A 61,536-nucleotide genomic window follows, 5' to 3' on the forward strand; every position below is an offset into this window, starting at 1 on the left:
GGAGGAGCGGAGGGGGGAGAGGGAGGAGCAGAGAGGAGGAGGGGCGTGGGGAGAGGGAGGAACAGAGGTGGGGTGTGGGGAGAGTGAGGAGCAGAGAGGAGGAGGGGCGTGGGGAGAGGGAGGAGGGAGGAGCAGAGGGGAGGAGGTGTATGGGGAGAGGGAGGAGCGGAGGGGAGGAGGGGCGTGGGGAGAGGGAGGGATGTAGATGACAAAGTGAGGGACGTCAGGAGTGGGATAGGAAATGCCTGAACACAACCGCAGTCTCACCCTGACCGGGCAGCAGAACCTCCACCTTCCCCGGGGTGCAGCCACAGGGTCGAGCACCCACCCCCACCCCCAGCTCCCCCGCCACAGACAGAATACAGCCCTCCCCCTAGAGAGATCGGGAGTGAAGGACAGAGAGCAGGAAGGAGTGGGAGAGGGAAGAGGAGAGGAGGAGAGGGGGGGAGTGAAGGGTAGAGGAGGAAGGAGGGTTAGGGGAGGGGGAGGAGAGGGAAGGAGGAGGGGAGAAGAGGGGGAAGGGAGGTGCGGGAGGGAGAGTGGGGTGAGAAGGCGAACAGAGGGAGGAGGAGGGGAAAGAGACAGGTGTGAGCGACCCACACTCAGAGATGCGCAAAGACACCCCCACGCAGACACACATTCGCATGCAGAGCCACCGACAGAGACACAGTCGCACAGGAGAGCTGGGCGCCGGAGACTCCTCAGCACCACCTCTCCCCTCCCCCCTCCCCTCGCCTACCTCATGACAGTGCGGAAGGGCTCCTCCTCGATACCGCCCTCCGGGTCGGACAGACGGCTGATTATGTCCGGCAAAAGGTTGTACACGGCGTTCCCCTGTCAGAGGCGAGACTGAGGGAGTGAGAGAGGGGCACCGCTCTCCAGACCTCTCCCCCCTCACCCTGACCTGCCCCCCAAAGCTCGTACCCTCTAACCCGGGGAGCGTCACGCCTGCACCCTCTCAAGAGCCCCAAACCCGTCCAGACAGCCATGCGGAGGGGCACGCCAGCGGCCGCGCGTTTGATCAGATTCGGCCTGTCACCGGAGGCACTCGCGAGTTCTCGCGGTCTGCCCTGCCCGGCCGTGACTCCGCCCACGCGGCCCCCGTCCGCCTGCACCGCCCTCCCTCTGGGACCCGCGACACTTCATTCTGCGCTCCGTTACCTCCTGCCCCTCGATGAACTGATCGGTACGGGCAGGGTGCAGTTTCTAAACCGCGGAGTTGCGCTCTCCTTCAAACCCACTCCAAGAAACAATCGGACCCTTCCCTCCCGCACAACCCTCCGTCTCTCTGTCATCCACCTGCCGACCCGGAAACACCGCCCCTGGCAGGGTGCTCGACGCACCCACCTCTGCTCCTTGCGACAAGCACCTTGTCTTGAGCACCCTTGTCCCTGGGCTGAGTTGCTCCTCCCAGCCCAGGGACCGAGAGCGTGCATGGGTCCAAACCGGGACCACTCGGCCCAGAGACCGGCATGGACGCAGGTGCATCGTCGGCCGGGAAATCCTCCCGACGCCATCGTCCAATCAACAAAAAAATTATGCCTCCTCCAGCTCGGGGGAAAAAGGTGCTCTCTGCCCACTCTATCTGTACACCCCTCATCACCCCCATCAAGCCTCCTTTCATCATCGTTCGTGCCAAAGAGAAAAGCCCCAGTTTGCTCAATTTCACCTCATAAAACACCCTCTCTAATCCAGGCAGCATCCTGGTGAATTTCCTCTGCACCCTCTCTAATCCAGGCATCGTCCTCATGAATCTCCTCTACACCCTCTCTAATCCAGGCAGCATCCTGGTGAATTTCCTCTGCACCCTCTCTAATCCAGGCATCGTCCTGATGAATCTCCTCCGCACCCTCTCTAACCCAGGCAGCGTCCCGGTGAATCTCCTCTGCACCCTCTCTAATCCAGGCAGCGTCCTGGTGAATCTCCTCTGCACCCTCTCTAATCCAGGCAGCGTCCTGGTGAATCTCCTCTGCACACTCTCTAATCCAGGCAGCGTCCAGGTGAATCTCCTCTGCACCCTCTCTAATCCAGGCATCATCCTGGTGAATCTCCTCTGCACCCTCTCTAATCCAGGCAGCGTCCTGGTGAATATCCTCTGCACCCTCTCTAATCCAGGCAGCGTCCCTGTGAATCTCCTCTGCACCCTCTCTAATCCAGGCATCGTCCTGGTGAATCTCCTCTGCACCGTCTCTAATCCAGGCAGCATCCCAGTGAATCTCCTCCGCACCCTCTCTAATCCAGGCAGCATCCCGGTGAATCTCCTCTGCACCCTCTCTAATCCAGGCAGCGTCCTGGTGAATCTCCTCTGCACCCTCTCTAATCCAGGCAGCATCCCGGTGAATCTCCTCTGCACCCTCTCTAATCCAGGCAGCGTCCTGGTGAATCTCCTCTGCACCCTCTCTAATCCAGGCATCGTCCTGATGAATCTCCTCCGCACCCTCTCTAATCCAGGCAGCGTCCTGGTGAATCTCCTCTGCACCCTCTCTAATCCAGGCAGCGTCCTGGTGAATCTCCTCTGCACCCTCTCTAATCCAGGCAGCGTCCTAGTGAATCTCCTCTGCACCCTCTCTAATCCAGGCAGCGTCCCGGTGAATCTCCTCTGCACCCGCTCTAATCCAGGCAACGTCCTGGTGAATCTCCTCTGCACCCTCTCTAATCCAGGCAGCGTGAATGGACGTGAAGTGGGTTTCGGGGTGGGGGATAGAGCAGGGGAAAAGCCTGGAGGAGAATTGTACCTTGTTGGACAACTCATTGAAGAAACTCCGGGCCAGCAGGGCAATCTCTTCCTCCTTGTCAACAAGCAGTGAGGCGATTTCACTGATTTGTCCTTTCACCTTCACCATGTCCTTCAGAATGAGATGGGTCATAACAATCAGGGCAGTCCGGCGGACCGCAGGGGAGGGGTCACGCAGCCTGGGTGAGGACGGAGGGAGGATCAGTGGGTTGCTGATATAAACTCCTCTCCCCCAGCGTCCTGTGTCACTGACTGTATCCCCACTGACGTTAATCCAGCTCCCACACACCGTCCCTCAGTGACCCCTCTCCCCCAGCGTCCTCTCTCACTGACTGTATCCCCACTGACGTTAATCCAGCTCCCACACACCGTCCCTCAGTGACCCCTCTCCCCCAGCGTCCTCTCTCACTGACTGTATCCCCAATGACGTTAATCCAGCTCCCACACACCGTCCCTCAGTGACCCCTCTCCCCCAGCGTCCTCTCTCACTGACTGTATCCCCACTGACGTTAATCCAGCTCCCACACACTGTCCCTCAGTGACCCCTCTCCCCCAGCGTCCTCTCTCACTGACTGTATCCCCACTGACGTTAATCCAGCTCCCACACACCGTCCCTCAGTGACCCCTCTCCCCCAGCGTCCTCTCTCACTGACTGTATCCCCACTGACGTTAATCCAGCTCCCACACACCGTCCCTCAGTGACCCCTCTCCCCCAGCGTCCTCTCTCACTGACTGTATCCCCACTGACGTTAATCCAGCTCCCACACACCGTCCCTCAGTGACCCCTCTCCCCCAGCGTCCTCTCTCACTGACTGTATCCCCACTGACGTTAATCCAGCTCCCACACACTGTCCCTCAGTGACCCCTCTCCCCCAGCGTCCTCTCTCACTGACTGTATCCCCACTGACGTTAATCCAGCTCCCACACACCGTCCCTCAGTGACCCCTCTCCCCCAGGACACTGTGTCACTGACTGTATCCCCACTGACGTTAATCCAGCTCCCACACACCGTCCCTCAGTGACCCCTCTCCCCCAGCGTCCTGTGTCACTGACTGTATCCGCACTGACGTTAATCCCTCTCTCTCACACTGTCCCTCAGTGACCCCTCTCCCCCAGCGTCCTCTCTCACTGACTGTATCCCCACTGACGTTAATCCAGCTCCCACACACTGTCCCTCAGTGACCCCTCTCCCCCAGCGTCCTCTCTCACTGACTGTATCCCCACTGACGTTAATCCAGCTCCCACACACCGTCCCTCAGTGACCCCTCTCCCCCAGCGTCCTCTCTCACTGACTGTATCCCCACTGACGTTAATCCAGCTCCCACACACCGTCCCTCAGTGACCCCTCTCCCCCAGCGTCCTCTCTCACTGACTGTATCCCCACTGACGTTAATCCAGCTCCCACACACCGTCCCTCAGTGACCCCTCTCCCCCAGCGTCCTCTCTCACTGACTGTATCCCCACTGACGTTAATCCAGCTCCCACACACCGTCCCTCAGTGACCCCTCTCCCCCAGCGTCCTCTCTCACTGACTGTATCCCCACTGACGTTAATCCAGCTCCCACACACTGTCCCTCAGTGACCCCTCTCCCCCAGCGTCCTCTCTCACTGACTGTATCCCCACTGACGTTAATCCAGCTCCCACACACCGTCCCTCAGTGACCCCTCTCCCCCAGGACACTGTGTCACTGACTGTATCCCCACTGACGTTAATCCAGCTCCCACACACCGTCCCTCAGTGACCCCTCTCCCCCAGCGTCCTGTGTCACTGACTGTATCCGCACTGACGTTAATCCCTCTCTCTCACACTGTCCCTCAGTGACCCCTCTCCCCCAGCGTCCTCTCTCACTGACTGTATCCCCACTGACGTTAATCCAGCTCCCACACACTGTCCCTCAGTGACCCCTCTCCCCCAGCGTCCTCTCTCACTGACTGTATCCCCACTGACGTTAATCCAGCTCCCACACACCGTCCCTCAGTGACCCCTCTCCCCCAGCGTCCTCTCTCACTGACTGTATCCCCACTGACGTTAATCCAGCTCCCACACACCGTCCCTCAGTGACCCCTCTCCCCCAGCGTCCTCTCTCACTGACTGTATCCCCACTGACGTTAATCCAGCTCCCACACACCGTCCCTCAGTGACCCCTCTCCCCCAGCGTCCTCTCTCACTGACTGTATCCCCACTGACGTTAATCCAGCTCCCACACACCGTCCCTCAGTGACCCCTCTCCCCCAGCGTCCTCTCTCACTGACTGTATCCCCACTGACGTTAATCCAGCTCCCACACACCGTCCCTCAGTGACCCCTCTCCCCCAGCGTCCTCTCTCACTGACTGTATCCCCACTGACGTTAATCCAGCTCCCACACACCGTCCCTCAGTGACCCCTCTCCCCCAGCGTCCTCTCTCACTGACTGTATCCCCACTGACGTTAATCCAGCTCCCACACACTGTCCCTCAGTGACCCCTCTCCCCCAGCGTCCTCTCTCACTGACTGTATCCCCACTGACGTTAATCCAGCTCCCACACACCGTCCCTCAGTGACCCCTCTCCCCCAGGACACTGTGTCTGACTGTATCCCCACTGACGTTAATCCAGCTCCCACACACCGTCCCTCAGTGACCCCTCTCCCCCAGGACACTGTGTCACTGACTGTATCCCCACTGACGTTAATCCCTCTCCCTCACACCGTCCCTCAGTGACCCCTCTCCCCCAGCGTCCTGTGTCACTGACAGTATCCCCACTGACGTTAATCCAGCTCCCTCACACCGTCCCTCAGTGACCCCTCTCCCCCAGCGTCCTGTATCACTGACTGTAACCGCACTGACATTAATCCAGCTCTCTCACACCGTCCCTCAGTGACCCCTCTCCCCCAGGACACTGTGTCACTGACTGTATCCCCACGGACGTTAATCCAGCTCCCTCACACCGACCCTCAGTGACCCCTCTCCCCCAGCGTCCTGTGTCACTGACTGTATCCCCACTGACATTAATCCAGCTCCCTCGCACCATCCCTCAGTGACCCCTCTCCCCCAGGACACTGTGTCACTGACTGTATCCCCACTGACGTTAATCCAGCTCCCTCACACCGTCCCTCAGTGACACCTCTCCCCCAGGACACTGTGTCACTGACTGTATCCCCACGGACGTTAATCCAGCTCCCTCACACCGTCCCTCAGTGACCCCTCTCCCCCAGGACACTGTGTCTGACTGTATCCCCACTGACGTTAATCCAGCTCCCTCACACCGTCCCTCAGTGACCCCTCTCCCCCAGCGTCCTGTGTCACTGACAGTATCCCCACTGACGTTAGTCCCTCTCCCTCACACCGTCCCTCAGTGACCCCTCTCCCCCATCGTCCTGTGTCACTGACTGTATCCCCACTGACGTTAGTCCAGCTCCCTCACACCGTCCCTCAGTGACCCCTCTCCCCCAGGACACTGTGTCTCTGACTGTATCCCCACTGACTTTAATCCAGCTCCCACACACCGTCCCTCAGTGACCCCTCTCCCCCAGGACACTGTGTCACTGACTGTATCCCCACTGACGTTAATCCAGCTCCCACACACCGTCCCTCAGTGACCACTCTCCCCCGGCGTCCTGTGTCACTGACTGTATCCCCACTGACGTTAATCCAGCTCCCTCACCTTCCCTCAGTGACCCCTCTCTCGCACTCCGTCCCTCAGTGACCCCTCTCTCGCCTTGCGTCCCTCAGTGACCCCTCTCTCGCGCTCCGTCCCTCAGTGACCCCTCTCCCTCACACTGTCCCTCAGTGACCCCTCTCCCCCAGGACACTGTGTCACTGACTGTATCCCCACTGACGTTAATCCAGCTCCCTCACACCGTCCCTCAGTGACCCCTCTCCTCCAGGACACTGTGTGACTGACTGTATCCCCACTGACGTTAATCCAGCTCCCTCACACCGTCCCTCAGTGACCCCTCTCCCCCAGGACACTGTGTCACTGACTGTATCCCCACTGACGTTAATCCAGCTCCCACACACCGTCCCTCAGTGACCCCTCTCCCCCAGCGTCCTGTGTCACTGACTGTATCCGCACTGACGTTAATCCCTCTCTCTCACACTGTCCCTCAGTGACCCCTCTCCCCCAGCGTCCTGTGTCACTGACTGTATCCCCACTGACATTAATCCAGCTCCCACACACCGTCCCTCAGTGACCCCTCTCCCCCAGCGTCCTGTGTCACTGACTGTATCCGCACTGACGTTAATCCCTCTCTCTCACACTGTCCCTCAGTGACCCCTCTCCCCCAGCGTCCTCTGTCACTGACTGTATCCCCACTGACATTAATCCAGCTCCCTCACACCGTCCCTCAGTGACCCCTCTCCCCCAGGACACTGTGTCACTGACGTTAATCCCTCTCCCTCACACCGTCCCTCAGTGACCCCTCTCCCCCAGTGTCCTGTATCACTGACTGTAACCGCACTGACATTAATCCAGCTCTCTCACACCGTCCCTCAGTGACCCCTCTCCCCCAGCGTCCTCTGTCACTGACTGTATCCCCACTGACATTAATCCAGCTCCCTCACACCGTCCCTCAGTGACCCCTCTCCCCCAGCGTCCTCTCTCACTGACTGTATCCCCACTGACGTTAATCCAGCTCCCACACACCGTCCCTCAGTGACCCCTCTCCCCCAGGACACTGTGTCACTGACTGTATCCCCACTGACGTTAATCCAGCTCCCTCACACCGTCCCTCAGTGACCCCTCTCCCCCAGGACACTGTGTGACTGACTGTATCCCCACTGACGTTAATCCAGCTCCCTCACACTGTCCCTCAGTGACCCCTCTCCCCCAGCGTCCTCTGTCACTGACTGTATCCCCACTGACATTAATCCAGCTCCCTCACACCGTCCCTCAGTGACCCCTCTCCCCCAGCGTCCTCTCTCACTGACTGTATCCCCACTGACGTTAATCCAGCTCCCACACACCGTCCCTCAGTGACCCCTCTCCCCCAGCGTCCTGTGTCACTGACTGTATCCCCACTGACATTAATCCAGCTCCCTCACACCGTCCCTCAGTGACCCCTCTCCCCCAGGACACTGTGTCACTGACTGTATCCCCACTGACGTTAATCCAGCTCCCTCACACCGTCCCTCAGTGACCCCTCTCCCCCAGGACACTGTGTCACTGACTGTATCCCCACTGACGTTAATCCAGCTCCCACACACCGTCCCTCAGTGACCCCTCTCCCCCAGGACACTGTGTCACTGACTGTATCCCCACTGACGTTAATCCAGCTCTCTCACACCGTCCCTCAGTGACCCCTCTCCCCCAGCGCCCTGTGTCACTGACTGTATCCCCACGGACGTTAATCCAGCTCCCTCACACCGACCCTCAGCGACCCCTCTCCCCCAGCGTCCTGTGTCACTGACTGTATCCCCACTGACATTAATCCAGCTCCCTCGCACCATCCCTCAGTGACCCCTCTCCCCCAGGACACTGTGTCACTGACTGTATCCCCACGGACGTTAATCCAGCTCCCTCACACCGACCCTCAGTGACCCCTCTCCCCCAGGACACTGTGTCACTGACTGTATCCCCACTGACGTTAATCCAGCTCCCTCACACCGTCCCTCAGTGACCCCTCTCCCCCAGGACACTTTGTCACTGACTGTATCCCCACGGACGTTAATCCAGCTCCCTCACACCGACCCTCAGTGACCCCTCTCCCCCAGCGTCCTGTGTCACTGACTGTATCCCCACTGACATTAATCCAGCTCCCTCGCACCATCCCTCAGTGACCCCTCTCCCCCAGGACACTGTGTCACTGACTGTATCCCCACGGACGTTAATCCAGCTCCCTCACACCGACCCTCAGTGACCCCTCTCCCCCAGGACACTGTGTCACTGACTGTATCCCCACTGACGTTAATCCAGCTCCCTCACACCGTCCCTCAGTGACCCCTCTCCCCCAGCGTCCTGTGTCACTGACTGTATCCCCACGGACGTTAATCCAGCTCCCTCACACCGTCCCTCAGTGACCCCTCTCCCCCAGGACACTGTGTGACTGACTGTATCCCCACTGACGTTAATCCAGCTCCCTCACACTGTCCCTCAGTGACCCCTCTCCCCCAGCGTCCTCTGTCACTGACTGTATCCCCACTGACATTAATCCAGCTCCCTCACACCGTCCCTCAGTGACCCCTCTCCCCCAGGACACTGTGTCACTGACGTTAATCCCTCTCCCTCACACCGTCCCTCAGTGACCCATCTCCTCCAGGACACTGTCACTGACTGTATCCGCACTGACGTTAATCCCTCTCTCTCACACTGTCCCTCAGTGACCCCTCTCCCCCAGCGTCCTGTGTCACTGACAGTATCCCCACTGACGTTATTCCAGCTCCCTCAGTGACCCCTCTCCCTGACTGTGCTCCGGAGAGGTGTTTACCTGGCGTACAGGTGAGGGGTCCAGGGCTCGATGAGGTTGGGGAACCTGAAGCAGAGGTCCCCGAGCGCCACCATCGTGTTGCACCGGATGGCGGGCAGGGCCGACTTCTCCAGCAGGGTGAACAGCAGGCGCAGGTGTGTCTCGCAGAAGTCGTGGCTGCAGGGCGAGTGAGAGGGGGGTGAAGGGTGAGAGGGTGTTTGGCACTTCCCCCTCCCCTCCTCCACACCCTTTCCTGCGTCCTCCCCTCCCCTCCCACCCCGCCTTGCTCCGAGGCCCCCGGGGAGTTACCTGACGGTCGCCAGCTTGCAGAGGGCGAGACAGGAGGCCGTGGCCAGATCGGGATCGCCGTACAGGCCGGGGTTACTGCAGAGCTTCACCACCAGGGGGATGAAGGCAGACAGGAGCTGGCCCTCTGTCAGGAGGAGAGAGGGAGACGGTGGGGCGGGAGAGGAGGTGGAAGCGAGAAGGGGAGGGGAGAGGAAGTAGTGGAGGGGAGAAGTGATAGAGTAGGGGAGGTAGAGAAGGGAAAGGAGGGGAGAGAGAGGGTCACTCTGTATCCAGAACAATCACTCAATTGGCACGACGTTAGCGTCAAGGTTAGCACACCGCCCGACAGTTCCAACGAACCCCGGACCTCATTTAACCCGTCTCGGTGCGGTGGACGTTAGGACCCGGCGGAACCCCGGACCGTATTCAACCCGTCTCGGTGCGGTGGACGTCAGGACCCGGCGGAACCCCGGACCTTATTTAACCCGTCTCGGTGCGGTGGACGTTAGGACCCGGCGGAACCCCGGACCTTATTTAACCCGTCTCGGTGCGGTGGGCGTCAGGACCCGGCGGAACCCCGGACCTCATTTAACCCGTCTCGGTGCGGTGGACGTTAGGACCCGGCGGAACCCCGGACCTTATTTAACCCGTCTCGGTGCGGTGGACGTTAGGACCCGGCGGAACCCCGGACCTTATTCAACCCGTCTCGGTGCGGTGGACGTTAGGACCCGGCGGAACCCCGGACCTTATTCAACCCGTCTCGGTGCGGTGGACGTTAGGACCCGGCGGAACCCCGGACCTTATTTAACCCATCTCGGTGCGGTGGACGTCAGGACCCGGCGGAACCCCGGACCTTATTTAACCCGTCTCGGTGCGGTGGGCGTCAGGACCCAGCGAAACCCCGACCTCATTCAACCCGTCTCGGTGCGGTGGACATTAGGACCCGGCGGAACCCCGGACCTTATTTAACCCGTCTCGGTGCGGTGGACGTTAGGACCCGGCGGAACCCCGGACCTCATTTAACCCGTCTCGGTGCGGTGGACGTTAGGACCCGGCGGAACCCCGGACCTTATTTAACCCGTCTCGGTGCGGTGGACGTTAGGACCCGGCGGAACCCCGGACCTCATTTAACCCGTCTCGGTGCGGTGGACGTTAGGACCCGGCGGAACCCCGGACCTCATTTAACCCGTCTCGGTGCGGTGGGCGTCAGGACCCGGCGGAACCCCGGACCTCATTTAACCCGTCTCAGTGCGGTGGACATTAGGATCCGGTGACAGAGCTCTGAATTCACAGTGTTTCTGTTCACAAAAATAATCACGATCGCAATTGAAACGCTATCGGTGATTGGAAAAGCGTTAGGCTGCAGTCAGTCAACGATAGGAACAATTTTAAAGGATAAAGTGAGAGAGGCCCTGCCCCGATGAAAGCTACAATTAGTACTAAGCAATGCAGTGGTTTAATTATTGAAATATGTATATTTCTTAAGTGTTTTATATGCATGGAAAGGTAAAATCTATACTATATACTAAGACAAACGGTTGACTAACAACGGTAAATAATACCGATGTCCCAGTTCCGACTTCAAATCTGACTTAAAGACGGACTCAGGAACGGAACTCCTTCATAACCCGGGGACTGCCTGTACTTTTAAATCATCTCTAGATTACTTATAATACCTAATATGATGTAAATGCTATGTAAAATGGTTGTTATACTGCATTGTTTAGGGAATAATGACTACGCAGGCTCGAACTACGAGTGCTGAAAGAGCACTTCCGGGTTTTCCCGATCCGCGGTCGGTCGAATCCAAGCGTGTGGAACCCGCGGATGAGGGGGGGCCGACTGTATTCAAATACTTTTCAAACACGTAACAAATAAGGCTCATCTTTCATCATTAAAAACTTTTATAAATTCGGCCTTTAAAACGGTTCTGAGGGCGACCGCTGTGGGCGGGACGGCAGAAGTCACCGACACGGGAAAGGTTCCACGCCGCAGTCCGGCCGCAGGCACCCCACCCCACCCCAGGCCGGCCGGCCGGCCGAGCGCAGGCGGCACCTACCCTGCAGCAGCTCCGCGTCGCACACCTTCCGCACCAGCTCCGCCTCCGTGTCCTCGGCCGCGTTCTCCGCCAAGCCCAGCTCCTCCTCAATGGCGCTCACGCTGGCCCTCTGCCGGGACGGAACGAGCTCGGTCAAGAAACGGAGGCCGATGGTGGTGGTGGTGGGGGGGGGGGGGGGGATATGAGGTGGACGCCCGACGGGCCGCTCCCCGCGGTCCGATCTGCCCGCGGGCTCGTCTCGACCCGCCCACTTTCCCCACCTCCCTCCAACCCACCCCCATTCCTGGGAAGTCTGCAGCAGACATTTGCATTTGCGAGGATGAGGGGGACGCGCTGGTATTGGAGGGGATAGACTGGTTTTGGAGGCGGTGCGGAGGAGATTCACCGGGTTGATTCCAGAGATGGGGGGGGGGGTGCGGGGGGTGTTTAGACTGGGAGGGGAGATCGAGTCGCCTGGGACTGTACCGGCTGGAATTCAGAAGGACGAGAGGAGATCTAACAGAAACATATAAAACTATGAGAGGGACAGATAAGATAGAGGCAGGACAGTCATTCCCACCGGTAGGTGAGACTAGAACGAGGGGATACAAACTCAAGATTCGGGACGGAGATGAGGAGGAACTGCTATTCCCGGTAGGGGTAGGGGGTGACCCTGTGGATTCCTCTGCCCCGTGAAGCAGTGGAGGCTGCCTCAGTGAATATATTTAAGACAAGGTCGGGTAGATTGGGCAGAGGAGGGGGACTGAGGGTGACGGGGAAAAGGCAGGTGGGTGGAGATGAGTCCGTGGCCAGATCGGCCCTGATCTTATTGAATGTCGGGGCAGGTTCGACGGGAGAGATGGCTGTCTCTAGATGGACTGGATGTGGACAGGATGATTCCTGTAGTGGGGGAGTCTAGGACCAGAGGACACAGATAGAGTGGATGTGGACAAGATGATTCCTGTAGTGGGGGAGTCTAGGACCAGAGGACACAGATAGAGTGGATTTGGAGAGTATGTTTCCTGTAGTGGGGGCAGCCTAGGACCAGAGGACACAGATAGAGTGGATGTGGAGAGGATGTTTCCTGTAGTGGGGGAGTCTAGGACCAGAGGACACAGATGGAGTGGATGTGGAGAGGATGTTTCCTGTAGTGTGGGAGAGTCTAGGACCAGAGGACACAGATAGAGTGGATGTGGAGAGGATGTTTCCTGTAGTGGGGGAGTCGAGGACCAGAGGACACAGATAGAGTGGATGTGGAGAGGATGTTTCCTGTAGTGGGGGAGTCGAGGACCAGAGGACACAGATAGAGTGGATGTGGAGAGGATGTTTCCTGTAGTGGGGGAGTCTAGGATCAGAGGACACAGAGAGAGTGGATGTGGAGAGGATGTTTCCTGTAGTGGGGGAGTCGAGGACCAGAGGACACAGATAGAGTGGATGTGGAGAGGATGTTTCCTGTAGTGGGGGAGTCGAGGACCAGAGGACACAGATAGAGTGGATGTGGAGAGGATGTTTCCTGCAGTGAGAGAGTCTAGGACCAGAGGACACAGATAGAGTGGATGTGGAGAGGATGTTTCCTGTAGTGGGTGAGTCGAGGACCACAGGACACAGATAGAGTGGATGTGAAGAGGATGTTTTCTGTAGTGTGGGAGTCTAGGACCAAAGGACACAGACAGAGTGGATGTGGAGAGGATGTTTCCTGCAGTGGGGGAGTCTAGGACCAGAGGACACAGATAGAGTGGATGTGGAGAGGATGTTTCCTGTAGTGGGGGAGTCGAGGACCAGAGGACACAGATAGAGTGGATGTGGAGAGGATGTTTCCTGTAGTGGGGGAGTCTAGGATCAGAGGACACAGAGAGAGTGGATGTGGAGAGGATGTTTCCTGTAGTGGGGGAGTCGAGGACCAGAGGACACAGATAGAGTGGATGTGGAGAGGATGTTTCCTGTAGTGGGGGAGTCGAGGACCAGAGGACACAGATAGAGTGGATGTGGAGAGGATGTTTCCTGCAGTGAGAGAGTCTAGGACCAGAGGACACAGATAGAGTGGATGTGGAGAGGATGTTTCCTGTAGTGGGGGAGTCTAGGACCAAAGGTCACAGATAGAGTGGATGTGGAGAGGATGTTTCCTGTAGTGGGTGAGTCGAGGACCACAGGACACAGATAGAGTGGATGTGGAGAGGATGTTTTCTGCAGTGGGGGAGTCTAGGACCAGAGGACACAGATAGAGTGGATGTGGAGAGGATGTTTCCTGTAGTGGGGGAGTCTAGGACCAGAGGACACAGATAGGGTGGATGTGGAGAGGATGTTTCCTGTAGTGGGGGAGTCTAGGACCAGAGGACACAGATAGAGTAGATGTGGAGAGGATGTTTCCTGTAGTGGGGGAGTTGAGAACCGGAGGACACAGATAGAGTGGATGTGGAGAGGATGTTTCCTGTAGTGTGGGAGAGTCTAGGACCAGAGGACACAGATAGAGTGGATGTGGAGAGGATGTTTCCTGTAGTGGGGGAGTCGAGGACCAGAGGACACAGATAGAGTGGATGTGGAGAGGATGTTTCCTGTAGTGGGGGAGTCTAGGATCAGAGGACACAGAGAGAGTGGATGTGGAGAGGATGTTTCCTGTAGTGTGGGAGAGTCTAGGACCAGAGGACACAGATAGAGTGGATGTGGAGAGGATGTTTCCTGTAGTGGGGGAGTCGAGGACCAGAGGACACAGATAGAGTGGATGTGGAGAGGATGTTTCCTGTAGTGGGGGAGTCGAGGACCAGAGGACACAGATAGAGTGGATGTGGAGAGGATGTTTCCTGTAGTGGGGGAGTCTAGGATCAGAGGACACAGAGAGAGTGGATGTGGAGAGGATGTTTCCTGTAGTGGGGGAGTCGAGGACCAGAGGACACAGATAGAGTGGATGTGGAGAGGATGTTTCCTGTAGTGGGGGAGTCGAGGACCAGAGGACACAGATAGAGTGGATGTGGAGAGGATGTTTCCTGCAGTGAGAGAGTCTAGGACCAGAGGACACAGATAGAGTGGATGTGGAGAGGATGTTTCCTGCAGTGGGGGAGTCTAGGACCAAAGGACACAGATAGAGTGGATGTGGAGAGGATGTTTCCTGTAGTGGGTGAGTCGAGGACCAGAGGACACAGATAGAGTGGATGTGGAGAGGATGTTTCCTGTAGTGGGTGAGTCGAGGACCACAGGACACAGATAGAGTGGATGTGGAGAGGATGTTTTCTGTAGTGTGGGAGTCTAGGACCAAAGGACACAGATAGAGTGGATGTGGAGAGGATGTTTCCTGCAGTGGGGGAGTCTAGGACCAGAGGACACAGATAGAGTGGATGTGGAGAGGATGTTTCCTGCAGTGAGAGAGTCTAGGACCAGAGGACACAGATAGAGTGGATGTGGAGAAGATGTTTCCTGAAGTGGGGGAGTCTAGGACCAGAGGACACAGATAGAGTGGATGTGGAGAGGATGTTTCCTGTAGTGGGTGAGTCGAGGACCACAGGACACAGATAGAGTGGATGTGGAGAGGATGTTTTCTGCAGTGGGGGAGTCTAGGACCAGAGGACACAGATAGAGTGGATGTGGAGAGGATGTTTCCTGTAGTGGGGGAGTCTAGGACCAGAGGACACAGATAGGGTGGATGTGGAGAGGATGTTTCCTGTAGTGGGGGAGTCTAGGACCAGAGGACACAGATAGAGTGGATGTGGAGAGGATGTTTCCTGTAGTGGGGGAGTTGAGAACCGGAGGACACAGATAGAGTGGATGTGGAGAGGATGTTTCCTGTAGTGTGGGAGAGTCTAGGACCAGAGGACACAGATAGAGTGGATGTGGAGAGGATGTTTCCTGTAGTGGGGGAGTCGAGGACCAGAGGACACAGATAGAGTGGATGTGGAGAGGAAGTTTCCTGTAGTGGGGGAGTCGAGGACCAGAGGACACAGATAGAGTGGATGTGGAGAGGATGTTTCCTGTAGTGGGGGAGTCTAGGATCAGAGGACACAGAGAGAGTGGATGTGGAGAGGATGTTTCCTGTAGTGGGGGAGTCGAGGACCAGAGGACACAGATAGAGTGGATGTGGAGAGGATGTTTCCTGTAGTGGGGGAGTCGAGGACCAGAGGACACAGATAGAGTGGATGTGGAGAGGATGTTTCCTGTAGTGGGGGAGTCTAGGATCAGAGGACACAGAGAGAGTGGATGTGGAGAGGATGTTTCCTGTAGTGGGGGAGTCGAGGACCAGAGGACACAGATAGAGTGGATGTGGAGAGGATGTTTCCTGTAGTGGGGGAGTCGAGGACCAGAGGACACAGATAGAGTGGATGTGGAGAGGATGTTTCCTGCAGTGAGAGAGTCTAGGACCAGAGGACCCAGATAGAGTGGATGTGGAGAGGATGTTTCCTGTAGTGGGGGAGTCTAGGACCAAAGGTCACAGATAGAGTGGATGTGGAGAGGATGTTTCCTGTAGTGGGTGAGTCGAGGACCACAGGACACAGATAGAGTGGATGTGGAGAGGATGTTTTCTGCAGTGGGGGAGTCTAGGACCAGAGGACACAGATAGAGTGGATGTGGAGAGGATGTTTCCTGTAGTGGGGGAGTCTAGGACCAGAGGACACAGATAGGGTGGATGTGGAGAGGATGTTTCCTGTAGTGGGGGAGTCTAGGACCACAGATAGAGTGGATGTGGAGAGGATGTTTCCTGTAGTGGGGGAGTTGAGAACCGGAGGACACAGATAGAGTGGATGTGGAGAGGATGTTTCCTGTAGTGTGGGAGAGTCTAGGACCAGAGGACACAGATAGAGTGGATGTGGAGAGGATGTTTCCTGTAGTGGGGGAGTCGAGGACCAGAGGACACAGATAGAGTGGATGTGGAGAGGATGTTTCCTGTAGTGGGGGAGTCGAGGACCAGAGGACACAGATAGAGTGGATGTGGAGAGGATGTTTCCTGCAGTGAGAGAGTCTAGGACCAGAGGACACAGATAGAGTGGATGTGGAGAGGATGTTTCCTGTAGTGGGGGAGTCTAGGATCAGAGGACACAGAGAGAGTGGATGTGGAGAGGATGTTTCCTGTAGTGGGGGAGTCGAGGACCAGAGGACACAGATAGAGTGGATGTGGGGAGGATGTTTCCTCTACTGGGGGAGTCTAGGATCAGAGGACACAGAGAGAGTGGATGTGGAGAGGATGTTTCCTGTAGTGTGGGAGAGTCTAGGACCAGAGGACACAGATAGAGTGGATGTGGAGAGGATGTTTCCTGTAGTGGGGGTGTCGAGGACCAGAGGACACAGATAGAGTGGATGTGGAGAGGAAGTTTCCTGTAGTGGGGGAGTCGAGGACCAGAGGACACAGATAGAGTGGATGTGGAGAGGATGTTTCCTGTAGTGGGGGAGTCTAGGATCAGAGGACACAGAGAGAGTGGATGTGGAGAGGATGTTTCCTGTAGTGGGGGAGTCGAGGACCAGAGGACACAGATAGAGTGGATGTGGAGAGGATGTTTCCTGTAGTGGGGGAGTCGAGGACCAGAGGACACAGATAGAGTGGATGTGGAGAGGATGTTTCCTGCAGTGAGAGAGACTAGGACCAGAGGACACAGATAGAGTGGATGTGGAGAGGATGTTTCCTGCAGTGGGGGAGTCTAGGACCAAAGGACACAGATAGAGTGGATGTGGAGAGGATGTTTCCTGTAGTGGGTGAGTCGAGGACCAGAGGACACAGATAGAGTGGATGTGGAGAGGATGTTTCCTGTAGTGGGTGAGTCGAGGACCACAGGACACAGATAGAGTGGATGTGGAGAGGATGTTTTCTGTAGTGTGGGAGTCTAGGACCAAAGGACACAGATAGAGTGGATGTGGAGAGGATGTTTCCTGCAGTGGGGGAGTCTAGGACCAGAGGACACAGACAGAGTGGATGTGGAGAGGATGTTTCCTATAGTGGGGGAGTCTAGGATCAGAGGACACAGAGAGAGTGGATGTGGAGAGGATGTTTCCTGTAGTGGGGGAGTCGAGGACCAGAGGACACAGATAGAGTGGATGTGGAGAGGATGTTTCCTGTAGTGGGGGAGTCGAGGACCAGAGGACACAGATAGAGTGGATGTGGAGAGGATGTTTCCTGCAGTGAGAGAGTCTAGGACCAGAGGACACAGATAGAGTGGATGTGGAGAGGATGTTTCCTGTAGTGGGTGAGTCGAGGACCACAGGACACAGATAGAGTGGATGTGAAGAGGATGTTTTCTGTAGTGTGGGAGTCTAGGACCAAAGGACACAGATAGAGTGGATGTGGAGAGGATGTTTCCTGCAGTGGGGGAGTCTAGGACCAGAGGACACAGATAGAGTGGATGTGGAGAGGATGTTTCCTGTAGTGGGGGAGTCGAGGACCAGAGGACACAGATAGAGTGGATGTGGAGAGGATGTTTCCTGTAGTGGGGGAGTCTAGGATCAGAGGACACAGAGAGAGTGGATGTGGAGAGGATGTTTCCTGTAGTGGGGGAGTCGAGGACCAGAGGACACAGATAGAGTGGATGTGGAGAGGATGTTTCCTGTAGTGGGGGAGTCGAGGACCAGAGGACACAGATAGAGTGGATGTGGAGAGGATGTTTCCTGCAGTGAGAGAGTCTAGGACCAGAGGACACAGATAGAGTGGATGTGGAGAGGATGTTTCCTGTAGTGGGGGAGTCTAGGACCAAAGGTCACAGATAGAGTGGATGTGGAGAGGATGTTTCCTGTAGTGGGTGAGTCGAGGACCACAGGACACAGATAGAGTGGATGTGGAGAGGATGTTTTCTGCAGTGGGGGAGTCTAGGACCAGAGGACACAGATAGAGTGGATGTGGAGAGGATGTTTCCTGTAGTGGGGGAGTCTAGGACCAGAGGACACAGATAGGGTGGATGTGGAGAGGATGTTTCCTGTAGTGGGGGAGTCTAGGACCAGAGGACACAGATAGAGTAGATGTGGAGAGGATGTTTCCTGTAGTGGGGGAGTTGAGAACCGGAGGACACAGATAGAGTGGATGTGGAGAGGATGTTTCCTGTAGTGTGGGAGAGTCTAGGACCAGAGGACACAGATAGAGTGGATGTGGAGAGGATGTTTCCTGTAGTGGGGGAGTCGAGGACCAGAGGACACAGATAGAGTGGATGTGGAGAGGATGTTTCCTGTAGTGGGGGAGTCGAGGACCAGAGGACACAGATAGAGTGGATGTGGGGAGGATGTTTCCTGTACTGGGGGAGTCTAGGATCAGAGGACACAGAGAGAGTGGATGTGGAGAGGATGTTTCCTGTAGTGTGGGAGAGTCTAGGACCAGAGGACACAGATAGAGTGGATGTGGAGAGGATGTTTCCTGTAGTGGGGGAGTCGAGGACCAGAGGACACAGATAGAGTGGATGTGGAGAGGATGTTTCCTGTAGTGGGGGAGTCGAGGACCAGAGGACACAGATAGAGTGGATGTGGAGAGGATGTTTCCTGTAGTGGGGGAGTCTAGGATCAGAGGACACAGAGAGAGTGGATGTGGAGAGGATGTTTCCTGTAGTGGGGGAGTCGAGGACCAGAGGACACAGATAGAGTGGATGTGGAGAGGATGTTTCCTGTAGTGGGGGAGTCGAGGACCAGAGGACACAGATAGAGTGGATGTGGAGAGGATGTTTCCTGCAGTGAGAGAGTCTAGGACCAGAGGACACAGATAGAGTGGATGTGGAGAGGATGTTTCCTGCAGTGGGGGAGTCTAGGACCAAAGGACACAGATAGAGTGGATGTGGAGAGGATGTTTCCTGTAGTGGGTGAGTCGAGGACCAGAGGACACAGATAGAGTGGATGTGGAGAGGATGTTTCCTGTAGTGGGTGAGTCGAGGACCACAGGACACAGATAGAGTGGATGTGGAGAGGATGTTTTCTGTAGTGTGGGAGTCTAGGACCAAAGGACACAGATAGAGTGGATGTGGAGAGGATGTTTCCTGCAGTGGGGGAGTCTAGGACCAGAGGACACAGATAGAGTGGATGTGGAGAGGATGTTTCCTGCAGTGAGAGAGTCTAGGACCAGAGGACACAGATAGAGTGGATGTGGAGAAGATGTTTCCTGAAGTGGGGGAGTCTAGGACCAAAGGACACAGATAGAGTGGATGTGGAGAGGATGTTTCCTGTAGTGGGTGAGTCGAGGACCACAGGACACAGATAGAGTGGATGTGGAGAGGATGTTTTCTGCAGTGGGGGAGTCTAGGACCAGAGGACACAGATAGAGTGGATGTGGAGAGGATGTTTCCTGTAGTGGGGGAGTCTAGGACCAGAGGACACAGATAGGGTGGATGTGGAGAGGATGTTTCCTGTAGTGGGGGAGTCTAGGACCAGAGGACACAGATAGAGTGGATGTGGAGAGGATGTTTCCTGTAGTGGGGGAGTTGAGAACCGGAGGACACAGATAGAGTGGATGTGGAGAGGATGTTTCCTGTAGTGTGGGAGAGTCTAGGACCAGAGGACACAGATAGAGTGGATGTGGAGAGGATGTTTCCTGTAGTGGGGGAGTCGAGGACCAGAGGACACAGATAGAGTGGATGTGGAGAGGATGTTTCCTGTAGTGGGGGAGTCGAGGACCAGAGGACACAGATAGAGTGGATGTGGAGAGGATGTTTCCTGTAGTGGGGGAGTCTAGGATCAGAGGACACAGAGAGAGTGGATGTGGAGAGGATGTTTCCTGTAGTGGGGGAGTCGAGGACCAGAGGACACAGATAGAGTGGATGTGGAGAGGATGTTTCCTGTAGTGGGGGAGTCGAGGACCAGAGGACACAGATAGAGTGGATGTGGAGAGGATGTTTCCTGTAGTGGGGGAGTCTAGGATCAGAGGACACAGAGAGAGTGGATGTGGAGAGGATGTTTACTGTAGTGGGGGAGTCGAGGACCAGAGGACACAGATAGAGTGGATGTGGAGAGGATGTTTCCTGTAGTGGGGGAGTCGAGGACCAGAGGACACAGATAGAGTGGATGTGGAGAGGATGTTTCCTGCAGTGAGAGAGTCTAGGACCAGAGGACACAGATAGAGTGGATGTGGAGAGGATGTTTCCTGTAGTGGGGGAGTCTAGGACCAAAGGTCACAGATAGAGTGGATGTGGAGAGGATGTTTCCTATAGTGGGTGAGTCGAGGACCACAGGACACAGATAGAGTGGATGTGGAGAGGATGTTTTCTGCAGTGGGGGAGTCTAGGACCAGAGGACACAGATAGAGTGGATGTGGAGAGGATGTTTCCTGTAGTGGGGGAGTCTAGGACCAGAGGACACAGATAGGGTGGATGTGGAGAGGATGTTTCCTGTAGTGGGGGAGTCTAGGACCAGAGGACACAGATAGAGTGGATGTGGAGAGGATGTTTCCTGTAGTGGGGGAGTTGAGAACCGGAGGACACAGATAGAGTGGATGTGGAGAGGATGTTTCCTGTAGTGTGGGAGAGTCTAGGACCAGAGGACACAGATAGAGTGGATGTGGAGAGGATGTTTCCTGTAGTGGGGGAGTCGAGGACCAGAGGACACAGATAGAGTGGATGTGGAGAGGATGTTTCCTGTAGTGGGGGAGTCGAGGACCAGAGGACACAGATAGAGTGGATGTGGGGAGGATGTTTCCTGTACTGGGGGAGTCTAGGATCAGAGGACACAGAGAGAGTGGATGTGGAGAGGATGTTTCCTGTAGTGTGGGAGAGTCTAGGACCAGAGGACACAGATAGAGTGGATGTGGAGAGGATGTTTCCTGTAGTGGGGGTGTCGAGGACCAGAGGACACAGATAGAGTGGATGTGGAGAGGATGTTTCCTGTAGTGGGGGAGTCGAGGACCAGAGGACACAGATAGAGTGGATGTGGAGAGGATGTTTCCTGTAGTGGGGGAGTCTAGGATCAGAGGACACAGAGAGAGTGGATGTGGAGAGGATGTTTCCTGTAGTGGGGGAGTCGAGGACCAGAGGACACAGATAGAGTGGATGTGGAGAGGATGTTTCCTGTAGTGGGGGAGTCGAGGACCAGAGGACACAGATAGAGTGGATGTGGAGAGGATGTTTCCTGCAGTGAGAGAGTCTAGGACCAGAGGACACAGATAGAGTGGATGTGGAGAGGATGTTTCCTGCAGTGGGGGAGTCTAGGACCAAAGGACACAGATAGAGTGGATGTGGAGAGGATGTTTCCTGTAGTGGGTGAGTCGAGGACCAGAGGACACAGATAGAGTGGATGTGGAGAGGATGTTTCCTGTAGTGGGTGAGTCGAGGACCACAGGACACAGATAGAGTGGATGTGGAGAGGATGTTTTCTGTAGTGTGGGAGTCTAGGACCAAAGGACACAGATAGAGTGGATGTGGAGAGGATGTTTCCTGCAGTGGGGGAGTCTAGGACCAGAGGACACAGATAGCGTGGATGTGGAGAGGATGTTTCCTGCAGTGAGAGAGTCTAGGACCAGAGGACACAGATAGAGTGGATGTGGAGAAGATGTTTCCTGAAGTGGGGGAGTCTAGGACCAAAGGACACAGATAGAGTGGATGTGGAGAGGATGTTTCCTGTAGTGGGTGAGTCGAGGACCACAGGACACAGATAGAGTGGATGTGGAGAGGATGTTTTCTGCAGTGGGGGAGTCTAGGACCAGAGGACACAGATAGAGTGGATGTGGAGAGGATGTTTCCTGTAGTGGGGGAGTCTAGGACCAGAGGACACAGATAGGGTGGATGTGGAGAGGATGTTTCCTGTAGTGGGGGAGTCTAGGACCAGAGGACACAGATAGAGTGGATGTGGAGAGGATGTTTCCTGTAGTGGGGGAGTTGAGAACCGGAGGACACAGATAGAGTGGATGTGGAGAGGATGTTTCCTGTAGTGTGGGAGAGTCTAGGACCAGAGGACACAGATAGAGTGGATGTGGAGAGGATGTTTCCTGTAGTGGGGGAGTCGAGGACCAGAGGACACAGATAGGGTGGATGTGGAGAGGATGTTTCCTGTAGTGGGGGAGTCTAGGATCAGAGGACACAGAGAGAGTGGATGTGGAGAGGATGTTTCCTGTAGTGTGGGAGAGTCTAGGACCAGAGGACACAGATAGAGTGGATGTGGAGAGGATGTTTCCTGTAGTGGGGGAGTCGAGGACCAGAGGACACAGATAGAGTGGATGTGGAGAGGATGTTTCCTGCAGTGAGAGAGTCTAGGACCAGAGGACACAGATAGAGTGGATGTGGAGAGGATGTTTCCTGTAGTGGGGGAGTCTAGGACCAAAGGACACAGATAGAGTGGATGTGGAGAGGATGTTTCCTGTAGTGGGTGAGTCGAGGACCAGAGGACACAGATAGAGTGGATGTGGAGAGGATGTTTCCTGTAGTGGGTGAGTCGAGGACCACAGGACACAGATAGAGTGGATGTGGAGAGGATGTTTTCTGTAGTGTGGGAGTCTAGGACCAAATGACACAGATAGAGTGGATGTGGAGAGGATGTTTCCTGCAGTGGGGGAGTCTAGGACCAGAGGACACAGATAGAGTGGATGTGGAGAGGATGTTTCCTGTAGTGGGGGAGTCGAGGACCAGAGGACACAGATAGAGTGGATGTGGAGAGGATGTTTCCTGTAGTGGGGGAGTCTAGGATCAGAGGACACAGAGAGAGTGGATGTGGAGAGGATGTTTCCTGTAGTGGGGGAGTCGAGGACCAGAGGACACAGATAGAGTGGATGTGGAGAGGATGTTTCATGTAGTGGGGGAGTCTAGGACCAGAGGACACAGATAGGGTGGATGTGGAGAGGATGTTTCCTGTAGTGGGGGAGTCTAGGACCAGAGGACACAGATAGAGTGGATGTGGAGAGGATGTTTCCTGTAGTGGGGGAGTTGAGAACCGGAGGACACAGATAGAGTGGATGTGGAGAGGATGTTTCCTGTAGTGTGGGAGAGTCTAGGACCAGAGGACACAGATAGAGTGGATGTGGAGAGGATGTTTCCTGTAGTGGGGGAGTCGAGGACCAGAGGACACAGATAGAGTGGATGTGGAGAGGATGTTTCCTGTAGTGGGGGAGTCGAGGACCAGAGGACACAGATAGAGTGGATGTGGAGAGGATGTTTCCTGTAGTGGGGGAGTCTAGGATCAGAGGACACAGAGAGAGTGGATGTGGAGAGGATGTTTCCTGCAGTGGGGGAGTCTAGGACCAGAGGACACAGATAGAGTGGATGTGGAGAGGATGTTTCCTGTAGTGGGGGAGTCGAGGACCAGAGGACACAGATAGAGTGGATGTGGAGAGGATGTTTCCTGTAGTGGGGGAGTCTAGGATCAGAGGACACAGAGAGAGTGGATGTGGAGAGGATGTTTCCTGTAGTGGGGGAGTCGAGGACCAGAGGACACAGATAGAGTGGATGTGGAGAGGATGTTTCCTGTAGTGGGGGAGTCTAGGACCAGAGGACACAGATAGGGTGGATGTGGAGAGGATGTTTCCTGTAGTGGGGGAGTCTAGGACCAGAGGACACAGATAGAGTGGATGTGGAGAGGATGTTTCCTGTAGTGGGGGAGTTGAGAACCGGAGGACACAGATAGAGTGGATGTGGAGAGGATGTTTCCTGTAGTGTGGGAGAGTCTAGGACCAGAGGACACAGATAGAGTGGATGTGGAGAGGATGTTTCCTGTAGTGGGGGAGTCGAGGACCAGAGGACACAGATAGAGTGGATGTGGAGAGGATGTTTCCTGTAGTGGGGGAGTCGAGGACCAGAGGACACAGATAGAGTGGATGTGGGGAGGATGTTTCCTGTACTGGGGGAGTCTAGGATCAGAGGACACAGAGAGAGTGGATGTGGAGAGGATGTTTCCTGTAGTGTGGGAGAGTCTAGGACCAGAGGACACAGATAGAGTGGATGTGGAGAGGATGTTTCCTGTAGTGGGGGTGTCGAGGACCAGAGGACACAGATAGAGTGGATGTGGAGAGGATGTTTCCTGTAGTGGGGGAGTCGAGGACCAGAGGACACAGATAGAGTGGATGTGGAGAGGATGTTTCCTGTAGTGGGGGAGTCTAGGATCAGAGGACACAGAGAGAGTGGATGTGGAGAGGATGTTTCCTGTAGTGGGGGAGTCGAGGACCAGAGGACACAGATAGAGTGGATGTGGAGAGGATGTTTCCTGTAGTGGGGGAGTCGAGGACCAGAGGACACAGATAGAGTGGATGTGGAGAGGATGTTTCCTGCAGTGAGAGAGTCTAGGACCAGAGGACACAGATAGAGTGGATGTGGAGAGGATGTTTCCTGCAGTGGGGGAGTCTAGGACCAAAGGACACAGATAGAGTGGATGTGGAGAGGATGTTTCCTGTAGTGGGGGAGTCGAGGACCAGAGGACACAGATAGAGTGGATGTGGAGAGGATGTTTCCTGTAGTGGGGGAGTCTAGGATCAGAGGACACAGATAGAGTGGATGTGGAGAGGATGTTTCCTGCAGTGGGGGAGTCTAGGACCAGAGGACACAGATAGCGTGGATGTGGAGAGGATGTTTCCTGCAGTGAGAGAGTCTAGGACCAGAGGACACAGATAGAGTGGATGTGGAGAAGATGTTTCCTGAAGTGGGGGAGTCTAGGACCAAAGGACACAGATAGAGTGGATGTGGAGAGGATGTTTCCTGTAGTGGGTGAGTCGAGGACCACAGGACACAGATAGAGTGGATGTGGAGAGGATGTTTTCTGCAGTGGGGGAGTCTAGGACCAGAGGACACAGATAGAGTGGATGTGGAGAGGATGTTTCCTGTAGTGGGGGAGTCTAGGACCAGAGGACACAGATAGGGTGGATGTGGAGAGGATGTTTCCTGTAGTGGGGGAGTCTAGGACCAGAGGACACAGATAGAGTGGATGTGGAGAGGATGTTTCCTGTAGTGGGGGAGTTGAGAACCGGAGGACACAGATAGAGTGGATGTGGAGAGGATGTTTCCTGTAGTGTGGGAGAGTCTAGGACCAGAGGACACAGATAGAGTGGATGTGGAGAGGATGTTTCCTGTAGTGGGGGAGTCGAGGACCAGAGGACACAGATAGGGTGGATGTGGAGAGGATGTTTCCTGTAGTGGGGGAGTCTAGGATCAGAGGACACAGAGAGAGTGGATGTGGAGAGGATGTTTCCTGTAGTGTGGGAGAGTCTAGGACCAGAGGACACAGATAGAGTGGATGTGGAGAGGATGTTTCCTGTAGTGGGGGAGTCGAGGACCAGAGGACACAGATAGAGTGGATGTGGAGAGGATGTTTCCTGCAGTGAGAGAGTCTAGGACCAGAGGACACAGATAGAGTGGATGTGGAGAGGATGTTTCCTGTAGTGGGGGAGTCTAGGACCAAAGGACACAGATAGAGTGGATGTGGAGAGGATGTTTCCTGTAGTGGGTGAGTCGAGGACCAGAGGACACAGATAGAGTGGATGTGGAGAGGATGTTTCCTGTAGTGGGTGAGTCGAGGACCACAGGACACAGATAGAGTGGATGTGGAGAGGATGTTTTCTGTAGTGTGGGAGTCTAGGACCAAATGACACAGATAGAGTGGATGTGGAGAGGATGTTTCCTGCAGTGGGGGAGTCTAGGACCAGAGGACACAGATAGAGTGGATGTGGAGAGGATGTTTCCTGTAGTGGGGGAGTCGAGGACCAGAGGACACAGATAGAGTGGATGTGGAGAGGATGTTTCCTGTAGTGGGGGAGTCTAGGATCAGAGGACACAGAGAGAGTGGATGTGGAGAGGATGTTTCCTGTAGTGGGGGAGTCGAGGACCAGAGGACACAGATAGAGTGGATGTGGAGAGGATGTTTCATGTAGTGGGGGAGTCTAGGACCAGAGGACACAGATAGGGTGGATGTGGAGAGGATGTTTCCTGTAGTGGGGGAGTCTAGGACCAGAGGACACAGATAGAGTGGATGTGGAGAGGATGTTTCCTGTAGTGGGGGAGTTGAGAACCGGAGGACACAGATAGAGTGGATGTGGAGAGGATGTTTCCTGTAGTGTGGGAGAGTCTAGGACCAGAGGACACAGATAGAGTGGATGTGGAGAGGATGTTTCCTGTAGTGGGGGAGTCGAGGACCAGAGGACACAGATAGAGTGGATGTGGAGAGGATGTTTCCTGTAGTGGGGGAGTCGAGGACCAGAGGACACAGATAGAGTGGATGTGGAGAGGATGTTTCCTGTAGTGGGGGAGTCTAGGATCAGAGGACACAGAGAGAGTGGATGTGGAGAGGATGTTTCCTGCAGTGGGGGAGTCTAGGACCAGAGGACACAGATAGAGTGGATGTGGAGAGGATGTTTCCTGTAGTGGGGGAGTCGAGGACCAGAGGACACAGATAGAGTGGATGTGGAGAGGATGTTTCCTGTAGTGGGGGAGTCTAGGATCAGAGGACACAGAGAGAGTGGATGTGGAGAGGATGTTTCCTGTAGTGGGGGAGTCGAGGACCAGAGGACACAGATAGAGTGGATGTGGAGAGGATGTTTCCTGTAGTGGGGGAGTCTAGGACCAGAGGACACAGATAGGGTGGATGTGGAGAGGATGTTTCCTGTAGTGGGGGAGTCTAGGACCAGAGGACACAGATAGAGTGGATGTGGAGAGGATGTTTCCTGTAGTGGGGGAGTTGAGAACCGGAGGACACAGATAGAGTGGATGTGGAGAGGATGTTTCCTGTAGTGGGGGAGTCGAGGACCAGAGGACACAGATAGAGTGGATGTGGAGAGGATGTTTCCTGTAGTGGGGGAGTCGAGGACCAGAGGACACAGATAGAGTGGATGTGGGGAGGATGTTTCCTGTACTGGGGGAGTCTAGGATCAGAGGACACAGAGAGAGTGGATGTGGAGAGGATGTTTCCTGTAGTGTGGGAGAGTCTAGGACCAGAGGACACAGATAGAGTGGATGTGGAGAGGATGTTTCCTGTAGTGGGGGTGTCGAGGACCAGAGGACACAGATAGAGTGGATGTGGAGAGGATGTTTCCTGTAGTGGGGGAGTCGAGGACCAGAGGACACAGATAGAGTGGATGTGGAGAGGATGTTTCCTGTAGTGGGGGAGTCTAGGATCAGAGGACACAGAGAGAGTGGATGTGGAGAGGATGTTTCCTGTAGTGGGGGAGTCGAGGACCAGAGGACACAGATAGAGTGGATGTGGAGAGGATGTTTCCTGTAGTGGGGGAGTCGAGGACCAGAGGACACAGATAGAGTGGATGTGGAGAGGATGTTTCCTGCAGTGAGAGAGTCTAGGACCAGAGGACACAGATAGAGTGGATGTGGAGAGGATGTTTCCTGCAGTGGGGGAGTCTAGGACCAAAGGACACAGATAGAGTGGATGTGGAGAGGATGTTTCCTGTAGTGGGGGAGTCGAGGACCAGAGGACACAGATAGAGTGGATGTGGAGAGGATGTTTCCTGTAGTGGGTGAGTCGAGGACCACAGGACACAGATAGAGTGGATGTGGAGAGGATGTTTTCTGTAGTGTGGGAGTCTAGGACCAAAGGACACAGATAGAGTGGATGTGGAGAGGATGTTTCCTGCAGTGGGGGAGTCTAGGACCAGAGGACACAGATAGCGTGGATGTGGAGAGGATGTTTCCTGCAGTGAGAGAGTCTAGGACCAGAGGACACAGATAGAGTGGATGTGGAGAAGATGTTTCCTGAAGTGGGGGAGTCTAGGACCAAAGGACACAGATAGAGTGGATGTGGAGAGGATGTTTCCTGTAGTGGGTGAGTCGAGGACCACAGGACACAGATAGAGTGGATGTGGAGAGGATGTTTTCTGCAGTGGGGGAGTCTAGGACCAGAGGACACAGATAGAGTGGATGTGGAGAGGATGTTTCCTGTAGTGGGGGAGTCTAGGACCAGAGGACACAGATAGGGTGGATGTGGAGAGGATGTTTCCTGTAGTGGGGGAGTCTAGGACCAGAGGACACAGATAGAGTGGATGTGGAGAGGATGTTTCCTGTAGTGGGGGAGTTGAGAACCGGAGGACACAGATAGAGTGGATGTGGAGAGGATGTTTCCTGTAGTGTGGGAGAGTCTAGGACCAGAGGACACAGATAGAGTGGATGTGGAGAGGATGTTTCCTGTAGTGGGGGAGTCGAGGACCAGAGGACACAGATAGAGTGGATGTGGAGAGGATGTTTCCTGTAGTGGGGGAGTCTAGGATCAGAGGACACAGAGAGAGTGGATGTGGAGAGGATGTTTCCTGTAGTGTGGGAGAGTCTAGGACCAGAGGACACAGATAGAGTGGATGTGGAGAGGATGTTTCCTGTAGTGGGGGAGTCGAGGACCAGAGGACACAGATAGAGTGGATGTGGAGAGGATGTTTCCTGCAGTGAGAGAGTCTAGGACCAGAGGACACAGATAGAGTGGATGTGGAGAGGATGTTTCCTGTAGTGGGGGAGTCTAGGACCAAAGGACACAGATAGAGTGGATGTGGAGAGGATGTTTCCTGTAGTGGGTGAGTCGAGGACCAGAGGACACAGATAGAGTGGATGTGGAGAGGATGTTTCCTGTAGTGGGTGAGTCGAGGACCACAGGACACAGATAGAGTGGATGTGGAGAGGATGTTTTCTGTAGTGTGGGAGTCTAGGACCAAATGACACAGATAGAGTGGATGTGGAGAGGATGTTTCCTGCAGTGGGGGAGTCTAGGACCAGAGGACACAGATAGAGTGGATGTGGAGAGGATGTTTCCTGTAGTGGGGGAGTCGAGGACCAGAGGACACAGATAGAGTGGATGTGGAGAGGATGTTTCCTGTAGTGGGGGAGTCTAGGATCAGAGGACACAGAGAGAGTGGATGTGGAGAGGATGTTTCCTGTAGTGGGGGAGTCGAGGACCAGAGGACACAGATAGAGTGGATGTGGAGAGGATGTTTCATGTAGTGGGGGAGTCTAGGACCAGAGGACACAGATAGGGTGGATGTGGAGAGGATGTTTCCTGTAGTGGGGGAGTCTAGGACCAGAGGACACAGATAGAGTGGATGTGGAGAGGATGTTTCCTGTAGTGGGGGAGTTGAGAACCGGAGGACACAGATAGAGTGGATGTGGAGAGGATGTTTCCTGTAGTGTGGGAGAGTCTAGGACCAGAGGACACAGATAGAGTGGATGTGGAGAGGATGTTTCCTGTAGTGGGGGAGTCGAGGACCAGAGGACACAGATAGAGTGGATGTGGAGAGGATGTTTCCTGTAGTGGGGGAGTCGAGGACCAGAGGACACAGATAGAGTGGATGTGGAGAGGATGTTTCCTGTAGTGGGGGAGTCTAGGATCAGAGGACACAGAGAGAGTGGATGTGGAGAGGATGTTTCCTGCAGTGGGGGAGTCTAGGACCAGAGGACACAGATAGAGTGGATGTGGAGAGGATGTTTCCTGTAGTGGGGGAGTCGAGGACCAGAGGACACAGATAGAGTGGATGTGGAGAGGATGTTTCCTGTAGTGGGGGAGTCTAGGATCAGAGGACACAGAGAGAGTGGATGTGGAGAGGATGTTTCCTGTAGTGGGGGAGTCGAGGACCAGAGGACACAGATAGAGTGGATGTGGAGAGGATGTTTCCTGTAGTGGGGGAGTCTAGGACCAGAGGACACAGATAGGGTGGATGTGGAGAGGATGTTTCCTGTAGTGGGGGAGTCTAGGACCAGAGGACACAGATAGAGTGGATGTGGAGAGGATGTTTCCTGTAGTGGGGGAGTTGAGAACCGGAGGACACAGATAGAGTGGATGTGGAGAGGATGTTTCCTGTAGTGTGGGAGAGTCTAGGACCAGAGGACACAGATAGAGTGGATGTGGAGAGGATGTTTCCTGTAGTGGGGGAGTCGAGGACCAGAGGACACAGATAGAGTGGATGTGGAGAGGATGTTTCCTGTAGTGGGGGAGTCGAGGACCAGAGGACACAGATAGAGTGGATGTGGAGAGGATGTTTCCTGTAGTGGGGGAGTCTAGGATCAGAGGACACAGAGAGAGTGGATGTGGAGAGGATGTTTCCTGTAGTGGGGGAGTCGAGGACCAGAGGACACAGATAGAGTGGATGTGGAGAGGATGTTTCCTGTAGTGGGGGAGTCGAGGACCAGAGGACACAGATAGAGTGGATGTGGAGAGGATGTTTCCTGCAGTGAGAGAGTCTAGGACCAGAGGACACAGATAGAGTGGATGTGGAGAGGATGTTTCCTGTAGTGGGGGAGTCTAGGACCAAAGGACACAGATAGAGTGGATGTGGAGAGGATGTTTCCTGTAGTGGGTGAGTCGAGGACCAGAGGACACAGATAGAGTGGATGTGGAGAGGATGTTTCCTGTAGTGGGTGAGTCGAGGACCACAGGACACAGATAGAGTGGATGTGGAGAGGATGTTTTCTGTAGTGTGGGAGTCTAGGACCAAAGGACACAGATAGAGTGGATGTGGAGAGGATGTTTCCTGTAGTGGGGGAGTCTAGGATCAGAGGACACAGAGAGAGTGGATGTGGAGAGGATGTTTCCTGCAGTGGGGGAGTCTAGGACCAGAGGACACAGATAGAGTGGATGTGGAGAGGATGTTTCCTGTAGTGGGGGAGTCGAGGACCAGAGGACACAGATAGAGTGGATGTGGAGAGGATGTTTCCTGTAGTGGGGGAGTCTAGGATCAGAGGACACAGAGAGAGTGGATGTGGAGAGGATGTTTCCTGTAGTGGGGGAGTCGAGGACCAGAGGACACAGATAGAGTGGATGTGGAGAGGATGTTTCCTGTAGTGGGGGAGTCTAGGACCAGAGGACACAGATAGGGTGGATGTGGAGAGGATGTTTCCTGTAGTGGGGGAGTCTAGGACCAGAGGACACAGATAGAGTGGATGTGGAGAGGATGTTTCCTGTAGTGGGGGAGTTGAGAACCGGAGGACACAGATAGAGTGGATGTGGAGAGGATGTTTCCTGTAGTGTGGGAGAGTCTAGGACCAGAGGACACAGATAGAGTGGATGTGGAGAGGATGTTTCCTGTAGTGGGGGAGTCGAGGACCAGAGGACACAGATAGAGTGGATGTGGAGAGGATGTTTCCTGTAGTGGGGGAGTCGAGGACCAGAGGACACAGATAGAGTGGATGTGGAGAGGATGTTTCCTGTAGTGGGGGAGTCTAGGATCAGAGGACACAGAGAGAGTGGATGTGGAGAGGATGTTTCCTGTAGTGGGGGAGTCGAGGACCAGAGGACACAGATAGAGTGGATGTGGAGAGGATGTTTCCTGTAGTGGGGGAGTCGAGGACCAGAGGACACAGATAGAGTGGATGTGGAGAGGATGTTTCCTGCAGTGAGAGAGTCTAGGACCAGAGGACACAGATAGAGTGGATGTGGAGAGGATGTTTCCTGTAGTGGGGGAGTCTAGGACCAAAGGACACAGATAGAGTGGATGTGGAGAGGATGTTTCCTGTAGTGGGTGAGTCGAGGACCAGAGGACACAGATAGAGTGGATGTGGAGAGGATGTTTCCTGTAGTGGGTGAGTCGAGGACCACAGGACACAGATAGAGTGGATGTGGAGAGGATGTTTTCTGTAGTGTGGGAGTCTAGGACCAAAGGACACAGATAGAGTGGATGTGGAGAGGATGTTTCCTGCAGTGGGGGAGTCTAGGACCAGAGGACACAGATAGAGTGGATGTGGAGAGGATGTTTCCTGTAGTGGGGGAGTCGAGGACCAGAGGACACAGATAGAGTGGACGTGGAGAGGATGTTTCCTGTAGTGGGGGAGTCTAGGATCAGAGGACACAGAGAGAGTGGATGTGGAGAGGATGTTTCCTGTAGTGGGGGAGTCGAGGACCAGAGGACACAGATAGAGTGGATGTGGAGAGGATGTTTCCTGTAGTGGGGGAGTCGAGGACCAGAGGACACAGATAGAGTGGATGTGGAGAGGATGTTTCCTGCAGTGAGAGAGTCTAGGACCAGAGGACACAGATAGAGTGGATGTGGAGAAGATGTTTCCTGTAGTGGGGGAGTCTAGGACCAAAGGACACAGATAGAGTGGATGTGGAGAGGATGTTTCCTGTAGTGGGTGAGTCGAGGACCAGAGGACACAGATAGAGTGGATGTGGAGAGGATGTTTCCTGTAGTGGGGGAGTCTAGGACCAGAGGACACAGATAGGGTGGATGTGGAGAGGATGTTTCCTGTAGTGGGGGAGTCTAGGACCAGAGGACACAGATAGAGTGGATGTGGAGAGGATGTTTCCTGTAGTGGGGGAGTTGAGAACCGGAGGACACAGATAGAGTGGATGTGGAGAGGATGTTTCCTGTAGTGGGGGGGGTCTAGGACCAGAGGACACAAACAGAGTGGATGTGGAGAGGATGTTTCCTGTAGTGGGGGGGTCTAGGAGCAGAGGACACGGTCTCAGAACGGAGGGATGTCCTTTATGAACGATGAGGAATTTCTTTAGCCAGGTTGTGGTGAATCCGCGGGGTGTTTTCGGGCTCCGGGAGGGGTGTCGGTTTGCCGGAGGGACGGACACACACACCCACCTTGGGCTTGCTGGCTCCCCTCTGCTTGCTGGCCCTCTGCTCGCGGTCCAGCCGTCGCCGCTGGAGCTCGGGGCCGACGGCCTGCTCCAGGTGAACCACCTGCTGTAAGGCCACTTGTCCCACCAGGCTCACCAGGTTGGTCAGCAGGTGGACGGACAGCTCGGTCGCCGCACCTGGGGAGGGGAAACGGATCGGGGGGGGGGGGGGGGATGTGGTCATAAAGAAGGCTAGACAGCAGCTCTACTTCAGACAGCGGGGGAAACCTGCGCCATCAAAGCTATCCAACAGTGAAAGGGCAGACGCGGAATGCTGGAGGAACCCGGCCGGCCGGACAAGTCTCGGCCCGAAACGTCGACCATTTACAGACGCCGCCTGGCCTGTCAGCTTCCTCCAGCATTTCGTGTGTGTTGCTCCGGATTTCCCGCGTCAGCAGATATTCTCTCTCGTTTCTGAACAGCGAACGGCCCAGACAGAGCGGAAGCGGACAGAATGTTTCCTGCAGCCCACTGCTCTACTCTCCCTACACCCACGGCTGCGTGGCCAGGCACGGTTCAGATACCATCTGTAAACTTGCAGACGACACAACCGTCGTTGGTGGAATCTCAGGTGGTGACGAGAGGGCGTACAGGAGTGAGATATGCCAACTAGCGGAGTGGTGTCACAGCAACGACCTGGCACTCAACGTCAGTCAGTCCAGAGAGCCGATTGTGGACTTCAGGAAGGGTCAGACGAGGGAACACATCCCCGATATATAGATATATTGTACTCTACTCTCCCTACCCCCACGACTGCGTGGCCAGGCACGGCTCAGACCCCATCTGTAAATTTCCAGACGACACAACCGTCGTTGGTGGAATCTCAGGTGGTGACGAGAGGGCGTACAGGAGTGAGATATGCCAACTAGCGGAGTGGTGTCACAGCAACGACCTGGCACTCAACGTCAGTCAGTCCAGAGAGCCGATTGTGGACTTCAGGAAGGGTCAGACGAGGGAACACACACCGATCCTCACAGAGGGATCAGAAGTGGAGAGAGTGAGCAGCTTCAAGTTCCCGGCTGTCGAGATCTCTGAGGATCCGACCTGGTCCCAACACATCGATGTAGTCATAAAGAAGGCGAGACAGCGGCTGTACTTCATTAGGAGTTTGAGGAGATTGGACCCGTCAACGAATACACTCAAAAACTTCTCTAGTTGTACCGTGGAGAGCATTCTGACAGGCTGCATCACTGCCTGGTACGGAGGGGCTACTGCACAGGACCGAAAGAAGCTGCAGAGGGTTGTAAATCTGATCAGCTCCATCTCGGACACCGGCCTACAAAGTACGCGGGACATCTTCAGGGAGCGGTGTCTCAGAAAGGCAGCGTCCGTTATTAAGGACCCCCCAGCTCCCAGGGCATGCCCTTTTCTCACTGTCACCGTCAGGGAGGAGGTACAGGAGCCTGAAGGGACACACTCAGTGATTCAGGAACAGCCCCTTCCCCTCTGCCATCAGGGAGGAGGTACAGGAGCCTGAAGGGACACACTCAGTGATTCAGGAACAGCCCCTTCCCCTCTGCCATCAGGGAGGAGGTACAGGAGCCTGAAGACACACCCTCAGAGATTCAGGAACAGCTTCTTCCCCTCTGCCATCAGGGAGGAGGTACAGGAGCCCGAAGGCACACACTCAGAGATTCAGGAACAGCTTCTTCCCCTCTGCCGTCCGATTCCTAAATGAACATTGAACCCTTGGACACTAACCCACTTTTTAAAAAATATATACAGTATTTCTGTTTGAATAGATTTTTAAAAATCTATTCAATGTACGTAATTGATTTACTTGTTCATTTAATGTTTTATTTATTATTATTATTAATCTTCTCTCTCTGCTAGAATACGTACGTCATTGAACTGCTGCTGCTAAGTTAGCGAATTTCACGTCACATGCCGCTGACAACAAACCCCGATTCTCGTTCTGATTCTGAGAAGTGCGGGGCAAGTTTTTTTCCCTCACTACCGGGACCCTGAGAGCAGGCAGGCGGAGAAGGGGTTTATTTCCAATTCTATTTGCCCGGCGCGACATCTTTGGCCGTGGGGCCTGTTCCACGCGCTGGGGAGGGAGAGGTCACCAGGAGGTCCTGTAAACACAGAGGCACCCACTCCACCCCTGGATGGCAGAGCCCGGCACGAGCTTCAAACCCCCCCCCCCTTACCTTTGCCCTCCTCCGATTGGGCGCTGGGCAGCGGGGAGCCTCCGCCTTGGGGCTCCGGGCTGACGAGGAGCCGGGAGCAGCGGAGGAGGAGGCTCCCGCACAGCTGGTCCGGATTCTCGGCCAGACGGTAGAGCAGGGAGACAGCGGACTCGGCGAAGGGGCGCCAGTACAGGCTGGGGGCCGAGAAGCCTTTGTGGGGGGAGAGGAACGGGGAGACAAGAAAGGCATGATTAACACAGGGCCGACCAACAACCACCCCCCCCCCCCCTCACCTTACCCCGCCGCGGCCTGGGGCCAGCCCTTACCTTCCGTCACGGCCGAGCAGAGATGGGCGAAGAGGGGGTGGTCCGCGGGCAGGCGGAAGGGAGCCTCACTCCGTCCGGGAACGCCCTGCTGCAAGGAACGAGAGAGCGGGTGAGTCGAGGGCCGCCCCACCCTGCACGCGGGCGTCTTGGCAGTGCCTGAGAACGGGACCACGATTGTAAACGAGGTAGGAGAGTGGCAATCTGATTGGACGAGGACTGACCAATCAGGAGAGAGGGAGTGACGACGGGGGCATAAATACCACCGGGCCAGATCGTCCCCAGTGAAGGTGGTTACTCGATTGTCAGGATGATAATGTGGCGAATTGGATCAGCAAATTCGCTGACGATACAAAGACTGGAGGTGTAGTGGACAGTGAGGAAGGTTTTCAAAGCTCGCAGAGGGATTTGGACCAGTTGGTGGAACGGGCAGAAAAATGGCAGATGGAGTTTAATGCGGACAAGTGTGAGGTATTGCACTTCAGAAGGAAAAACCAAGGTAGAACATACAAGGTAAAAGGTGGGACACTGAGGAGTGCAGTAGAACAGAGGGATCTGCGAGTACAGATACATAATTCCCTAAAAGTGGCGTCACGGGTAGATCGGGTCGTAAAGAGACCTTTTGGTACATTGGCCTTTATAAATCAAAGTATTGAGTATAAGAGTTGGAATGTTATGGTGAGGTCGTATAAGGCATTGGTGAGGCCGAATTTGGAGTATTGTGTACAGTTTTGGTCACCGAATTACAGGAAGGATATTAATAAGGTTGAAAGAGTGCAGAGAAAGTTTACAAGGATGTTGCCGGGACTTGAGAAACTGAGTTACAGAGAAAGGTTGAACAGGTTAGGACTTTATTCCCTGGAGCGTAGGAGAATGAGGGGAGACTTGATAGAGGTGGATAAAATTATGATGGATATAGATAGAATGAATGCAAGCAGACTTTTTCCACTGAGGTTAGGAGAGAGAAAAAGCAGAGGTCATGGGTTAAGGGTGAAGGGGGAAAAATTTAAAGGGAACATGGGGGGGGGGTGGGGGCTTCCTCACACAGGGAGTGGTGGGAGTGTGGAATGAGCTGCCAGATGAAGTGGTGAATGCGGGCTCACTTTTAACATTTAAGATAAACCTGGACAGGTACACGGATGAGAGGGGTACGGAGGGATATGGTCCGGGTGCAGGTCAGTGGTACTGGGCAGAAAAACGGTTCGGCACAGCCAAGAAGGGCCGAAAGGCCTGTTTCTGTGCAGTAATGTCCTGTGGTTCAATGATTAACTGGCGCTCACTGGATGCCTTCTGTTTCTCGTGCCATCCTCTGCAGACACAACAGACGGTCGTGCGTGGAAACTCCAGCAGTTTCCGAGAAAGTCAGACCGCCCCATCTGGCTCCAATCATCAACACCACGGTCAAGGTCACATCTCGCCCCCCCCCCCCCACTCCGGTTGGTCCGACGGACACCAAATGAGCCTCGTGACCACGCCAGCGTGTTTTATTGCTGCCCCATGATTGGCCGATTAGATATCAGCCATTCGGCACGGGGACAGTGGGCACCCACTGTGCTTACGGCCTCACCTGAACAAGACAGCGGCAGTTTCCCGTCTCTCCGCCCGGCTGACGAAAGGAAGTCAATTTAAAAATTACCAAGCTCCAACTTGACCGATTAACTAGCCTCAGGCCTTCTTTATCGCCCTGCCAACTTGCACTGCCACGTTCACAGAGCTGTGTGAACTTGCACCCTGAGAACTCTCCGAACATTAACGTACGTTAACAGATTCCCGTCTTCTTAACAGTGTACGCTGTATCTCTCAGTCTCTCTCTCTCGGGGGGAGATCTGTACACTGACCTGTGTCTCTCAGTCCCTCTCTCTCAGGGGGAGATCTGTACACTAACCGGTGTCCCTCAGTCCCCCTCTCTCAGGGGGAGATCTGTACACTGACCGGTGTCTCTCAGTCCCTCTCTCTCAGGTGGAGATCTGTACACTGACCGGTGTCTCTCAGTCCCTCTCTCTCAGAGGGAGATCGGTACACTGACCGGTGTCTCTCAGTCCCTCCCTCTCAGGGGGAGATCTGTACACTGACCGATGTCTCTCAGTCCCTCTCTCTCAGGGGGAGATCTGTACACTGACCGCTGTCTCTCAGTCCCTCTCTCTCAGGGGGAGATCTGTACACTGACCGATGTCTCTCAGTCCCTCTCTCTCGGGGGAGATCTGTACACTGACCGATGTCTCTCAGTCCCTCTCTCTCGGGGGAGATCTGTACACTGACCGGTGTCTCTCAGTCCCTCTCTCTCAGGGGGAGATCGGTACACTGACCGGTCTCTCTCAGTCCCTCTCACTCAGGGGGAGATCTGTACACTGACCGGTGTCTCTCAGTCCCCCTCTCTCAGGGGGAGATCTGTACACTGACCGGTGTCACTCAGTCCCTCTCTCTCAGGGGGAGACCTGTACACTGACCGGTGTCTCTCAGTCTCTCTCTCTCAGGGGGAGATCTGTACACTGACCGGTGTCTCTCAGGGGGAGATCTGCACACTGTCCGGTGTCTCTCAGTCCCTCCCTCTCAGGGGAGATCGGTACACTGACCGGAGTCTCTCAGTCCCTCTCTCTCAGGGGGAGATCCGTACACTGACCGGTGTCTCTCAGTCCCTCTCTCTCAGGGGGAGATCGGTACACTGACCGGTGTCTCTCAGTCCCTCTCTCTCAGGGGGAGATCTGTACACTGACCGGTGTCTCTCAGTCCCTCTCTCTCAGGGGGAGATTTGTACACTGACCGGTGTCTCTCAGTCCCTCTCTCTCTGGGGGAGATCTGTACACTGACCGGTGTCTGTCAGTCCCTCTCTCTCAGGGGGAGATCTGTACACTGACCGGTGTCTCTCAGTCCCTCTCTCTCAGGGGGAGATCTGTACACTGACCGATGTCTCTCAGTCCCTCTCTCTCAGGGGGAGATCTGTACACTGACCGCTGTCTCTCAGTCCCTCTCTCTCAGGGGGAGATCTGTACACTGACCGATGTCTCTCAGTCCCTCTCTCTCTGGGGGAGAGATCTGTACACTGACCGGTGTCTCTCAGTTCCTCTCTCTCAGGGGGAGATCTGTACACTGACCGGTGTCTCTCAGTCCCTCTCTCTCTGGGGGAGATCTGTACACTGAACGTCTCTCTCAGTCCCTCTCTCTCAGGGGGAGATCTGTACACTGACCGGTGTCTCTCAGTCCCTCACTCTCAGGGGGAGATCTGTACACTGACCGGTGTCTCTCAGTCCCTCTCTCTCAGGGGGAGATCTGTACACTGAACGGTGTCTCTCAGTCCCTCTCTCTCAGGGGAGATCTGTACACTGACCGATGTCTCTCAGTCCCTCTCTCTCTGGGGGAGATCTGTACACTGACCGGTGTCTCTCAGACCCTCTCTCTCAGGGGGAGATCTGTACACTGACCGGTGTCACTCAGTCCCCCTCTCTCAGGGGGAGATCTGTACACCGGTGTCTCTCAGTCCCTCTCTCTCAGGGGGAGATCTGTACACTGACCGGTGTCTCTCAGTCCCTCTCTCTCAGGGGGAGATCTGTACACTGACAGGTGTCTCTCAGTCCCTCTCTCTCAGGGGGTGATCTGTACACTGACCTGTGTCTCTCAGTCCCTCTCTCTCAGTGAGAGATCTGTACACTGACCGGTGTCTCTCAGTCCCTCTCTCTCTGGTGGTGATCTGTACACTGACCGGTGTCTCTCAGTCCCTCTCTCTCAGGGGGAGATCTGTACACTGACCGGTGTCTCTCAGTTCCTCTCTCTCAGGGGGAGATCTGTACACTGACCGGTGTCTCTCAGTCCCTCTCTCTCTCTGGGGGAGATCTGTACACTGACCGGTGTCTCTCAGTCCCTCTCTCTCAGGGGGAGATCTGTACACTGACAGGTATCTCTCAGTCCCTCTCTCTCAGGGGGAGATCTGTACACTGACCGGTGTCTCTCAGTCCCTCTCTCTCAGGGGGAGATCTGTACACTGACCGTTGTCTCTCAGTCCCTCTCTCTCAGGGGGAGATCTGTACACTGACCGGTGTCTCTCAGTCCCTCTCTCTCTGGTGGTGATCTGTACACTGACCGGTGTCTCTCAGTCCCTCTCTCTCAGGGGGAGATCTGTACACTGACCGGTGTCTCTCAGTCCCTGTCTCTCAGGGGGAGATCTGTACACTGACCGGTGTCTCTCAGTACCTCTCTCTCAGTGAGAGATCTGTACACTGACCGGTGTCTCTCAGTCCCTCTCTCTCAGGGCGAGATCTGCACACTGACCTGTGTCTCTCAGTCCCTCTCTCTCGGGGGGAGATCTGTACACCGGTGTCTCTCAGTCCCTCTCTCTCAGGGGGAGATCTGTACACTGACCGGTGTCTCTCAGTCCCTCTCTCTCTGGGGGAGATCTGTACACTGACCTGTGTCTCTCAGTCCCTCTCTCTCAGTGAGAGATCTGTACACTGACCGGTGTCTCTCAGTCCCTCTCTCTCTGGTGGTGATCTGTACACTGACCGGTGTCTCTCAGTCCCTCTCTCTCAGGGGGAGATCTGTACACTGACCGGTGTCTCTCAGGGGGAGATCTGTACACAGACCGGTGTCTCTCAGTCCCTTGCTCTCAGGTGGAGATCTGTACACTGACCGGTGTCTCTCAGTCCCTCTCTCTCAGGGGGAGATCTGTACACTGACCGGTGTCTCTCAGTCCCTCTCTCTCAGGGGGAGATCTGTACACTGACCAGTGTCTCTCAGTCCCTCTCTCTCAGGGGGAGATATGTACACTGACCGGTGTCTCTCAGTCCCTCTCTCTCAGGGGGAGATCTGTACACTGACCGGTGTCTCTCAGTCCCTCTCTCTCAGGGGGAGATCTGTACACTGACCGGTATCTCTCAGTCCCTCTCTCTCAGGGGGAGATCTGTACACTGACCGGTGTCTCTCAGTCCCTCTCTCTCAGGGGGAGATCTGTACACTGACCTGTGTCTCTCAGTCCCTCTCTGTCAGGGGGAGATCTGTACACTGACCGGTGTCTCTCAGTCCCTCTCTCTCAGGGGGAGATCTGTACACTGACCGGTGTCTCTCAGTCCCTCTCTCTCAGGGGGTAATCTGTACACTGACCTGTGTCTCTCAGTCCCTCTCTCTCAGTGAGAGATCTGTACACTGACCGGTGTCTCTCAGTCCCTCTCTCTCTGGTGGTGATCTGTACACTGACCGGTGTCTCTCAGTCCCTCTCTCTCAGGGGGAGATCTGTACACTGACCGGTGTCTCTCAGGGGGAGATCTGTACACAGACCGGTGTCTCTCAGTCCCTTGCTCTCAGGTGGAGATCTGTACACTGACCGGTGTCTCTCAGTCCCTTGCTCTCAGGTGGAGATCTGTACACTGACCGGTGTCTCTCAGTCCCTCTCTCTCAGGGGGAGATCTGTACACTGACCGGTGTCTCTCAGTCCCTCTCTCTCAGGGGGAGATCTGTACACTGACCGGTGTCTCTCAGTCCCTCTCTCTCAGGGGGAGATATGTACACTGACCGGTGTCTCTCAGTCCCTCTCTCTCAGGGGGAGATCTGTACACTGACCGGTGTCTCTCAGTCCCTCTCTCTCAGGGGGAGATCTGTACACTGACCGGTATCTCTCAGTCCCTCTCTCTCAGGGGGAGATCTGTACACTGACCGGTGTCTCTCAGTCCCTCTCTCTCAGGGGGAGATCTGTACACTGACCTGTGTCTCTCAGTCCCTCTCTGTCAGGGGGAGATCTGTACACTGACCGGTGTCTCTCAGTCCCTCTCTCTCAGGGGGAGATCTGTACACTGACCGGTGTCTGTCAGTCACACTCTCTCAGGGGGAGATCTGTACACTGACCGGTGTCTCTCAGTCCCTCTCTCTCAGGGGGAGATCTGTACACTGACAGGTGTCTCTCAGTCCCTCTCTCTCAGGGGGAGATCAGTACACTGACCGGTGTCTCTCAGTCCCTCTCCGTCAGGGAGAGATCTGTACACTGACCGGTGTCTCTCAGTCCCTCTCTCTCAGGGGGAGATCTGTACACTGACCGGTGTCTCTCATTCCCTCTATCTCAGGGGGAGATCTGTACACTGACCGGTGTCTCTCAGGGGGAGATCTGTACACTGACAGGTGTCTCTCAGTCCCTCTCTCTCAGGGGGAGATCAGTACACTGACCGGTGTCTCTCAGTCCCTCTCTCTCAGGGGGAGATCTGTGCACTGACCGGTGTCTCTCAGTCCCTCTCTCTCTGGGGGAGATCTGTACACTGACCGGTGTCTCTCCGTCCCTCTCTCTCAGGGGGAGATCTGTACACTGACCAGTGTGTCTCAGTCCCTCTCTCTCAGGGGGAGATCGGAACACTGACCGGTGTCTCTCAGTCCCTCTCTCTCCAGGGGAAATCTGTACACTGACCGGTGTCTCTCAGTCCCTCTCTCTCAGGGGGAGATCTGTACACTGACCAGTGTGTCTCAGTCCCTCTCTCTCAGGGGGAGATCGGAACACTGACCGGTGTCTCTCAGTCCCTCTCTCTCAAGGGGAAATTTGTACACTGACAGGTGTCTCTCAGTCCCTCTCTCTCAGGGGGAGATCTGTACACTGACCGCTGTCTCTCAGACCCTCTCTCTCTGGTGGTGATCTGTACACTGACCGGTGCCTCTCAGTCCCTCTCTCTCTGGGGGAGATCTGTACACTGACAGGTGTCTCTCAGTCCCTCTCTCTCAGGGGGTGATCTGTACACTGACCTGTGTCACTCAGTCCCTCTCTCTCAGGGGGAGATCTGTACACTGACCTGTGTCACTCAGTCCCTCTCTCTCAGGGGGAGATCTGTACACTGACCGGTGTCTCTCAGTCCCTCTCTCTCTGGGGGAGATCTGTACACTGACCGGTGTCTCTCAGTCCCTCTCCGTCAGGGAGAGATCTGTGCAATTACAAGAGTAGACTGTAATCTGCTTAGTTTAAGGTGGGTGTGGTGTCAGAATGGCCTACCTTCTTAGAGTTTGAGAGTTTTCCAATAGCAAGGCAGATGTCCCGGGCGAGCTGATAGTCCTGGGATGCTTGTGACCCCAATCCGACAGTGTAAAGGGTCTCCAGGTTACTGCCCACAATCTCCGGTTCACCTCTGCATAGAGAGTGTAGGGTTGACAAGCTCACTCCACACATTCCGAGGGTCAGACACAGAGTGAATCTCCCTCCCCACCGTCCCATCACACACTCCCGGGGTCAGACACAGAGTGAATCTCCCTCCACACCGTCCCATCACACACTCCCGGGGTCAGACACAGAGTGAATCTCCCTCCACACCGTCCCATCACACACTCCCGGGGTCAGACACAGAGTGAATCTCCCTCCGGACCTTCCCATCACACACTCCCGGAGTCAGACACAGAGTGAATCTCCCTCCACACCGTCCCATCACACACTCCCGGGGTCAGACACAGAGTGAATCTCCCTCCACACCGTCCAATCACACACTCCCGGGGTCAGACACAGAGTGAATCTCCCTCCACACCGTCCCATCACACACTCCCGGGGTCAGACACACAGTGAATCTCCCTCCACACCGTCCCATCACACACTCCCGGGGTCAGACACACAGTGAATCTCCCTCCTCACCGTCCCATCACACACACCCGGGGTCAGACACAGAGTGAATCCCCCTCCTCACCGTCCCATCACACACTCCCGGGGTCAGACACAGAGTGAATCCCCCTCCTCACCGTCCCATCACACACACCCAGGGTCAGACACAGAGTGAATCCCCCTCCACACCGTCCCATCACACACTCCCGGGGTCAGACACAGAGTGAATCTCCCTGCTCACCGTCCCATCACACACACCCGGGGTCAGACACAGAGTGAATCCCCCTCCTCACCGTCCCATCACACACTCCCGGGGTCAGACACAGAGTGAATCCCCCTCCTCACCGTCCCATCACACACACCCGGGGTCAGACACAGAGTGAATCCCCCTCCACACCGTCCCATCACACACTCCCGGGGTCAGACACAGAGTGAATCTCCCTCCTCACCGTCCCATCACACACTCCCAGGGTCAGACACAGAGTGAATCTCCCTCCTCACCGTCCCATCACACACTCCCGGGGTCAGACACAGAGTGAATCTCCTTCCGCACCGTCCCATCACACACTCCCGGGGTCTGACACAGAGTGAATCTCCCTCCACACCGTCCCATCACACACTCCCGGGGTCAGACACACAGTGAATCTCCCTCCTCACCGTCCCATCACACACTCCCGGGGTCTGACACAGAGTGAATCTCCCTCCACACCGTCCCATCACACACGCCCGGGGTCAGACACAGAGTGAATCTCCCTCCGCACCGTCCCATCACACACTCCCGGGGTCAGACCCAGAGTGAATCTCCGTCCCCACCGTCCCATCACACACTCCCGGGGTCAGACACAGAGTTAATCTCACTCCACACCGTCTCATCACACACTCCCGGGGTCAGACACAGAGTGAATCTCCCTCCACACCGTCACATCACACACTCACAGGGTCAGACACAGAGTGAATCTCCCTCCTCACCGTCCCATCACACACTCCCGGGGTCAGACACAGAGTGAATCTCCCTCCACACCGTCCCATCACACACTCCCGGGGTCAGACACAGAGTGAATCTCCCTCCACACCGTCCCATCACACACTCCCGGGGTCAGACACAGATTGCTACTTCCTCTGCACACTCATACCCGAGAAGTGTTAGCAATTTTGGGCCTTCTATATCAGCAGATATTTCAGAGATTTCAAACTGGTGCAGTTTTTGACTGTAGAAGGGGGAAGCAGAGCCTTGCGTCAGGTTTCGAGAACCTTTAGTCTCGCACAGACACAGACTGTTAGCGGGAAGAAGACTGGGGCTCTTTCGGGAACTTATGAGGAGGAACCCTTCTTCCGAGACAAACACATCCCACCACACTGTAACCCACTCCCGGGGATCTGTTAATCTAAATATAAACCCTCCTGACCCCTGGATTAGATCCCAGTCTGTAACCCACTCCCGGGGATCTGTTATTCTATATATAAACCCCCCGAACCCCTGGATTAGACCCCAGTCTGTAACCCACTCCCGGGGATCTGTTATTCTGTATATAACCCCCTGAACCCCTGGATTAGATCCCAGTCTGTAACCCACTCCCGGGGATCTTTATTCTATATATAAACCCCCCGAACACCTGGATTAGATCCCAGTCTGTAACCCACTCCCGGGGATCTGTTATTCTATATATAAACCCCCCGAACCCCTGGATTAGACCCCAGTCTGTAACCCACTCCCGGGGATCTGTTATTCTATATATAACCCCCCCCGAACCCCTGGATTAGATCCCAGTCTGTAACCCACTCCCGGGGATCTGTTATTCCATATATAAACCCCCCAAACCCCTGGATTAGATCCCAGCCTGTAACTCACTCCCAGGGATCTGTTATTCTATATATAAACCCCCCCAAACTCCGGGTTTAGATCCCAGTCTGTTATCCACTCCCAGGTATCTGTTATTCTGTATATAAATATTTATTCTGACACTTATCACCATCGTAGGGTGTGTGTGAAGATTTAGATGGACAAGGACATTACTGTGACCAGAGGGTGAATCTCCTCTGCACCCTCTCTAATCCAGGCAGCATCCTGGTGAATCTCCTCTGCACCCTCTCTAATCCAGGCAGAGTCCCGGTGAATCTCCTCTGCACCCTCTCTAATCCAGGCAGCGTCCTGGTGAATCTCCTCTGTACCCTCTCTAATCCAGGCAGCGTCCTGGTGAATCTCCTCTGCACCCTCTCTAATCCAGGCAGAGTCCCGGTGAATCTCCTCTGCACCCTCTCTAATCCAGGCAGCATCCTGGTGAATCTCCTCTGCACCCTCTCTAATCCAGGCAGAGTCCCGGTGAATCTCCTCTGCACCCTCTCTAATCCAGGCAGCATCCTGGTGAATCTCCTCTGCACCCTCTCTAATCCAGGCAGCGTCCAAGTGAATCTCCTCTGCACCCTCTCTAATCCAGGCAGCGTTCTGGTGAATCTCCTCTGCACCCTCTCTAATCCAGGCAGCGTCCTGGTGAATCTCCTCTGCACCCTCGCTAATCCAGGCAGCGTCCTGGTGAATCTCCTCTGCACCCTCTCTAATCCAGGCAGCATCCTGGTGAATCTCCTCTGCACCCTCTCTAATCCAGGCAGCGTCCTGGTGAATCTCCTCTGCACCCTCTCTAATCCAGGCCGCGTCCCGGTGAATCTCCTCTGCACCCTCTCTAATCCAGGCCGCGTCCCGGTGAATCTCCTCTGCACCCTCTCTAATCCAGGCAGCGTCCTGCTGAATCTCCTCTGCACCCTCTCTAATCCAGGCAGCGTCCTGGTGAATCTCCTCTGCACCCTCTCTAATCCAGGCAGCATCCTGGTGAATCTCCTCTGCACCCTCTCTAATCCAGGCAGCATCCTGGTGAATCTCCTCTGCACCCTCTCTAATCCAGGCAGCATCCTGGTGAATCTCCTCTGCACCCTCTCTAATCCAGGCCGCGTCCCGGTGAATCTCCTCTGCACCCTCTCTAATCCAGGCAGCGTCCTGGTGAATCTCCTATGCACCCTCTCTAATCCAGGCCGCGTCCCGGTGAATCTCCTCTGCACCCTCTCTAATCCAGACAGCATCCTGGTGAATCTCCTCTGCACCCTCTCTAATCCAGGCAGCGTCCTGGTGAATCTCCTCTGCACCCTCTCTAATCCAGGCGGCGTCCTGGTGAATCTCCTCTGCACTCTCTCTAATCCAGGCAGAGTCCTGGTGAATCTCCTCTGCACCCTCTCTAACCCAGGCAGCGTCCTGGTGAATCTCCTCTGCACCCTCTCTAATCCAGGCAGAGTCCTGGTGAATCTCCTCTGCACCCTCTCTAACCCAGGCAGCGTCCTGGTGAATCTCCTCTGCACCCTCTCTAATCCAGGCAGCGTCCCGGTGAATCTCCTCTGCACCCTCTCTAATCCAGGCAGCGTCCCAGTCAATCTCCTCTGCACCCTCTCTAATCCAGACAGCGTCCTGGTGAATCTCCTCTGCACCCTCTCTAATCCAGGCAGCGTCTCGGTGAATCTCCTCTGCACCCTCTCTAATCCAGGCTGCATCCTGGTGAATCTCCTCTGCACCGTCTCTAATCCAGGCAGCGTCCTGGTGAATCTCCTCTGCACCCTCTCTAATCCAGGCAGCGTCCCGGTGAATCTCCTCTGCACCCTCTCTAATCCAGGCAGCATCCTGGTGAATCTCCTCTGCACCCACTCTAATCCAGGCAGCATCCTGGTGAATCTCCTCTGCACCCTCTCTAATCCAGGCAGCGTCCCGGTGAATCTCCTCTGCACCCTCTCTAATCCAGGCAGCGTCCTGGTGAATCTCCTCTGCACCCTCTCTAATCCAGGCAGCGTCCTGGTGAATCTCCTCTGCACCCTCTCTAATCCAGGCAGCGTCCAGGTGAATCTCCTCTGCACCCTCTCTAATCCAGGCAGCGTCCAGGTGAATCTCCTCTGCACCCTCTCTAATCCAGGCAGCGTCCAGGTGAATCTCCTCTGCACCCTCTCTAATCCAGGCAGCGTCCTGGTGAATCTCCTCTGCACCCTCTCTAATCCAGACAGCGTCCTGGTGAATCTCCTCTGCACCCTCTCTAATCCAGGCAGCATCCTGGTGAATCTCCTCTGCACCCTCTCTAATCCAGGCAGCGTCCTGGTGAATTGTGATTTCTCAAGTGCCTTCGACACCGGACAGATCCCCTCGCCGAGGGAAAGCCCTGTTCAATGCACTTCCATCGTGTCCTGGATAATGGACTGCCTGACCGCAGTTTGTGTGGCTTCAGAGCTGTGTCAGACGTGGCTATCAACGGCACTGGGGCCCCACAGGGGCCTGTATTGGGTCCCTTCCTGTTCACCCCGTGTATCTCAGACTTCAGACACAACAGCGAGTCACGTCACCGGCAGAAATTTACCTTAAAGCCACGTCCTCTTGTACTGAGCAGTGGTGCCCTGGGGAAGAGGCGCTGGCTGTCCACTCTGTCTATTCCTCTTAATATCTTGTACACCTCTATCATGTCTCCTCTCATCCTCCTTCTCTCCAGAGAGTAAAGCCCTCGCTCCCTTAATCTCTGATCATGATCCACACTCTCTAAACCAGGCAGCATCCGAGAGATGGTGCTGGACTTTAGGGAGTCTGAGCCGGCCGGCACTGTTCCCTGTTGCTATTGACGGAGAGGACGTGGACCCTACCAGCACCTGGGGGTTCGCCTGGACGACAGACTCGAGTGGAGGCCGTGTGCAAGGAGGGTCAGAGTCGCCTCTACTTCCCGAGGAGACTGAGGTCCCTTGGGAGTGTGCAGGCCTCTCCTTCGCATGTTCTACCGGCCTGTTGTCGCCAGTGCGGTGGCGTCCCTCTGTTGCGATGCCAACAGGCTCAATGAACTGATTAGACAGGCTGGCTCTGTTACAGGAGTCAAACCGGTCATGCTGGCGGCTGTGGTGGGACAAGGGACCCTCCGGAAAATCCTGGCAATTCTGGACCGGTCACACAGTGCCAGGGTCAGACTCGGAGGAAGCTCCTGTCACTCACCGAGCGGCCATGCCGAGGAGGATCACTGCTGCTCTCCGCTCCTCCGGTGTACAGGGCACTTTCCCGGTGAACCGCTCCCACAACAGCTGGATGACCATCGAATCCACCTCCTCCTTCTGCACAAACTCACTCACCTGTGCAGGTGGGGGCAGTACGGTGTAGGGAGGGGGAGGAAAAGGAGGTGGGGGCAGAGGTTAAGAGAGGGCGGAAGGCAGAGGACGTGAGGTAGAGGGGTAGTTGGCATTATAGGGAGGGAGAGGGTGAGGGGGATGAGTGGGATAGGGGTGGGTGGAGGGGGAGGAGGGAAGGGAAAGTGGAAGTTGAGTGTAAGGAGGCGATGAGTGGGAGGGGGAGGAGGAGAGAAGGGAAGGGGTAGGAGAGGAGGTGAGGAGAAGGGGTAGGGGAGGAGGAGAGAAGGGAAGGGGTAGGGGAGGAGGAGAGAAGGGAAGGGGTAGGGGAGGAGGAGAGAAGGGAAGGGGTAGGGGAGGAGGAGAGAAGGGAAGGGGTAGGGGAGGAGGAGAGAAGGGAAGGGGTAGGGGAGGAGGAGAGAAGGGAAGGGGTAGGGGAGGAGGAGAGAAGGGAAGGGGTAGGGGAGGAGGTGAGGAGAAGGGGTGAGGGCACAAGGGGGTCCGGGGGGCGAGATGAGTGCAGAAGGGGTGAGGAGGAGGGAGGGGAAGAATGGGTGAGGAGGGATGGAGGGGGGATGAGGAAGGAGCAGGAGACAGAGGGAGTCGAGGGGGGAGCAAGGGGTGGAGGGGGAGGGGAAGGGGAGTAGAAGAGGGAGAATGTGAGGGGAAGGGGGAGAGGGTGGTTGGAGGGGGAGGGGAGGTTGGAGGGGCAGGGAGGCGGGAAGGAAGGTAGTGGAGGGTTAGAGGGTGGAGGGAGTGAGAGGGGAAGGAGGGGAGAGGGTGGAGGGAGGTTGGAGGAGGAGGGGAGGATGAAAGGGCAGGGGAGGAACGCAAGGTGGAGGGTGGAGAGGAGGGAGAGTAAGTGAAGGAGGGAGAGTGAGGAGGAAGGAGGGAGAGTGAGAGGGGAAGGAGGGAGAGTGAGAGGGGAAGGAGGGAAGAGGGTGGAGGGAGGGAGGGAGGATGGAAGGGCAGGGGAGGAAGAACGGAAGATGGAGGGTGGAGAGGAGGGAGAGTGAGAGGGGAAGGCAGGTGAAAAAGTTACGTGTGAAGGGAGGGAGGGGAGACGACGGAGGATGGAAGGAGGAGGAGGAGGAGGGAGAGAGGGTGAGGGGAGGGACGCAGAGGGAACCGTGGTCAGCTCAAGGTTCTGTACCGACACATACACGTGTGGCGGGGTCGACGGACGACACAGAAAAAGAAAAACCGAGGGGCGCAGGCGACACACGGAAGGGAGATTAAACGTCACGGTGAAGGGGAGAGACCGTGCACAAGTCTTGAGCCACGACCGGACACGGGGCTCGGGCAGCAGATTTGACGCCCTGTCGTGGGTGCGACGCAGGGGTGAGCGAGAGGGGGCAGGGTCCCCTCACGCTGGAGGTTTCCTGTGCGTGCACCACCACAGGGCTGCCTCAAAGACAAAAATCGCCTCCCGCTCGGAAACGACGGAGCTGACGTGCGGCGGGACATGCCCGGCGCTGAACGGCGGACGTGGGCCCGGTCGAACAGGAACCCAGGGGCAGGCGAGAAGCGGAACACGTTGGGTGATCTGCCGAGGATTGAGCCTGGTTGCGAAATTAAACAGGGCGCTGTTTGCAGACAATTGGTTTGTCTTAGGCACAGACGGGTGACTCAAGTTTACAAAACTGCCCGCCTTCTGTCTTCAAGCAAGACCACCGTTCTATTCCACGCCCTCACTTCCAGACAGCTGGTTTCCTGGCTCCCTCTTCTACTCCCTGAGTACAGGCAGCGTCCATTATTAAGGACCCCCCCAGCACCCAGGGCATGTCCTTTTCTCACTGTTACCGTCAGGGAGGAGGTACAGGAGCCTGAAGACACACACTCAGCGATCCAGGAACAGCTTCTTCCCCTCTGCCATCAGGGAGGAGGTACAGGAGCCTGAAGACACACACTCAGCGATTCAGGAACAGCCTCTTCCCCTCTGCCATCAGGGAGGAGGTACAGGAGCCTGAAGGCCCACACTCAGCGATTCAGGAACAGCCTCTTCCCCTCTGCCATCAGGGAGGAGGTACAGGAGCCTGAAGACACACACTCAGTGATCCAGGAACAGCCTCTTCCCCTCTGCCATCAGGGAGGAGGTACAGGAGCCTGAAGGCACACACTCAGTGATTCAGGAACAGCTTCTTCCCCTCCGCCATCAGGGAGGAGGTACAGGAGCCTGAAGGCACACACTCAGCGATTCAGGAACAGCTTCTTCCCCTCTGCCACCAGGGAGGAGGTACAGGAGCCTGAAGACACACACTCAGCGATTCAGAAACAGCTTCTTCCCCTCTGCCATCAGGGAGGAGGTACAGGAGCCTGAAGACACACACTCAGCGATTCAGAAACAGCTTCTTCCCCTCTGCCATCAGGGAGGAGGTACAGGAGCCTGAAGGCACACACTCAGAGATTCAGGAACAGCCTCTTCCCCTGCCATCAGGGAGGAGGTACAGGAGCCTGAAGGCCCACACTCAGCGATTCAGGAACAGCCTCTTCCCCTCTGCCATCAGGGAGGAGGTACAGGAGCCTGAAGACACACACTCAGTGATCCAGGAACAGCCTCTTCCCCTCTGCCATCAGGGAGGAGGTACAGGAGCCTGAAGGCACACACTCAGTGATTCAGGAACAGCTTCTTCCCCTCCGCCATCAGGGAGGAGGTACAGGAGCCTGAAGGCACACACTCAGCGATTCAGGAACAGCTTCTTCCCCTCTGCCATCAGGGAGGAGGTACAGGAGCCTGAAGGCACACACTCAGAGATTCAGGAACAGCCTTCTTCCCCTCTGCCATCAGGGAGGAGGTACAGGAGCCTGAAGACACACACTCAGCGATTCAGGAACAGCTTCTTCCCCTCTGCCATCAGGGAGGAGGTACAGGAGCCTGAAGACACACACTCAGCGATTCAGAAACAGCTTCTTCCCCTCTGCCATCCGATCCCTGAATGGACATTGAACCCTTGGACAGTACCGCACTACTTTTTAATTTCTGCTTCTGCCCTGCGTATTTAACCCTTATATATATTTATTGCAATTCAGTTTTTTCCACCCTATATTATCCATGTATTGCAGTGTACAGCCGCCACACAATTAACAAATCTCCCGACGCGTACTGGCGGCATGCTTCTGATTCGAACTGTGCGCCCGTAAAAAGGGACGCTCGGGCCCGGGAGAGCTTTGTCCGTCGAGCGACTGCGACAGGAAGTGATGGAGGGATACGGAGGGGCGGGCGGACGGGCAGAGGCGTCGACCAGCCTCGCCGCCTCAGGGCAGGCAAGACTGCGAGGAGGGGCAGGTGGGATCCCTCGTGATGTTCGAGGACCGACTCGCCGGGAGGGAGATCGCTGCTGCTGAACCTGGGGGGGTGGGGGATCTCTGAGGGTGGGTGCCGCCTCCCGCGGAGGAACGGAACCCGTGAGGTACTGGGCTGAGGACCGGGCGGAGGGCAGACACTCACCAGCTCCTCCAAGCACTTGATGCGCTCGACGGTGGAATCGAAGATCAGGCCAGTCAGGTTCCGGACCAGAGTCTGTGGCTTCGGGCTGCGGAGAGGGGGCAGTTAGTGAAACGGTCTCGAGTTCCCCCTCCCCACCGACCCCTGGGTGAGGGAGGGAGGGAGAGGGGTGAATCGGCCCCGGTTCCCCCTCCCCACCCCTGTCCCACCGACCCCTGGGTGAGGGAGGGAGGGAGATGGGTGAATCAGCCCCGGTTCCCCCTCCCCACCCCTGTCCCACCGACCCCTGGGTGAGGGAGGGAGGGAGATGGGTGAATCAGCCCCGGTTCCCCCTCCCCACCCCTGTCCCACCGACCCTGGGTGAGAGAGGGAGGGAGATGGGTGAATCGGCCCCGGTTCCCCCTCCCCACCCCTGTCCCACCGACCCCTGGGTGAGGGAGGGAGGGAGATGGGTGAATCAGCCCCGGTTCCCCCTCCCCACCCCTGTCCCACCGACCCCTGGGTGAGGGAGGGAGGGAGATGGGTGAATCAGCCCCGGTTCCCCCTCCCCACCCCTGTCCCACCGACCCCTGGGTGAGGGAGGGAGGGAGAGGGGTGAATCAGCCCCGGTTCCCCCTCCCCACCCCTGTCCCACCGACCCTGGGTGAGAGAGGGAGGGAGAGGGGTGAATCAGCCCCGGTTCCCCCTCCCCACCCCTGTCCCACCGACCCTGGGTGAGGGAGGGAGGGAGAGGGGTGAATCAGCCCCGGTTCCCCCTCCCCACCCCTGTCCCACCGACCCCTGGGTGAGGGAGGGAGGGAGAGGGGTGAATCAGCCCCGGTTCCCCCTCCCCACCCCTGTCCCACCGACCCCTGGGTGAGGGAGGGAGGGAGAGGGGTGAATAAGCCCCAGCTCCCCCTCCCCACCCCTGTCCCACCGACCCCTGGGTGAGGGAGGGAGGGAGAGGGATGAATAAGCCCCAGCTCCCCCTCCCCACCCCTGTCCCAACGACCTCTGGGTGAGGGAGGGAGGGAGAGGGGTGAATCAGCCAAAGCTCCCCACCCCTGTCCCACTGACCCCTGGGTGAGGGAGGGAGGGAGAGGGGTGAATCAGCCACAGTTCCCCCTCCCCACCCCTGTCCCACCGACCCCTGGGTGAGGGAGGGAGGGAGAGGGGTGAATCAGACCCAGTTCCCCCTCCCCACCCCTGTCCCACCGACCCCTGGGTCAGGGAGGGAGGGAGAGGGGTGAATCAGCCCCAGTTCCCCCTCCCCACCCCTGTCCCACCGACCCCTGGGTGAGGGAGGGAGGGAGAGGGATGAATCAGCCCCAGTTCCCCCTCCCCACCCCTGTCCCACCGACCCCTGGGTGAGGGAGGGAGGGAGAGGGATGAATCAGCCCCAGTTCCCCCTCCCCACCCCTGTCCCACAGACCCGAGTGAGGGAGGGAGGGAGAGGGGTGAATCAGTCCCGGTTCCCCCTCCCCACCCCTGTCCCACCGACCCCTGGGTGAGGTAGGGAGGGAGAGGGATGAATCGGCCCCGGTTCCCCCTCCCCACCCCTGTCCCACCGACCCCTGGGTGAGGGAGGGAGGGAGAGGGATGAATCGGCCCCGGTTCCCCCTCCCCACCCCTGTCCCACCGACCCCTGGGTGAGGGAGGGAGGGAGAGGGATGTATCGGCCCCGGTTCCCCCTCCCCACCCCTGTCCCACCGACCCCTGGGTCAGGGAGGGAGGGAGAGGGGTCAATCAGCCCCAGTTCCCCCTCCCCACCCCTGTCCCACAGACCCGAGTGAGGGAGGGAGGGAGAGGGGTGAATCAGCCCCGGTTCCCCCTCCCCATCCCCAGATAGGAACAGACAAGTGAGGGGAAATGTTTAATTGGAGTAAGGGGAACTATGAGGCTGTCAGGTAGGAACTCGGAAGCATAAATAGGAAACAGACGTTCTCGGGGGGGGGGGGGGGGGGGAGAACGTACGGAACAAGTGAGGCAAATGTTCAGGGGTGTATTTGCGTGGGGTTCTGAGTAGGCGCGACCCAGTGAGACGGGGAAAGGATGGTAGGGTATAAGATCCGTGGTGTACAAAGGCCGTTGTAAATCTAGTCAAGAAGAAGAGAGGATGAAAGGTTAAAAAAAACTAGGTAATGATATGAATCTAAGATTATAAGACTAGCAGGAAGGAGCTTAAGAATGAAATTAGGAGAGCCAGAAGGGGCCATGAGAAGGCCTTGGTGGGCAGGAATACGGAAAACCCCAAGGCATTCTACAAGTATGTGAAGAGCAAGAGGATAAGACGTGAGAGAATAGGACCAATCAAGTGCGACAGTGGGAGTCGGGGGAGGGAGAGGAGGCACTTAATGAATACTTTGCTTCAGTATTCACTACGGAAAAGGATCTTGGCGATTGTCGGGATGACTTGCAGCAGACTGGGAAGTATGAGAATGTAGACATTAAGAAAGAGGATGCGCTGGAGCTTTTGGACAGCATCAAGTTGGGTAAGTCACCGGGACCAGACAAGATGGACCCCAGGCTACCATGGGAGGCGAGGGAGGAGACTGCTGAGCCTCTGGCAACGATCTTTGCATCATCAATGAGGACGGGAGATGTTCCGGAGGATTGGAGGGTTGCGGATGTTGTTCCTTTATTCAAGAAAGGGAGTAGGGATAGACAAGGAAATTATAGGCCAGTGAGTCTTACTTCAGTGGGTGGTAAGTTGATGGAGAAGATCCTGAGAGGCAGGACTTACAAACATTTGGAGAGGCATAATATGATTAGGAATAGTCAGCACGGCTTTGTCAAGGGCAGGTCGTGCCTTACGAGTCTGATTGAATTTTTTGAGGATGTGACTAAACACATTGATGAAGGAAGAGCAGTAGATGTAATGTTAATGGATTTCAGCAAGGCATTTGATAAGGTACCCCATGCAAGGCTTATTGAGAAAGTAAGGAGGCATGGGATCCAAGGGGATATTGCTTTGTGGATCCAGAACTGGCTTGCCCACAAAAGGCAAAGAGTGGTTGTAGACGGGTCATATTCTGAATGGAGGCCAGTGACCAATGGTGTGCCTCAGGGATCTGTTCTGGGACTCTCACTCTTTGTGATTTTTATAAATGACCTGGATGAGGAATTGGAAGGATGAGTTAGTAAATTTGCTGATGACACAAAGGTCGGGGGTGTAGTGGGTAGTGTGGAGGCTGTCAGAGGTCACAGCGGGACATCGATAGGTTGCAAAACTGGGCTGAGAAGTGGCAGATGGAGTTCAACCCAGATGAGTGTGAGGTGGTTCATTTTGGTCGGTCAAATCTGATGGCAGAATATAGTATTAATGGTAAGACTCTTGGCAGTGTGGAGGATCAGAGGGATCTTGGGGTCCGAGTCCACAGGACGCTCAAAGCAGCTGCGCAGGTTGACTCTGTGGTTAAGAAGGCGTACGGTGCATTGGCCTTCGTCAATCGTGGGATTGAGTTTAGGAGCCGAGAGGTAATGTTACAGCTCTATCGGACCCTGGTCAGACCCCACTTGGAGTACTGTGCTCAGTTCCGGTCGCCTCACTACAGGAAGGATGTGGAAACACAGAAAGGGTGCAGAGGAGATTGACAAGGATGTTGCCCGGATTGGGGAGCATGCCTTATGAGAATAGGTTGAGTGAACTCGGCCTTTTCTCCTCGGAGTGACGGAGATGAGAGGTGACCTGACAGAGGTGTACAAGATGATGAGAGGCATTGATCGTGTGGATAGTCAGAGGCTTTTCCCGGGGCTGAAACGGTTGCCACAAGAGGACACGGGTTTGAGGTGCTGGGGAGTAGGTACAGAGGAGATGTCAGGGGTGAGTTTTCACTCAGAGAGTGGTGGGTGTGTGGAACGGGCTGTCGGTGACGGTGGTGGAGGCGGATCTGATGGGGTCTTAAGAGACTCCTGGATGGGTACGTGGAGCTTAGAGAAATAAAGGGCCGTGGGTAAAGCCGAGGTAGTTCTAAGGTAGGGACATGTTCGGCACAGCATTGTGGGCCGAAGGGCCTGTCTTTGTTTCTGCCCCTGTCCCAGCAACTCCTGGGTTATGGAGGGAGGGAGGGGGACGAACTGTCTCCGGGGCCCTGCTCACCGCTTCCCACCGGGATTGAGGTACAGCCGCCGGTAGGCCTCCACCACAGCTTCCTTCACTCCAGCCTCCTTGGACCAGACGAGGGGCAGCATCTGCCTCATGCCCACCGTCGAGCCCGACACCTCGAACTCCGAGATGGTCACGAAGAAGTGGATGGCGTCCTGTACCACTGTGTGGGAGAAAAACGAGTGTAGGTTCTCACTGTGTTGTTTTCACATAGTTAAGTCTAGCTTTTGTTCTGTGTCATGTAACACCATGGTCCTGAAAAGGGCTGTCTTCGTTTTTACTATACTGTGCATAGCGGTTACGGTCGAAACAACAATAAAAGTGACTTGATTGAGAAAGTAAGAGCGAGAGAGATATGTATGAGGATCGACAACTCAGAAAGAGAGAGACAGCAAGAATGAAAGAGGGAGAGTGTCTCCCGCCTCCTCCCGCGGACTTTATCAAACACACCCATCGCCAATAATCCCATCAGCCGGTGGTAGCACTGTGTACATCTGTGTAATTGTCTGTCCATTTCATGTCAAACCCCCACCCTCCCTACGAGCCTCACATGTCCATCACCCCCGCTCCCCTACACCCCTCCCCGTCTCCGTCACCCCCTCCCTCCCTACACTCCTCCCCGTCTCCATCACCCCCTCCCTCCCTACACCCCTCCCCGTCTCCGTCACCACCTCCTCCCCTACACCCCTCCCCGTCTCCGTCACCCCCCTCCCTCCCCTACACCCCTCCCCGTCTCCATCATCCCCTCCCTCCCCCACACCCCTCCCCGTCTCCATCACCACCTCCCTCCCTACACCCCTCCCCCGTCTCCATCACCCCCTCCCTCCCCTACACCCTTCCCCGTCTCCATCACCACCTCCCTCCCCTACACCCCTCCCCGTCTTCGTCACCCCCTCCCTCCCCTACACCCCTCCCCGTCTCCATCACCCCCTCCCTCCCCGTCTCCATCACCCCCCCTCCCCTACACCCCTCCCCGTCTCCATCACCCCCTCCCTCCCCGTCTCCATCACCCCCTCCCTCCCCATCTCCGTCACCCCCTCCCTCCCCTACACCCCTCCCCGTCTCCATCACCACCTCCCTCCCCTACACCCCTCCCCATCTCCATCACCCCCCCTCCCCTACACCCCTCCCCGTCTCCATCACCCCTCCCTCCCCGTCTCCATCACCCCCTCCCTCCCCTACACCCCTCCCCGTCCCGTCACCCCCTCCCTCCCCTACACCCTCCCCGTCTCCGTCACCCCCTCCCTCCCCTACACCCCTCCCTCCCCTACACCCCTCCCCGTCTCCGTCACCCCCTCCCTCCCTACACCCCTCCCCGTCTCCGTCACCCCCTCCCTCCCTACACCCCTCCCCATCTCCGTCACCCCCTCCCTCCCCTACGCCCCTCCCCGTCTCCGTCACCCCCTCCCTCCCCTACGCCCCTCCCCGTCTCCGTCACCCCCTCCCTCCCCTACACCCCTCCCCGTCTCCGTCACCCCCTCCCTCCCCTACACCCCTCCCCATCTCCGTCACCCCCTCCCTCCCCTACGCCCCTCCCGTCTCCGTCACCCCCTCCCTCCCCTACACCCCTCCCCGTCTCCATCACCTCCTCCCTCCCCGACACCCCTCCCCATCTCCATCACCCCCTCCCTCCCCTACACCCCTCCCCGTCTCCGTCACCCCCACCCTCCCCTACAAGCCTCACATGTCCATCACCCCCTCCCTCCTCTACGCCCCTCCCCGCTCCGTCACCCCTCCCTCCCCTGCACCCCTCCCCGTCTCCATCACCACCATCCTCCCTACACCCCTTCCCATCTCCGTCACCCCCTCCCCATCTCCGTTACCCCCTTCTTCCCCTATACACCGTGAAAGGTGGGGAGTGTCCGAGGGACAGGGGGACCTCGGTGTACGAGGGTAGGACACACACCGTGAACGGTGGGGACTGTCGAGGGACAGAGGGACCTCGGTGTACGAGGGTAGGACACACACCGTGAACTGTGGGGAGTGTCGAGGGACAGGGGGACCTCGGTGTACGAGGGTAGGACACACACCCGTGAACGGTGGGGAGTGTCGAGGGACAGGGGGACCTCGGTGTACGAGGGTAGGACACACACCGTGAACGGTGGGAAGTGTGGAGGGACAGGGGGACCTCGGTGTATGAGGGTAGGACACACACCGTGAACGGTGGGGAGTGTTGAGGGACAAGGGGACCTCGGTGTACGAGGGTAGGACACACACCGTGAAAGGTGGGGAGTGTCGAGGGACAGGGGTCCTCGGTGTACGAGGGTTGGACACACACCGTGAACGGTGGGGAGTGTCGAGGGACAGGGGAACCTCGGTGTACAAGGGACGGACGCGCACAGTTACTGGCACAGAGTGTCGAGGAAGAGAGGCACCTGTGTGTACGAGGGTAGATAAGATGGTGTACGGGATAATGGGCAGGATGCAGAACGAGAGGCAGGGAGGCGAAGACCGGCCGATCCATCTCAAACTTTCTCCCCCCACCCACACTGACCGCTGTCTTCAAAACCTCACATCTATTGAAGTGCAGATTCACCCACTCGTCTGGCTGTCTGTGTTATGGGTGAAGAACATATCTGATGGACAATGGGGTGCAGAGTTACCCCTCCCCCTCCCCGAGAACCATGAACTATTACTGTTGCTGTGCTGACCATGAGAAAGAGAGACGAAACACAGGCACGAACATTTGCTACAGATAACAGAGAGAGATTGTTGATTTACTGTATTATGACTCATCCTGGATTATTTACTTTCCACTACAAGGACTTTGCTTTGCTCGTTAACATTCCTCAGGAGATAACAGGAGTGGCCTGATTTGATGGACACGGTCATTCAGAGTTGATGGATAGCTGAGACCCTGTGAGTGGGGATAAAAGACAGGTCTGGAGAGACACCCTTCAGACACTGACTGAGTGTTGGGAACCCACAGAAAGGTGGGGCTTCGGAGACCGAACCAGGAGGTCGGTCAGTAAGGCTATCAGTGTGACGGCAGGGCTGGTGGGGTCTTGTGTGTGTGTCCACTCACGCCAGAGTGACGAGTCCACCACAGAAGAACGGTCCAGCTGAAGGACAGAGGGGTCATAGCTGAATGACCACAACGATACAACGGATTAAGAAAGCAAAGGAAGGTTTGGCTGCTGTAGCTGTCACCTCTCGCTCGCTCTCTCTGTCTCTCTCTCCAACGATTTCAACACAACCATAACTACTTCAGGATTATTGAACTGAACTCTATACTTTCCTATGACAATTCATTTACCCCAGACATCGATAGAGTTTGTTTATTATTGATTATTATTATACCTACACTTCTAGGCTTATTACTGCTAACTTGTTTTATATGTATATTTGCATTATCGGTATTGTTTTGCTTATTTTTATTAATAAACATCTTTAGTTTGGTACCGCCAGACTCCAACGGATACTTCTATCTTTGCTGGTCTGACACCCAGTCACGGGGTACGTAACATCTGTCACAGACATCGCCCACACTCTGCTGAGCAAATCTCCACAGATTCCCCCGGAAACTCCCCTCTCTCACTGCAGACCTGCCTCCTGAGTTTCGAACTGCTCGGCTATTTACTGTCATTATCATTTCCTTCTTTTCACATTTGCTCAGCTCGTTTCCCCTCGGGCAGTGCTCGACGCCTGAGTTTGAAAGGCTTGGCCTTTCATCGAGTGTTACAGCCGTGGGTTTATCGAGAAGTATCTCACGGCTGTCTGCAGTAAAGCAGATCTACTTTGATAATAAATTTACTTTGAACTTCAAAACATTGAAATCCACCGCCAGCTCATTCTGCCCAGCACCACCCTCTGAGAGAAGTTCATCGTCAGATTCCCTTTAATCAGAGACACACAGAAACCCTACGGCACATTACAGGCCCTTCGGCCACAAAGCTGTGCCGAACATGTCCCTACCTCAGAAATTACCCGGTTACCCACAGTCTAAGCTCCACGTACCAATCCAAAAGTCTCTTAACAGACCCTCTCGTATCCGCCTCCACCACCATCACCGGCAGCCGTTCCACACACTCACCACTCTCTGAGTGAAAAACTCACCCCTGACATCTCCTCTGTACCTACTCCCCAGCACCTCAAACCCGTGTCCTCTTGTGGCAACCGTTTCAGCCCCGGGGAAAAGCCTCTGACTATCCCCACGATCAATGCTCTCATCGTCTTGTACACCTCTGTCAGGTCACCTCTCGTCCTCCGTCACTCCGAGGAGAAAAGGCCGAGTTCACTCAACCTGTTCTCATAAGGCATGCTCCCCAATCCGGGCAACGTCCTTGTAAATCTCCTCTGCACCCTTTCTATGGATTCCACATCCTTCCTGTAGTGAGGCGACCAGAACTGAGCACAGCACTCCAAGTGGGGTCTGACCAGGGTCCGATAGAGCTGCAACATTACCTCTCGGCTCCTAAACTCAGTCCCACGATTGATGAAGGCCAATACACCGTACGCCTTCTTAACCACAGAGTCAACCTGCGCAGCTGCTTTGAGTGTCCTGTGGACTCGGACCCCAAGATCCCTCTGATCCTCCACACTGCCCAGAGTCTTACCATTAATACTATATTCTGCCATCAGATTTGACCGACCAAAATGAACCACCTCACACTTATCTCGGTTGAACTCCATCTGCCACTTCTCAGCCCAGTTTGCAACCTATCGATGTCCCGCTGTAACCTCTGACAGCCCTCCACACTACCCACAATACCCCCAACCTTTGTGTCATCAGCAAATTTACTAACTCATCCCTCCACTTCCTCATCCAGGTCATTTATGAAAATCACAAAGAGTGAGAGTCCCAGAACAGATCCCTGAGGCACACCATTGGTCACCGGCCCCCATGCAGAATATGACCCGTCTACAACCACTCTTTGCCTTCTGTGGGCAAGCCAGTTCTGGATCCACAAAGCAATGTCCCCTTGGATCCCATGCCTCCTTACTTTCTCAATGAGCCTCGCATGGGGTACCTTATCAAATGCCTTGCTGAAATCCATATACACTGCACCTACTGCTCTTCCTTCATCAATGTGTTTAGTCACACCCTCAAAAAATTCAATCAGACTCGTAAGGCACGACCTGCCCTTGACAAAGCCGTGCTGACTATTCCTAATCACTTCAACTTTCACCCATGACCTGTGGCCATAATCCCACCCAACCTCAGTGGAGAAACCCGGCCTGCCATTGACCTATGTAGACACCCCCGCACCCCACACACGGGGATCGGGGTGGGGGTACGTCTCTACCAAGGGAGGTGTAAAGGTGCTCCCTCCCTCTTCTGGACTGCAGGGCACCCTTGGGCAAGGTGTGGCACCCCCCCCCCCCCCCCCCCGATCAGGGTCAGGGGAATCCTAGGGAGCAGGTGGTGACGGTCGTACGGGCAGCCCGTGCACATCACAAGTCCTGGCCGTGCGACCACTGACGCCAGGCGGGCAATCTCCGAAGAGCGTTGGTAATGGCCGGGCGGCGGGGGGGATCACCCGTCTTGCAAAGGCACTGCCCAGAAGGTGGCGAGGGCCAATCTAAGGGTAGAACAACTTGCCAAGGACGATACGTTACACAACCCAGCACACAGCGAGCCAACGGTCCCCTCGGAAGGACAGACTCCAAGGCAGGATACTTGGGAGTGTGGAGGAGCAGAGGGATCGGGGGGGGGGGGGGGGTACGTGTCCACAGATCCCTGAAAGTTGCCTCACAGGTTGATGGGGTAGTTAAGAAAGCTTATGGAGTGTCAGCTTTCATAAGTCGAGGGATAGAGTTTAAGAGTCGCGATGTAGTGATGCAGCTCTATAAAACTCTAGTTAGGCCACACTTGGAGTACTGAGTCCAGTTCTGGTCCCCTCACTATAGAAGGATGTGGAAGCATTGGAAAGGGTACAGAGGAGATTTACCGGGACGCTGCCTGGTTTAGAGAGTGTGGATCATGATCAGAGATTAAGGGAGCTAGGGCTTTACTCTTTGGAGAGAAGGAGGATGAGAGGAGACATGATAGAGGTGTACAAGATATGAAGAGGAATAGACAGAGGGGACAGCCAGCGCC

General features: G+C 55.8%; 1 protein-coding gene across 1 annotated transcript; it reads right to left on the reverse strand.

The window, feature by feature from the left end:
• Positions 1 to 735: 735 nt before the first annotated feature.
• ncapd2 (non-SMC condensin I complex, subunit D2) lies at positions 736 to 58,181 on the reverse strand. Its single transcript, XM_059959808.1, has 13 exons — positions 58,148 to 58,181; positions 55,491 to 55,659; positions 51,416 to 51,500; positions 47,840 to 47,973; positions 42,247 to 42,379; positions 35,298 to 35,385; positions 34,993 to 35,181; positions 32,805 to 32,977; positions 11,465 to 11,573; positions 9,427 to 9,550; positions 9,139 to 9,294; positions 2,736 to 2,913; positions 736 to 834 (listed from the first exon to the last, which is right to left on the reverse strand). Exons 2-13 carry the CDS (start codon positions 55,589 to 55,591, stop codon positions 736 to 738), a joined length of 1,569 nt encoding a protein of 522 aa, XP_059815791.1. The 5' UTR covers positions 55,592 to 55,659; positions 58,148 to 58,181.
• Positions 58,182 to 61,536: the final 3,355 nt, after the last annotated feature.

This window comes from Hypanus sabinus, unplaced genomic scaffold (assembly GCF_030144855.1).
Source record: "Hypanus sabinus isolate sHypSab1 unplaced genomic scaffold, sHypSab1.hap1 scaffold_1871, whole genome shotgun sequence".
NCBI classification, from domain to species: Eukaryota; Metazoa; Chordata; class Chondrichthyes; order Myliobatiformes; family Dasyatidae; genus Hypanus; species Hypanus sabinus.

Bases quoted from the DNA above. Each gene is read 5' to 3' on its own strand.
- ncapd2 (XM_059959808.1), bottom strand. From the start codon at position 55,591: ATGAGGCAGATGCTGCCCCTCGTCTGGTCCAAGGAGGCTGGAGTGAAG. The intron at 35,386-42,246 runs GTAGGCCATTCT...CGTTCCTTGCAG, and splicing joins AACTCTCAAACTCTAAGAAG to CAGGGCGTTCCCGGACGGAG. The intron at 9,551-11,464 runs GTAGGTGCCGCC...TCCTCCTGACAG, and splicing joins CGACGCGGAGCTGCTGCAGG to AGGGCCAGCTCCTGTCTGCC.